Source organism: Impatiens glandulifera, chromosome 1 (genome assembly GCF_907164915.1).
Source record: "Impatiens glandulifera chromosome 1, dImpGla2.1, whole genome shotgun sequence".
In the NCBI taxonomy this organism is placed as follows: Eukaryota; Viridiplantae; Streptophyta; class Magnoliopsida; order Ericales; family Balsaminaceae; genus Impatiens; species Impatiens glandulifera.
This window is the reverse complement of record NC_061862.1, coordinates 13060637-13132725: the sequence shown is the minus strand read 5'-3', so window position 1 is coordinate 13132725 and position 72089 is coordinate 13060637. Positions and strand designations below refer to the sequence as shown.

The 72089-nt window shown below is 31.9% G+C and overlaps 7 protein-coding genes across 8 annotated transcripts; 2 read left to right on the top strand and 5 right to left on the bottom strand.

Annotated features, from left to right (window-relative positions):
* Positions 1–9855: 9855 nt before the first annotated feature.
* On the bottom strand, positions 9856–10698 carry LOC124915721. Its single transcript, XM_047456512.1, has one exon. The coding sequence runs from the start codon at positions 10696–10698 to the stop codon at positions 9856–9858; it is 843 nt and encodes a 280-aa protein (XP_047312468.1).
* A 23037-nt stretch (positions 10699–33735) lies between these two features.
* Positions 33736–35688, top strand: LOC124918959 (CASP-like protein 1E2). Its single transcript, XM_047459046.1, has 2 exons — positions 33736–33975; positions 35224–35688. The coding sequence occupies exons 1-2, from the start codon at positions 33758–33760 to the stop codon at positions 35552–35554; spliced, it is 549 nt and encodes a 182-aa protein (XP_047315002.1). The 5' UTR covers positions 33736–33757; the 3' UTR covers positions 35555–35688.
* A 240-nt stretch (positions 35689–35928) lies between these two features.
* LOC124918955 lies at positions 35929–39252 on the bottom strand. Of its 2 annotated transcripts, none has more exons than XM_047459041.1 (11): positions 38998–39252; positions 38763–38846; positions 38519–38673; positions 38263–38356; positions 37778–37848; positions 37583–37689; positions 37258–37379; positions 37012–37100; positions 36674–36733; positions 36352–36456; positions 35929–36087 (listed from the first exon to the last, which is right to left on the bottom strand). In XM_047459041.1, exons 1-11 carry the CDS (start codon positions 39146–39148, stop codon positions 36019–36021), a joined length of 1107 nt encoding a protein of 368 aa, XP_047314997.1. In that variant the 5' UTR covers positions 39149–39252; the 3' UTR covers positions 35929–36018. The 2 variants fall into 2 exon arrangements, with proteins under 2 accessions (XP_047314997.1, XP_047314998.1); XM_047459042.1 differs by having other exon boundaries at positions 38620–38673; positions 38998–39018.
* An 837-nt stretch (positions 39253–40089) lies between these two features.
* LOC124918958 (E3 ubiquitin-protein ligase MIEL1) lies at positions 40090–42304 on the bottom strand. The gene is made up of 10 exons (XM_047459045.1): positions 41802–42304; positions 41621–41708; positions 41461–41550; positions 41288–41365; positions 41149–41192; positions 41042–41082; positions 40871–40953; positions 40703–40794; positions 40517–40628; positions 40090–40445 (listed from the first exon to the last, which is right to left on the bottom strand). Exons 1-10 carry the CDS (start codon positions 41849–41851, stop codon positions 40305–40307), a joined length of 819 nt encoding a protein of 272 aa, XP_047315001.1. The 5' UTR covers positions 41852–42304; the 3' UTR covers positions 40090–40304.
* Positions 42305–44155: 1851 nt separating this feature from the next.
* Positions 44156–45791, top strand: LOC124918957 (probable serine/threonine-protein kinase kinX). Its single transcript, XM_047459044.1, has 4 exons — positions 44156–44561; positions 44646–45203; positions 45291–45430; positions 45610–45791. Exons 1-4 carry the CDS (start codon positions 44255–44257, stop codon positions 45634–45636), a joined length of 1032 nt encoding a protein of 343 aa, XP_047315000.1. The 5' UTR covers positions 44156–44254; the 3' UTR covers positions 45637–45791.
* An 80-nt stretch (positions 45792–45871) lies between these two features.
* Positions 45872–47997, bottom strand: LOC124918956 (lipase-like). Its single transcript, XM_047459043.1, has 10 exons — positions 47841–47997; positions 47688–47767; positions 47474–47539; positions 47343–47390; positions 47167–47234; positions 46992–47064; positions 46740–46901; positions 46469–46663; positions 46297–46385; positions 45872–46230 (listed from the first exon to the last, which is right to left on the bottom strand). The coding sequence occupies exons 1-10, from the start codon at positions 47905–47907 to the stop codon at positions 46005–46007; spliced, it is 1074 nt and encodes a 357-aa protein (XP_047314999.1). The 5' UTR covers positions 47908–47997; the 3' UTR covers positions 45872–46004.
* A 15967-nt stretch (positions 47998–63964) lies between these two features.
* On the bottom strand, positions 63965–65085 carry LOC124915623 (cytochrome P450 78A5-like). The gene is made up of 2 exons (XM_047456414.1): positions 64639–65085; positions 63965–64561 (listed from the first exon to the last, which is right to left on the bottom strand). Exons 1-2 carry the CDS (start codon positions 65083–65085, stop codon positions 63965–63967), a joined length of 1044 nt encoding a protein of 347 aa, XP_047312370.1.
* Between the last annotated feature and the right edge of the window lie 7004 nt (positions 65086–72089).

The window sequence follows — 72089 nt, the reverse complement described above, 5'->3', positions numbered from 1 at the left end:
TATCCAATTAAGACACAATGTTGTTTAATCATTTCATGTTTTCTATTACATAATTATATAAGAAGGGAAATGTTAATAGATCCTATGGAAGAATTACTAACAGAAGAACATTTACAACATTTGACACTACAACAAAACATACTTTCAGCGACCCTTATATGCCAACCCATATTAAGCGTGAGTAAAAATTAAAAGAAAAAAACTTTTGCCAACCTTCATATCTATACCACCACCTTTATTTTTTTTATATACCAACTTTATAACTTTGTTAAAACCTTATAATTTAAATATTCTAAATTTTAATAATTTTTATGTTTTATTTTTAAACTTTATAAATATTTTATTTTAATTTTTTAATTTTTTAAAAATTAAATTTGACTTTAAATTTTGTTAACATTAAAATTTTGTTAATATTAAAATTTAATTAATATTTTTTATATAACATAATTTTAAAACTTTTTATAGTATTATTAATATATGTCTTTTATTTAATTATTATTTAAATTTAATTAAAAGTAAAATATGAGAGAGTTCAGTATCTGAAGTGTTAATATGACATTTATCCCACATTGGAGAAAAAGAAGAAGTTTTTGGTATATAAAATATGAGAGAGTTCATTAGTTTTTGAAGTGTTTTTAAGGTTATAATGTGCTGGACTATGGGTTCACCCTAAGGGTTTAGGGTTATGTTCATCAGGTACTTGAGAGATGAAGGGCAAATGTGATATTAGTAGAGATAAAAAAATAACATCTAAAATGAAAATAGAAAAAAGCAAAATTTAAAAAAATAGTTTAAAAATAAAATAGACTTTTAGCGACGTTTTTTAATTTTGCCAACGCTTAAATAAGCGTTGTTAAAACTTTCGCCCTTCGGCAACGCTTGTACCGACGCTTAAATAAGCGTGGTAAAAACTTGCGCCCACCCTGCTTCTGGCGACGCAAGAATAAGTGTCGGTAATGTTTTTAGCGACGCTTTTAAAGGTTGGCAGAAGTCTTTTTAAGCGTCGGCGAAAGTCATTTTTGTTGTAATGAATCCTCAAATTGGAGACAATGTAAGTGCTATAGAGACATCTGATGATTGGACACAATGGAGAATTGAGTTAGCAAAGACAATGTTTCTTGAAGGGAGATCAGGAAGAAGTAGTGGGAGTAGAAGATAAATGTTTATGAGTAATGTTTATATTTGAATGTTATAACTTCAAATTATGTTTTGTTTAATATTATGTGTTTTGATTATAGTGGAAAAATTATATTCTATTTTGCTTAATATTATCTGTTTTTATTATGTTTTATATTATCTTTTATGTTATGAATGCTTAGGTATGGATAGTCAAGATGATGATGCACAAGCTCATCAAATTAATAAAATAGGGAAAATAAAAGTTATTAGTAGAAGAAGTTGGACGGACAAAGAACAATATAGGAGCATTGAAAGATATTGTGAGCATAGAAATGAAGACAGATAACGCATTTCGATCAGGATATCTAAATGTTTTGTATGACAAAATGGTAGTTGCGTTTCCTGGTACTGACTTGCGCTCTACGCCACATATTGACACAAAAATTCATGTTTGAAAAAGAATATACACTGATGTTGAACGAATGCGTACTTTATCAAGATTTGGATGGAATGATATAGACAAAAGTATTACTTGTGATGCTGATGTTGTTTGGGAGTCACATGTAAAGGTAAATCATTTTTAGTTAATATTGCATTTAAATTTTTTTTAGTGAAGTTTTATATTTTATAATTTTTATTTTGACTAGGTTGATCCTAATGCACATGGACTGAGAAACAAACCTCTTCCATTTTATGAGGACTGGTGTATTGTGTTTGGAAAAGATAGAGAAACTGGAGAATTTGTTGAAGGACCTACAAAAGCAATGACATCAATGGAAAATGAAGTTGAAAATGATGATATGGAGAATCAAAATGCTAAAAAAGAATCTCTACCGGGATTAGTTAATGTAAGAACTAGTAATGTGGAAGAAGGAAGAAAAGGTAAAAGAAGTAAATTCGATCATATGATGGCATACATGAAGGATCTTAATGTCACAATGAGAGAATATTTTACAAAGTCATCAGAGAATTTAGCTGCATTAGTTGCTAAACAAAGTTACCACCATGATTTGTCAACGAAAGAGTGCAAGTATGTGAAACGATTTCTCGACTTCCTCTTGATCCAATTGATAGGATTGATGCAACTATTGCTATCACGGCTAAGTCACAACTTGTGGACGACTTTGCATCTTTGACTGATGATGCCGGCAAGTTATTGTTCATCAAAAGACTTTCTCATTTGACTAGTTAAGAAAGAATAGACTTGTAGTACTTATTTTTATAAAATATGCACTGCTGTATGGTTTTTAGACTATTAGGTCATATTATATATGACATGTAGGCATATATAATATTTTTATAAATGTATAACATGTCACTTTTGTTTTTGCAAAACATTCACTGTTGGATGATTTTTAGACCATTGGGTCATATTATATATGACATGTAGGCATATATAATATTTTTGTAAATGTATAACATGTCACTTTTGTTTTTGCAAAACATGCACTGTTGTATGGTTTTTAGACCATTATGTCACGGGCTAAAATTTGACCCGTGCGGCACTAAGCTAAATCGACCCTGATTCTAGCTTAGAAAGCCTTTCTAAACACAATGCAAGAAGAACTCAAACGCAAGAAAGAACTTAGAGAGAGAAAACTCTTGAGAATAAGAATATATTGAAAGAATGCTTGATAATTACAATGGAATACCTTCAGGGTATTTATAGGACTTACACGTATTAAATTAGGAATTACGTCTAATTAAAATTTAATTACACTAATTTAGGATATTCCTTCCAGAGCAAGAATATCCCTACCTAATTTAGAATATCTCTTGTAATCTCTTCCTTAATTAGAATATATATTATAATCCTTTCCTTGATTAGAATATATCTTCCAATCCCTTCCTTAATTAGATTATCTTCCAATCTCTTCCTTGATTAGAATATTCGCTGGGCCCACGTAGGTAACTGGGCCTCTCCTTGGCTAAGAAGATTAGCGCACTATCAGGCCAAGACTTTAATGAGCGTCGACATCCCCCGGATTGGGAAGTGACTCTAATGGGCCGTGACATACTCCCCCACCTTAGTCGTGGCCGTCCTCGGTTCGACCTTGGCATTATACTCTTCAACCTCTTCCTTGAAACATTCCCCACACGGTCCCTCGTATCTGTGCACAAGTCCCTTGAGCACATATTACATAGACTTGCATTCTGGAATATCATGGAAGTACACCTCGTGGCTCGATGTTTGCACCCCATAAAAATGGGACGTGACATACTCCCCCACCTAAGTCGTGACCGTCCTCGGCACGACCCTAGACCGGTGCATGGTGATCTTCTTTCTGGCGTCCCCTGAGCGCTCTTCCTCCCCCTTTGCACGTCACGACATTGGGTGCACTTATGGTCGCCAGCCTTAACCGATATAAGATGTTTCCCACACATCTCTCGATTGAACACAGTCCCTTGAATCTGCGCACAAGCCCCTTGAGCACATACCGCATAGACTTCAACAGTTGCGGGGGAAACTTCCCTCTTTCCATCGTCCCCTTCCTTAACTGCACACCCTCTTAGATTTGGCCTTCTCTTCATATTCTTGGTGTCTCCCTCTGAATATGTCTGAGCACGATCTGCTTCTTTTCCCACGGACTTGGTGCGAGTGAAGGCAGACTGACTTTGGCCCACGTTGCCTGTGGCCAAACCTTGTGGTTTTAATGGTTGTGCGTTGTCTTTGGCCTTGAGCCCCTCGAAGGCTTCGACACACGCTATCTGGACTTCCTCGGGTACTTCTTCTTTTCCCTTGGACCCGTCCCCATCATCCATCTTGGCAAAAGTGGCAAATGTCTCTTTACCACGTTTGCGACCTCGAACGAATCGCATCGCTGAGAACCTGCTTATTCCCTCTGATTCCCTCCTTGTTGGAATCACGCTAGTCTTCCCGTGATCCAAAATGATTAAAGAATCGGAATAAGGCATTATGCAAGCGCGTACCTTATCGCACCATTCTAGTCCAAACACTACGTCGTAGTCTTCCATTGGGACCAAGGTAAATGAGACTGTCCCATTCCAGCCTCCGATCCTGGTGTGCACTCTCCTAGCCTCCCCATTTACCGGCTTGGCTACATCGAAGGACTTCACCGTCCCTCTTGTTGGGCTGATCCGTAGACCCAACGCATTGGCTACTCCTTCTCGCATGAAGTTGTGCGTAGCCCCTGTGTCTACTAGTGCCTTGATGCGTTTTTCCCCGATCCAAGCTTCCACAAACAAAGAGCCCCTCCTTGTCCCCTTGTCCGGCTTCGCAACACTAGTCTTCACAGCATTGAGCAATCTTAAGGATCCTATTTGAGTCTCTTCTTCCTCATCAGATGACTCAGTTCCTTTAACCGCTGCAACCTTTTCCCCCTTAAACGGGCACATAAACTTTATGTGATTATGAGCACCACAAATATAACAGGTTATTGGCTTACCCGAGTCATCGGCTTGCCTCCCTGAGTTTTTATGTGCATGCCCCTTCTTAGATGGGCGGTCTCCCCCACCTTTCTCCTGGTCTTGTGGGCGGTCTCTCCCACCTTCTTCCTCATCATACCTGATGAACTTTGGCTTGTCCACAGACACTTTGAGCTCTATCAGTCTTTCTGCAACCGTTATTGCCTCGGAAACGTCCCGCACCTTGGCCCTTTGCAGCTCCAACTGTGCCCAAGTCTTTAGGCCGTTAACAAACGCGAACAGTGCCTCCTGTTCCGTTAGACTGGGTAACTCGAGCATCAACTCCTGGAATTCCTTCACATACTCCTTGATGGTCCCTTTGTGCACAAGTTGACTTAACCTTTTCCTAGCTTCGTACTCGGCATTCTCTGGGAAGAATTGGCGTTTGAACTCGGTCTTGAAGTCTTCCCATGTTTCCATCCTCAAGGTCCCTCGTTCAATATCTCCTTCTCGCCTCCTCCACCACAACAATGCCATCTCTTGTAGGAAGAAAGGTGTTGTCTCCAACTTGTCACGATCATCAAGTATGCTTGATGCTCGAAAGTACCTCTCCATGTTCCAAAGGAAGTCATCCACTTCCCTTGCACTCCTCGATCCTTTGAATGGAGTTGGCTTAGGAACATCCATCCGTTGAGGTGCCGCACCTCTATGTTCCCCTCCATTCCTCGCAATCCGTCTTTCCATCGATTCTAGCCTCTCCAAGATCTCCCTCTTGAGAGTCTCAACCATTGCATGGACTTCTCCCCGGATTGGATCAAGCACCTTCTGGCAGATGTCATTAACCTCCCCTCGAACTAATCCTAGCACTTCGTCACGAATGCTACGATTCGAACCGTTAATGATCCCCATTAACTCATTCTCCAACTTTTCAGCACCCTCGTCCAACATCGTCACCTTCTCGGCCACCGCGCTAAACACTTCGAGAGCTTCTTGGTGATCGCTCATGCCTTCTTCAAGCCGGGTCACCCGCGCTTCCATGGCAGCACCTCTCTCGACGGACTTATCCCTCTTGGATCCCTTGTCCTTATGTTGGCCGGTCGGAACCTTAGTGACGGTAGTTCGTGAATCCATTTCTTGCAGCTTGAATGCGGAAGTACAACCTTGCTCTGATACCACTTGTCACGGGCTAAAATTTGACCCGTGCGGCACTAAGCTAAATCGACCCTGATTCTAGCTTAGAAAGCCTTTCTAAACACAATGCAAGAAGAACTCAAACGCAAGAAAGAACTTAGAGAGAGAAAACTCTTGAGAATAAGAATATATTGAAAGAATGCTTGATAATTACAATGGAATACCTTCAGGGTATTTATAGGACTTACACGTATTAAATTAGAAATTACGTCTAATTAAAATTTAATTACACTAATTTAGGATATTCCTTCCAGAGCAAGAATATCCCTACCTAATTTAGAATATCTCTTGTAATCTCTTCCTTAATTAGAATATATATTATAATCCTTTCCTTGATTAGAATATATCTTCCAATCCCTTCCTTAATTAGATTATCTTCCAATCTCTTCCTTGATTAGAATATTCGCTGGGCCCACGTAGGTAACTGGGCCTCTCCTTGGCTAAGAAGATTAGCGCACTATCAGGCCAAGACTTTAATGAGCGTCGACATCCCCCGGATTGGGAAGTGACTCTAATGGGCCGTGACATACTCCCCCACCTTAGTCGTGGCCGTCCTCGGTTCGACCTTGGCATTATACTCTTCAACCTCTTCCTTGAAACATTCCCCACACGGTCCCTCGTATCTGTGCACAAGTCCCTTGAGCACATATTACATAGACTTGCATTCTGGAATATCATGGAAGTACACCTCGTGGCTCGATGTTTGCACCCCATAAAAATGGGACGTGACAATTAGGTGTTATTATATATGACATGTAGGCATATATAATATTTTTATAATTATATAATTTGTGGAACTTACAAATCATGTTATCCAGTTTGAATATAATATATTGTGTCTATTTTATATAAAGAATTGTGTATAATAAAATGAAGTTTATAGATATGTGAATGTGAGATTGTTTTATGACCATATGAAAATGAGATAATTAATTTGGTGTAACATGCTTGTGTTTAGTTATGGAGGAAGAATATGACCCATAATTGTGACATGATTAATCATATACAAGTTTTTCTCTGTCACAAATTCTCAAGTTAATTTTTCAGCTAGAGTCTTGGAAAGTGAATCATAATTAGATACAATAGGCAAGAGAAAGAACATCATAAATGATTTTAGCATAACTTTATTAACAGAAGCTAATAAGCTAATAAGAATGACGACAATAGAAATGAGAAAACCACAAACAAATTAACCGCAATAGTCAACATCTGTTCAACAATTTATCCTTCACCTTATCATCTGGCCATTTTGGGCTAGGAATGATAGCAGAAATACCGCTTGTGGTCATTTTTGTTCATTGTGACATATTCAATCAATGACATGGGACTATAATTTTATGGTCATTTATAAAACACACATGATACAATAATTATCTAATATTTTTGTTATTATGTCACTTAATTTATGGTTATTTGTTTTTTTAAATAAAAAACTAATAAAAAATATATAATTAAATATTATTATTATTTTTTAAATATTCATATGATAATTACATTTACTTTTATTAATTTAAATATAATTAATAATAAAAACTAAAATAAGATCAATATTAAAATAATAAAAATAGTTTATATAAATATAAAGGTAAAATGGTCTTTTACTTTTTTATTACTTTTCTTATACCACCAACCAAACAAAAAATTATAAAACATATATAATTTATACATCTTTCATACTTCTAACCAAACACATATAATCTATATAATTTATATATCTTAATACTCCCATATAACTTGTACCCCTTACAGCTTATACCCATATAAATAATACTACGTACCAAACGATGCCCCAGGGTGAACCGTATATCTAGAGAAATGAGCTTCTTCTAACACCTCTTTCTTTAGATCTTCATCATTTGGGACACATAAGCGGTTCTGAAAGCGTAAGATCCCCTCCTTATCCAATTGAAATTCCTTTACCGACTCTGATTCCATATCTTTCTTAACTTTGATAGTACGAAGATCGGTTCGTTGCAAACTCTTAATCCTTTCAATTAATGTCGGACGAATCATAATATTTGAAATCAACATTGGCTCCTCTTTTGATGGTTGCCTACTTAGAGCATCAACTATGACATTAGCTTTTCCGGGATGATAATTTATTGTCAAGTTATAATCTTGAATAAGATCTAGCCATCTTCTCTGGCGCATGTTCAATTCGCTTTAAGTATAAATTTGCTTCAAACTCTTGTGATTCGTATAAATCTCAACCTTTACACCGTATAATAAATGTTGCCAAATCTTCAATGTGAATACTATCGCTGTCAGTTCAAGATCATGGGTAGGATAATTCCGCTCATGGGTTTTTAATTGTCGAGATGCATAGGAAATAACATGCTTATCCTGCATTAAAACACACCCCAATCCCATATGTGAAGCGTCACAGTAAACATCAAATCCTTTGTCTTCTGATGGTATAGCAAGTAATTGGAGTTGTAACTAACCGTCTCTTTAGTTCTTGGAAGCTTTCTTCGCATTTCTCGGACCACTCAAATTTGACACCCTTTTGAGTTAGACGAGTCAACGGTGATGCCAATGCTGAAAATCCCTTAACAAATCTTCTATAGTAGCCTGCTAACCCGAGAAAACTACGTATCTCAGATACAGAAGACGGTCTAGGCCATTTCATCATTGCTTCACTTTCTTTGGATCTACGGATATACCGTCTTTGGATATAATATGCCCTAAGAATGAAATGCTATCAAGCCAGAATTCACATTTGGAGGCTTTGGCATAGCGTTGATTTTCTCTCAATGTCTGTAGTACGATTCTTAGATGACCTTCATGTTCCTCCTTGCTTTTAGAATACACCAAAATATCATAAATGAATATTATCACGAAGTCATCTAAGAACGATTTAAAGACCCTTTTCATCATATCCATAAAGGCGATAGGAGCATTAGTTAATCCAAATGGCATCACCAAATATTCATAGTGCCCATACCTAGTACGGAAAGTTGTCTTGGAAATATCATCTGACTTAATCTTCAATTGATGATAACCCGATTGAAGATCAATCTTGCTAAACACTGTGCTCCTTTCAATTGATTAAACAAATCATCTATTCTTGGCAAAGGATATTTATTCTTGATGGTCACCTTGTTAAGTCCACGATAATCGACGCAAAGACGCATCATACTGTCCTTCTTTTTCACAAATAAAACTGGAGCTCCCCAAGGTGAAACACTAGGTCTGATGTATCCCTTTCCCAACAATTCTTCTAATTGTTTACGTAGTTCCTTCAACTCTGCAGGAGTCATACGATAAGGGTTCTTCGTTATTGGAGCTGTTCCCGGCACTACATCAATTGCAAATTTTATTTCTCTATCCGGAGGTAAACCTTGCAATTTATCTGGAAACACTTCTGGATATTCCTTTATGATTGGGATAGTTTCCGAGGATTTCACATTCTTTTCAGTATCCCATAACACCACCACATAGAATTCACATCCCTTTCTAATCATACGCTCTGCTTCTAGGGAGCATATCATCTTTGGAGGAATAACAACTTTGATTCCCACAAAATAGAATATAGGTTGCTCGGAAATTTAAAATACTATCATCTTTTCATGACAATCAACTGAGGCAAAGTTGTGAGCTAACCAATCCATTCCCAAAATGATATTGAAACCATGCATATCTAGCATTGTAAGATCTACTGGTAGCACTTTATCTCCTATATGCACTTCTCGAGACTTACATATTAGATTTGCAGTTATTTTATCACTTAATGGTGTTTCTACACTTATTCTCATATCTCGAGGTTCATTTTTCCAATTATGCTTTTTGACAAAAGTTTGAGAGATAAAAGAATATGTAGCACCAGAATCAAATAACACTAAAGCATAAGAAGAAGACACATAAATAGTACCTGAGACCACAGCATTAGACGCACGTGCTTATTCGGTATTCATCATAGAAAACACCCTAGCTTGACTTTTTGACGTCTGTCCAATTTTCTGATACTTATTTGGGAAGGGTCTTTGATTCGTGGAACTTCCTGTCTCGCGCATTAGGCTAAGTGAATGACTTTCTAAAGCGTGGACAATTTGCTCTCAAGTGACCATGCTGCCCACATAAAACACATACTCCAGATAGTCAGCGACAATCTTCCATGCGATGGTTTCCAGAATAATGCGAACACTGCACAGACGAAGATGAATTATGTGAAGGCACATTTCAAGTGACTTGAGTCGTACTGCTCGCAAAAAAAGGCTTTCTATTCCGGAATGAGTTTCGATTTCCTTCATTGGCACTTTGAATACTTCTTTTCTTCGAGTTCACATCATCAATCCTTCTCGTAATACCCAACTCCCATTCAACCAATCGTGCCTTATCAACCACCTCAATGAAAGTGTTAATCTCAAAAGGAACCATAACTTGCCTAATGTGGGGACTCAATCCCATTTCAAACTTTCTCGCCTTCGTAATCTCACTTCCCATCCATGGTTGAGCAAACTTTGCTAATTCCACAAACCGAGCTTGGTATTCAGTAATAGTCATATTTCTCTGTTTAAGATTTATGAATTCCGTCTCTTTCTCTTGCCTCAAACTCTTGGGAAAGTAGGTGTTGTAAAAAGATTTTTTTAAATGTATCCCATGAGAGTGTACGTGTATTACGATCGTAAGTTTTCTTCTCCAACTCCCACCAGTCGCTTGCATTTCCTTGTAACTGAAATATTGTAAATCGTACCTTTCCACATCGTCACATTTTAGTACATCAAAGAACTTTTCCAACTCTTTTATCCACTTTTCAGCTTTTAGCGGATCGCTGCTACCATTAAAGTATGGTGGAGCCAATTTCTTGAATTCAACAAACTTATTTGTCGGTGAATGCTGTTGTGATATTCCTGTCATAGCTCTAACGATATCCTCAACTATTACTGCTCTGGAAGTCTCCCCCTCCTCTTGACTTATAAGTCCATTTGGTTCATTGGTATCACGTATTCTCCTTGTACGTCGTGCAAAACCGGCAAGAACTTCAACATTCATTCCTACATCATTAATACCATTGTTAAACATTATGATTTGATATCACTAAAGTTGTCACGCCCCAAAACGAGTCATGAGGTGTGCACAGTCGCCGCATGTCCTACTAAAAACATTTAAAAGCAACATGCAAGGCTAACAATTTTCTTTACTAACTTTCTTAAACAAAACATCATCCATCTTTCATTAACCAAAAATTCTTTCAGCTACAATATGTTCTTCCCACCTAATCAAAAGTCCAAAAATACAAGGTGATAATGCTACCATCTTAAAGTTACAAAATACATCATTTCAACTCTCCCTTAATACACTATTCTAAGGAGAGGACTAACTTCCTTACCCAAAATGAGCTCGATAACTAAGGTCTTCAATGTCCAGTAGCTTCTAATCCTTGAATTTTATCCTTCTCTGAAAAGGGGATCCATTAAAATGGGTGAGCTAAACATGCCCAGTAAGAAAATCATAACCTCATTATAGTTGGATCAAGTGGCATTTAACTAAGTATAAAAAGATTAACCTTTATTCAAAATATAATACGTACTTTTAAAAACCAATATACTTTCTCTTTTATATAACTCTGGGATAGTGATAATGACTACATTATTGTGATAACTCATTACCATCAACCAGGACTTTAATGTCCTACGTTGACTTATTAACCATCAATGAGGATTTGAGAGTCCTACATTGACTCATTAGCCTTCAATTAGGATTTGGGGTCCTGCATTGACTCATTAACCATCAACCAGACGTGACTGTCACGCGTTGACTCATTACCGGTATAAGCATTCGAGGCATTAAGAACCATTATCAAATAAATAAGTACAAAATTATATCCAGAGTAATAAAATCATTCTTGTATTATTCACATAATCAAATCCATACATATGTATCAATCTTTCACAAAGCATTTAGCATAGGCTTATCAAAAATACTTTATCAACTAGTTTCGCAAATCATTTTATAAATCACATTATCAAGTCAATTTATCAAACGTTTTATCAAATCCTTTTATCAAAACATTTTATCCAAACATTTCCATGTCAAACTTAATCCATAAGTTTAGAAACACAATTTAATAAAAACTATTTTATCAACACAATCACATTTTAGTAAAATAAACAATAAGAATGTATGATTTCTTATCTAACCCCCCAATATCTAGTTATTTCAACTCTTTAGCTCTATCAAATATCCTTTGCTATTTTCAAATGGGAATTTGACACTTTCTTCCTTCAATTATCAAATTAAACTCAAATCAGTCTTTATATTTCCACCTACTAATAATCCATATCATTTACTTCCTTAAATCCAACAATCCTTTTCATTCTCTTCCAATAAACATTCAAATTTATACATAAACCCTACATACCTTTTCTCATTTTCAAGTTTATCCAAAACCAAATAATCTATGTTTCTTCATTCTATGCTTTCTCTTCCTCCTTCCTAAACAATAAACAACCTTAAATCATTCAACCATATTAAACAAATCAACTTCATTATTTCTACCAGAAACTCCATTTCATTTATAACCCTAATTCATCCATAACCTTATCAAATCCACCATCTACTTACCTTTAATTCAAATGATATGTTGATGAAGGAATTGATTTGTTGAAAGAGGTGATTTGTTGATGGAATGATGATCGTGGATCTGATGAAGAAGACGGACAAATGATAAGATGAAGAATGTTGTTGCTCAATGTTGAAGATGAAGAAACTGGTGGAAGGATAGTGAAGACATAGGGAAAGCTCTCTACTTAATTTCTTGCATACCCATTTAACAACGAGGGAGGTGATGATGTGGCCTATCCTCATTGGCTTTTTTAGATTCCTTATCTTATCCAAAAATTCACATTACTTTGTTTTTATTATAATTATAATTTTAAATAAACTTTACAATATATGCTAAAATTTTCGACAAAGTGAACAAAGTAACAATAGCCAGATAACGAGATGGTTGGTGTCGATCCTCAAACATCGGCATGAATTAAATTTAGAGGAGTTCGCGATTTTGATATATTAAAAGGTTGCTTGTGTGATTTCCAAAACTGACATACTTCACAAAAAAATAATAGTTTTATTATTCGGCACAGGTAACTGCAACCGGGAAATAATAGAAGACGTGGTAGAGGACGAAGAATGTCCCAACCGACGATGACACGTTGATGTTGAGGACCGAGAGCCGATGAACGCTTGGTTTGGTGGGGGTAGGAAGTACAAGTCATTTCTAAGTGTGTCGTGAAGAACCTCTATCTTCGTAATGCGATCATTTGTTGTATGATGGATGAAATTCAAAAAAAAATATTGTTATCCGCAGTAAAACAAACAACACCTAATAAATTCTTGGAATTTGATGTATGTGTAAAATATTTCGTAGCTACATAGGCTTATATAAACTTGAAATAGTGGAGTTCTCAGTATTAGAAATTGATAAAGATGTACCATTATCAATAATAATTTACTTGGTACCTTGATAAGGAGAGTGAATTTAAAGATTCTCTAAATTTTCTATAAAGTGATCAGTGACACCGTAGTCTAGGTTCATGTTAGGTCTAATATAATAGACGAAAAAGCACTTAAAGTTATAGGGAGTGATAGGTAAAAAATTATGATCGAACCTACATCGACAATTTGTGACAATATGACCAATTTCATTACAAAGTTGACATTGTTGATTGGAACGGAAATTTGTAGATAAATATCCAAATCGATTGCATTTTGAGCATTTTGGACGTTGAGTTCTCCTAAAGTGTCGATTGTCTTGATGTTGTGCTCTAGAATTTCTAAAAGCCGCATTCGTAGTCGTTGATGGTCATATATTATTTGTGAGTTTGAGTCACTACTCGTGATTAAGGAAAAAACTAGTGAGATCTTTAGTTCTCATTTGTTGGACCCCAATTGTGACAACGACGACGATCAAATCGTATTTGGGTCTTAGACCTCCTAAAATTTTAGTGAAAAAATCTAAATTATATACCTTCTCACCAATAGAATCAAAGAGAAACGAGAACGGATTTTATGGATCAAAGATATTCAATCATTAATTTGTAGATGTTGAGAAGCAATTTAGAGTTGAACGAGACAAGCCCTAGACTAAGTAACATATGTCCTTTCCACGACAGTCCAATGACAGTAAGATGTTTTTTTAGAATGTTGGATTCATTTTTTCTTTAGAGTGCGGTTAATCTTCGCGGGTTAAGCACATAGCCTGCAAACACACTTAATCAATTAACCAGGTGAGCATAACTTGTCGCATGACGGGTTTGGACCCAAAACCTCTATGAGGCTAAGAATATCCATCAGATTTTTCTTTAGTTGTAAGAAGTCGCCCGCGATCCGCCTAACATCTTCCAGACTTCGCCTTCTTTTCAGAAACAATGGATGAATGAATAAACGATGGAATGATTCATCGCTTAATCCGCCAAGGTCTTCTTCTTGTCGATCTGTATGAGATCGACTTCTTTCTCCTTGGCAAGATTCACAAGAGAATCTTGAGTGAATCTCTGAGAGAGCCTAACCAACCGAGATTCTCCACCTCACATGATCGGTCATTATTAATCTCCTACGCAAACGGACATCCCCAAAAACCTTCTTGAATATCTTCTTCAACAATAATATCGAATATATAATAAAACCCTCCTGTAGAATCTGATAGGATCGGCTTTATCGATAGAGACGGGGGTCTGCCTATGGATGAAGGCTTATGAAAAACGGTTTGAAAGAAATCATGTTAGGGATTTGATTCGCTTTCTATTCTACGCAAACACTTGTAAACAATTGAAACAGATTCAAGGCAGAATTGTTTACTTGGGTTTAAAGCTCAAGATGAAATATGAAAAGATGACAGAAATGAAAGAATACAGCAGTTTGTTTATGTATGTTCGGAGAAACTCTCCTACGTCACCCCTTCTTCCAACCACCGGAAGGATTCACTATAATATGATTCGAATCAAATACAATTTACACACACTTAGCTCACTATTGAACAAAATACTTTCTGTTCAATTACAAGATGAAGAATATCACTCAGCTAAAGATGTTTTGATTCTAGCTCTCTCTTGATTCACACACAGTACAATCAGAAAGCAGCTTCACAATATGAATATTCAAAGGCTTGAAAATATTAGTAATTTCAGTAAGCAAGATGATCGAGATCGGCAAATTCGTAAGGCAGATTGTCCGTTGTCCTTGAGATTTGTTAAATACTAAGCAGGAGCTAACGGTCGAATCTTTTAGAATGATACGTGGCACTCTTCCATTGGAAAGCCTCCATTGTACACAGCAGGTTCTGAGCACAAGGATCGTGGCCATACACCACTAGTAGTGCGCCGAATATTCCATCAGAGATTTACTTGCAAAACAAGTAATATGAGGAAAATTCTCTTACGTGGCATTCGTTGGTTGATTGCATATAACTGTTGTACTGATCTTCACTAGAAAGTGGAGCAGGAGTAGGGTACAGCTATAGCACGTGGGTAGACGAATGCTAGCTTCGAACATACTACTTAAGCTGAGCATTAGACGTATTTCAGTTAGACAGATTGTGAAAATCAGTCTAATGAAATCAAACATCCCCTTCTAATAACAGAGTCTATTAGACCACCTGGTCTAATAGAATTAGACTTACGTCTAATTACAATAACCATTAGACTGCACGTCTAACTCCACTGAGTTAGACTGCACGTCTAATTCCGGTTCTACCTCAGACTTGTCTGAAGGAGTTAGACTTACGTCTAACTTTCACTTAAATAGACTACACGTCTAATTATCCAATAACCATTAGACTGCACGTCTAATTCCAGTTCTACCTCAGACTTGTCTGAAGGAGTTAGACTTACGTCTAACTTTCACAATGCATTAGACTACCCGACTAATCATTCACTAACCATTAAACTGCACGTCTAATTCCGGTTCTACCTCAGACTTGTCTGAAGGAGTTAGACTTACGTCTAACTTTCACAATCTATTAGACTACACGTCTAACTCCGTTGAGTTAGACTGCACGTCTAATTCTGCACATATTAGACTATCCGTCTAATTACAAATATATTAGACTGCACGTCTAATTCCGCTGAGCCAAGTCTTATGAAGTATGATTTCGATACACCTGCATCAAAACGCATAAGTCATTTCATCATCAAAATCTCAATGGTTAAATTATTTCAACACTTAGTCAAAATAATTTGACCCAACAATTTCCCCCTTTTTGATGAAGAAATTGGAAACCTGCATACATATACCAAAATATGCATTCATCATATAAATAAAACAAACCCTTGTTCACTTACATCAAACTTCCAAAACCAATATTCAGAAACCATCAAAGAAACATTGTTTGAAATACTTAAATAGAGTAGAAGAAAAGAAATTATTGTTCTTCCCTTTTAACTCAAGGATCGGTTGGGCTCATGTCTTGGCCGGTTAGCATGTTGAGAAAAGGAGGATAATCGCGACCACCACGACCGCTTCCACTTGATCTACCACCACGAACACCACCACTGGCACGACCTCTGATCAACATTGGATAGCCTACTACGGCCACCACCACTGTTTCTGCCTCCACGATCACCACTGCTTCGACCTCCACCTCTCTTTGTTGGCCTAAGATTATCATCGTTGCTTGGAGCTCGTCTGGATCTAGTGTCGGTTGACACACCGTCACTTATTCTACTTGATTCTCCTTGGGTGATTCGAGGTTGAACTCTTTCAGCATTAGCCTTTGCGTTCTCCTTTGCTTGAAACTTCCTTGCAATGGAGTCAGCAAATTCATGTCGTTCACTATCATTTCTACTCAAACAACCCTGAATTTACACCATCTGATTCTTCACCAGACTGAATTCTTCCAAAGTCTCCTTATGACGTTCATCATTGATTTGCCTTTCAATGTCCAACAATTCAGTTTGACGGTCGAAGAATTTCTTTTCAAACTTGGAGAAGTTTATATTTGATACATGAGTCTCATACGTGTTCTTCTTCAGAGTGTTATCCAATTCAGTAAGGACCTTGATAATATTGCCAAAACCCTTTCTTTCTTCTTCCTTCGTGTTCATGGCCTTTATCATGCTCTTTTGAAGAGATGAGAGCACAGACTTCATAGACTTTAACATCTTGTTTCCTTCGGAAGAGGATTCTTCATTTGATGAAATCTCTTAAGACTCTGCTGCCATGCTCTAAATTGGCTCAAAGTTTGTATGAATCTGCAAGGATTGCTCCGGTTGATTCTTATCGGCTTTCTTAGCAGCTTCATTTTGCTCTTCTTCTAACAGTTCTTCTTCAGCTCTCTGAAATCTCTCATATAAATTTCCAGAGTAATGAAGAGGAATGTTGATATTTTCGTGAACATTTCCCACAATGGTGTCGGGAAATAGACGGGGCTTTTTATATGTTGCGTGTTGATCATGTTCCTCCTCAGATGAGGAACTTTCTTCTTCAATAATCTTATCTTTGGAGGGTTTCCCCTCAGATCTGATAATTTCTGGCTGAGTTACCTCGGCCACTTTCTCTTGGGCTTCCTTTGTTCTCACAACAGAGGATATCACAACATCTTCTTCTAGAGGAGCTTGATTAGTCTCCTCAATCACATCTTCAACAAGAACTTCTTCTTCATTTGTTTCAAGGGCTTGTTCAGGCTCTTGAATAATTACTTCTTCTTCTTCATTTGGATTCTCTTGAATTGGTTGATTCAGAATGCGTCTCTCTTCAGTAGAAAGATTCCTGAATTCGATCAAGAGAGCAGCATCTAGCTCATCAGCATCATTATCAACATCAAGAATATCAATAGCTTCATCATCATCGAAAGGTTTTGCGCTAGAGCAATTGGCGCCATGATCGTATCGAGTAGCCACTGAGACGTAGTCATCCATGATGTCGTTCAGCCTCTTCAAAACTTTCATTTCCACCTCAGATCCTTTCTCAACAAGATTGAAATTAGCCTTTCTGGCTTCAAGAATTGGAAAAAGGGGTTTTCCATATAGGCAGGCTTCAACGAGATCTTTTCTCTTCAGAGCCTCAGCTACCTCTGAAGTTCTAGTCCATTTAAGAATATTCTTTTTATTGGCTACCCACTTCTTCCACTCTCGGGTTATCGCAGAATTTGACAGAGTATCATTGTACTTGGAAGACAATCTCCCTAAGGACCATGATTCAAAAATCTCCAATTTTTTAGATGCAATGACTTTAACTTGATCTAAAATGAGGTTAACAATGCATGTTGCCTCCGATACTTCTTAAGAGACTGGAGTTGCAATCTTCTTACCTTTTCCAACAACCTCTACGGGTTTTGGAGCAGGTCTGGGTTCACTAATCACAATTCCACCTGTCAGTCTTGCAGAACGCATCAGTTCGAACGCCGATTAGGGTTTCTTACACAGCTCAGCAGGGAGCTCTACACGAATAACTTTCCCAGCTACCATAGAATCTTTAGGAGCGGGAACAGAAGATTCTTGTTCGGAAGATTTATCAACAACAAGGGTAAGAACTGCACCTTGTTCTGGTTGAGTATTTTTTGTAGCACCGACGACTACTAGATCAGGTTGAACAACAGGAGACACGTTTCTGTTAGCATTTTCATCATTTGGACCGGCTGACTCAACAGCGGGCCCTTCAGTAGTTTCTCTTAAGGGAGAAAATACAGATTCATCTTGTTCCACTACGGGAACATCAAACTTAGGCACAGCGGCCAACGATTTAGAAGAGGTTACCTTTAATGATTTAGACGCGCGGGGCGCCTTCGTCTTCTTCTCCTTTGAGACACTGGATCTCGAAGGCTTTCTTAGAATAGTTGCTAGAGTATATAGAGAGGATATCGGAGTTGTAGCAAGTACGCATGGACCTTGCCTTAACCTTGAATCGACTGATTCAGAGTCCTTCTTGGTTGAACTTTTCAGACTAGAGGAACTGGCCTCCGATTCATTCACTGTTTTCGATCTTTTTGCCCCTGTTGACATAACAGAAGTAGACAGTTGTTTGGATCGGGTAGAAGGCTTACCACTCGTTTGATAACTAGATGCACCAGAGGCACATTCCATATTATTCTTCATCCTTATTAGTGTGCTAGCCATTGTAAGGGTAATGAATACTCTCGGAGAGTTGATCTGCTCAGGTTCACCAATAGGAACCCCCAAATGCTTCATCAAATGAGTCAGTTGAGCCGCATACGTTATGCTTTCCTTGTTCGCTTGACAAATCGAAAAGCAGAGGTTCTGGAAAAGGGTAGATGCCCAGTTTACCTGGATTCCCTTTGAAATAGCGCACATATAGTCAAAACGGTCTTGACTATAGAGATGAAAGGAGTCAGATTTCCTTTGTAGCACCTTTGTCACCACGTCGTTCAGCAAAATGAAGTGGGGTTTGAGAACCTTCTTATTTCCATTAACATGGATCATCGAACCATCGGTAGAAAATGTTTTCTTCATCTCTTCCATGACTTCTGGTGAAAGGATCAAGTTGAAAGTGTGTCCCTCCGTTGGAAGTTCAAAGAACTCCGCATATACGGTTTCATCGAAAGAGAACTCCACGCCGTTGACGGTTGCTATAATGGATTCACCCACCATAGTTGCAGATTTGAAGAACTTGCGAACTTCTTTCTCATAGAATATGAACGGACCGCCGAGATACTTCCTCAACCTAGAATATTCTAGGGTTCTGAACATATCCACTACTTCCGGTTGATCGAAAGTGTACACTGATGGAAAATCCACCTGCAAAGTACAGTGACCCAAAGTGATTTTCTTGTTCACCATTTTCGAAAGAATATGAACCGACACAAGATTTTAGAGAGTTTTAGAGAGAGAAATGCAAATAGAACTATGGTTCTGAAGGATTTCGAGAGATGAAAAACTTTCAAACTCATGCACTAATGTCCTTATATAGACAGAGAACAGAATTACAGAATAACCGTCTCTTCTTAAGGGTATGGCCCATAAATAAATGTTAGACGTCCTTTTTCAAGGAGTCATCATTAAAAATGAGGGTATATCAGTCATTTTCTCTAAACTTGAAAGACACGTGTCTTCATGTTGATAAAAGATGACGGTTTAATATTTTGAGCGGGAAAACTGAATAGCTCTCAACGTGGGACAGCTGTCCTTGATCAGTCTAATCGGCACGTAGTTAGACGTGTTTCTTACTCCACAAATCCATATAACTAAACGTCTATTAGAAGGATGGGTTTATTAAACGCATACGTCTAATTCCGTGTTATAATAATCCGTCTAATGTCTATTAGACTTGTACGTCTAATTCCGCATGAACACCACGTGTTAGACGTGTGTTTGATTAAACGTGAGCATCCACTTTCTCATGACGTAAAAATGTATAACGTCTATTAGACGTGTCCGTCTAATTGCGTAGGTATAACACCTCAACATATAGACTTAGATGAATAGATTTTGAGCAAAAATACGTCTAAGTACAAACCGTTTCTTTTAGACACACTTGTCTAATTAGACCGATTAAGAATATGCGTCTAGAGAGTATCTTTACTTCCAAAGTAATTTTCCCTCTCATTATGTATAGGGATAGAAAAACATAAGAGATAGTTTTTGTTGTCCAAAGACCAAAAACATTTTTAACAGATAAAAAACATTTATCTACTAGAATGGCAAAGGCCATTGTTGATCTTCCAGGTTGTGTACTCAAAAGAGTATTCTTCTTGCTTCCTTCATGCAATCCTCCTGCATCACCTCAGTCTCCTGAGTTCTTTCTTCATCTTATCTTGCCATGAAGTAGGTCACCTCTTCTTCGTCACTTTCACTGGATGAAAAGTAGGAACCACGGCTGCTTCCTCTATTCTTTCCGTCGCCTGCCATAAGAGCCTTCAGCTCTTTTCCATCATCCTTGGCATCTTTACGTTTCGGCTTCCGGCATTCCGATGCATAATGACCTTTAATACCACAGTTAAAACAAGTAACATTAGTTTTAGATTTTTTATTGTCATTAGAATTTGAAGAGTTCGAGTTAGAGTTGCTCTTCTTCATGAAGTCGCTAAACTTCTTCACAAAGAGAGACATGGCATCGCTGCTCAGCTGCTGAGCTACCATCTTCACATTCGGAGCGGTTAGTGGCTCTTCAGCAGTCACCAGTGCCTTGGCAATAATAACGGATGTGGGTTGATCTTCTTCCATCCTACAGTTCAGCTCGAACTCATAGGCCTTGAGATCAGGAAAGAGATCAAAGAGAGAGATCTTGTTAAGATCTTTGGATTCTCTCATTGCCATAGTCTTTATGTCCCATTCCCTTGGAAGAGCACGCATGACCTTGATAGCAAGCTCCCGGTTGCTATAGGTCTTGCCTAAGATAGACAGAGAGGAGACGATCTTGCTGAATTTGGTGTCGAAATCATTCATTGTTTCACCAGGGCGCATCTTGAAGCGGTTGAACTGTTGAGTGGCAACCATAATCTTGTCCCAGACCTCTTTGGCAGTATCACATTCAATAATGTAGTTGAACATGCTGTCATCGAGAGATCTGTACAGAACATCAAGAGCCATGTTGTTGAGGTTGTTCTGCCTCTTTTCATCAGCGTTCTAGTCAGCCTTCTCTTTATCAATCTTGATAGGACCTTCTGTGACAACGCTCTACATGTCATCATGAAGAGAAGAGAGATGAACACGAATTCTTTTCTTCCAGACAATGTAGTTTTTTCGAGAGAAAGTTGGAATGGTTGTAGCACTAGCATCTTTGGTTATGGTCGACATATTTCAGGAAAGGCTTGAGAATAGAAACCTGGCTTTGATACCAATTGATAGGATCGGCTTTATCGATAGAGACGGGGGTCTGGCTATGGATGAAGGCTTATGAAAAACGTTTTGAAAGAAATCATGTTAGGGATTTAATTCGCTTTCTATTCTACGCAAACACTTGTAAACACTTGAAACAAAGGCGGAATTGTTTATATGGGTTTGAAGCTTAAAATGAAATATGAAAAGATGACAAATGAAAGAACACAGTAGTTTGTTTATGGATGTTCGGAGAAACTCTCCTACGTCACCCCTTCTTCCAACCACCGGAATGATTCACTATAATATGATTCGAATCAAATACAGTTTACACACACTTAGCTCACTATTGAACAGAACACTTTCTGTTCAATTACAAGATGAAAAATATCACTCAGCTAAAGGTGTTTTGATTCTAGCTCTCTCTTGATTCACACACAGTACAATCAGAAAGCATCTTCACAATATGAATATTCAAAGGCTTGAAAATATCAGTAATTTCAGTAAGCAAGATGATCGAGATCGGCAAATTTGTAAGGCAGATTGTCCGTTGTCCTTGAGATTTGTTAAATACTGAGCACGAGCTAACGGTCGAATCTTTTATAATGATACGTGGCACTCTTCCATTAGAAGCCTCCATTGTACACAGCAGGTTCTGAGCACAAGGATCGTGGTCGTACACCACTAGTAGTGCGCCGAATATTCCATTAGAGATGTACCTACAAAACAAGTAATATGAGGAAAATTCTCTTACGTGACATTCGTTGGTTGGTTGCATTTAGTTGTTGTATTGATCTTCACTAGAAAGTGGAGCAGGAGTAGGGTACAGCTATAGCACGTGGGTAGACGAATGCTAGCTTCAAGCATACTACTTAAGTTGAGCATTAGACGTATTTCAGTTAGACGGATTGTGAAAATCAGTCTAATGAAATCAAACATCCCTTCTAATAACAGAGTCTATTAGACCGCCTGGTCTAATAGAATTAGACTTACGTCTAATTACAATAACCATTAGACTGCACGTCTAACTCCACTAAGTTAGACTACACGTCTAATTTCGGTTCTACCTCAGACTTGTCTGAAGGAGTTAGACTTACGTCTAACTTTCACTTAATTAGACTGCACGTCTAATTATCCAATAACCATTAGACTGCACGTCTAATTCCGGTTCTACCTCAGACTTGTCTGAAGGAGTTAGACTTACGTCTAACTTTCACAATGCATTAGACTACCCGTCTAATCATTCACTAACCATTAGACTACACGTCTAATTCCGGTTCTACCTCAGACTTGTCTGAAGGAGTTAGACTTACGTCTAACTTTCGCAATCTATTAGACTGCACGTCTAACTCCGATAAGTTAGACTGCACGTCTAATTCCGCACATATTAGACTATCCATCTAATTGCAAATATATTAGACTGCACGTCTAACTCCGCTAAGTTAGATTGCACGTCTAATTCTGAATATCTATTAGACCATACGTCTAATTCGATGCATTCATTAGACTGCACGTCTAACTCCGTTGAGTTAGACTGCACGTCTAATTCTATACATCTAATACCAAAATCGGTCTAATGATTCTCATTAGAGCCAAATCTTATGAAGTATGATTTCGATACACCTGCATCAAAACTCATAAGTCATTTCATCATCAAAATCTCAATGGTTAAATTATTTCAACACTTAGTCAAAATAATTTGACCCAACAGAATCGAAGCCCTTCAGCCTCTTTCAGCAATTGTGATTCTTCCTCAGCATTTCTTGCTTGGCAATCCATCCTTTGATCAAGATCTGCGCTTATTCTAGAAACTGAAAGCTTAGAATCCCATCTCATTATTCAAATGTCTTTTCTCTCTTTCTATGCTTTCAGAAATTTGTTCAAGAACTTGTTGCATCCAAAGGACGTGAACATGCATTCCATAGGATTTTAGGAAGAGAGTAAATGGGGATAGATGACGTTTTTCACTTTTTCATTAAGCAATGGAATGAACAGTTTTTTTGTCTAAAAATATAGAAATCACAGGAATTACAACAGCAGTACCATTTTCAACACAATTGGTTAAAGAAGAGCCACCACGCTCACACAAGAAGAATCCAAATCGATCTCCCCCTTAGCCTCTCCCTCAACGCCGTCTTTGTATCATTAGTAACATCCCATGCATTAGTTGAGAGCAGATCTCTTCGTCAGAATTACTCTCAAATCTTTTTTTTTAATAATAATAATAGTAGAATATAGAATAAAGTCCTCCACCAGTGGCTGTTCCGGCCACCAGCAGAGACAACGGAAACCCTCTAAGAACTCTTAAATTTGGAGCTCTGATACTATGTTAAAATCTTGAAGAAAAAAGGTAAATTGAAATTGTATTATTAAAAAGTTGTGTTCTAACAATTGCATATCTCCTATATAATATATAGAAGTTTTATTTCTAAATAATTAACAAAATTAACTAACTATTTAAACTAATTAACAATTTTAGTTAGTAACTAATTAATTATGTTATTATTACTATTTTTACAGCTAGGCTAGAAGATGTTTAACAAGTATCCCTGATGATTTGAGCAATGACGGGCTCGGTGAGAGATGATATGAGCCAACTTATTATCCTTGGATCTTGTTCTTCATAGATTTCAAAATCGGGATTGAATATGATGATGGGTTTTCCTCTTCATCAATTGCATCACTTTCGGCACTAGCATTATTCAGGGGTAGGATTTTTTTTTATCAGAAACAAGCTAAACAACCAAATTCTTTTTAAAATTAGTATCATTTCAGATTTTTCAAAGAACAAAATTATATTGGTCAAGTTTCACAAAGAAGAAAATGACGCATACATAAATATATTTATTTAACATCGCAAAATGAGTTAATTTTTTCATAACTATCAAATTCTGTTTAGTCAAATGACAACTTACTTCATTATTGCATTAAAAATAAAAAAAAAGTTTTATAATAAAAAAAAAATAAAAAAAATTTAAAATTATCACTGGACATATAAAATATTATAGAGAAAATAATTATAACAAAATATATTATTAAAAAATTTAATAATATTTTTTTCTTTTTTAAATTAAGTGTTTTATATTTAAAAATAAAGGTGAACACGATATTAAATTAATAAAATAAAAATAACTTAAAAATGAAAATGGTCCAGCATTCATTCTCAAATCAATTGAGATGGCTTGACCTCGTATGAGATCCTATTTGATCATAGAACTAATAATTGATTCAATTCGCATTAATTTTATTAGGAATTAAATAAATATAATTTGAATTTAATATAAATTTGTTAAATTTAACTATTTGGTAACCAACTAGTTAATAGGCCGGATCCCTGATTTTAATAATTGTTTTATTAATATTAATTTTATATAATAAGTTCTCAAGGAATACATACTGGGTCATTTTTTTTTATTATATATATATATATATATATATATCCGTATTTAAAAATAATAATAATTATATTAATTGACTAGTTACAAGAGAAAAAGACTTTAAATTACATTTTAGGTTAATTCTCTTTAGATGCATATTTTTTTTTCTTTTCACTTTCTTTAAGTCTAATCTATTTATTTTTTTTGGGTCCACCATGGCACCATCTATATAAATTTTTTGTCGTCTCTAACCTAGAACAATAACATACCTAATACAGTATAAAGAAATCACAAATATAAAAACATAAGAGGAAAAGTGTCACATTTTGCTAGTTGGTTTTAATTTTTTATGTTTATTATCTTCCTGTTCACGTATTTATATGTAGGTGATATTGATGTCATTACAAGATCTAACCAAATAAGTTATGTTTTTCTAATGTTAGAAGCGATCTTTGCAATAACGTTACATCATTGAAAGAAAATCATAATTATTTTATAAAAATTAATATCACGTTTTACATTTGAGTTAAGTCATGAACTAGATTAGTGTTAAAATAAATGCCCAATTAGTGTAGAGAAATACCATAAAGCCCAAATTGGCCCAGCTTTGATTTGAACATTTCTTTTCACCAATTAAAAAAACTCATAAACAATTGGTCTGATGCCACTTGACTTGCGTATTGATTGTGGATTTTGTTTGGCTGGTCTTTTTTTCTAACATTTTTTTTGTTTAGTTGGTCTAAGGTTGTTTTTCGTTGTTATATCATTTACGATACGTGTCTTTTAGTCTTAGTTCAGTTTTGTTTTGTTTTCCTTTACATGTTACTCGGTTATTTTTTGATCGAAATGTTTGATGAGGCTTCTATCCAACTTTAGCTTAGTAAGATTTCATTGCCTCATTATCGAGAAAAATGATGGCTTGGTTTATTTGTCATTCAAAATTCTGTAATTCTTTTGTTTTTGGTTATTAGAGATATCATTTACCTTTTATCTATTGAAAATTGTAATCAATATTAAGGACACTTTGTTTGTTTAACTTTTATCTTATTAATAGATACTATTTCAAATTTTCTTTTATAACAGGCAAAATTCTCTAATTTACAATTTATTAGATTTAGGTAAGGGTTATAATATTTTTTTTATTTTAATTAAAGAGAATTAGCATTAAAAAAATTATCTAATTTACAATTATTAGATTTGAATAAAGGTTATTATATTTGTTTTTTATTTTTTTAATTAAAAAGAACTAGCATAACACATTATAATAATAATTCGTTTTTTAATTTTTTAAGTTGATTTTTATCACTGAGTTAATTATCTTAATTATGAATATATGTGTTTCATTCTAATTGTGGATATAAATTTTTTTTTTAAATAACTATTGGTTCAATTCGGCTTGGAGGATTATAATGCCAGACTAATTATTTTGGTTTGTCAATTGTCTTTCACGAAACTTACTTATCTTATCTTATTGAAGTTTGATCAAATATTATAATAAAATAATTTAGAGAAAAAATAAGGATGTAAAAAATGGAATAGAAAATATTTTACCCTATTCCTTAACTAAGTCATTTTCTCATTAATTTAGAGTCACATATAAAGAAAGCATAAGGTTTTTGTTTTATTTTTTTAATATTTAAAAACCATTATGAACCCAAAACTAAGGTCGATAATTTAAAACAATCTCGTGCTAACCAAACTAATTGGTATAATTTTTTCCCTTTTTGACTGGATTCGAAACGGGACAGGAAAAACTCGAAATATGTTAATTGAGGGATAGTATTTACATGTCTAGCACCGTTCAAAAAAATACAATTATTTATTTACTTTTTATTGATTGTTATTTTTTGCATCTTCTAAACATTCACGTTATTATTTATTTTTCTCTTTGCTGTGATTTTGTCTGTGAGTTGTCTTCATCTTTCTATTCCTTTGTCTATTCTTCTAATTTGATATTCTCTTTTTCTTTTCACTTCATCTTCCTTACTATTGAGAAGGTTTCAATCTGTTTGCATATATATTTTGTATTGTATTTTATTATTTTTCATACTAATTAATATCAATATGTGGTCTGACCATCGGTCCGATCGCGAAACGGTTTAGTGAGCGATCTGGATTTTGTCTTCAAAACGGTCACCTTTCGAATCGATCAAATTTCGGTCCGACTGGACGGTTCAACCGGAAAATCAAATCGGTTATTTTCGGTTGAAAAAGTTATTGTATAAACTATTATTATTTAATTTATTTTCTTTCTTTACCTCTCACAGATTTCTTTCTTTCTTGATTCCTCCGGTTCGAAAGAAGAAAGAGACACTAATAAGAAAGACGAATATGGCATGACAATGATGCAAATATCTCTAATCTCTTCCTTAATAGATCTAATTCAGAGTTCTTCAACTGGAACTCATCGATAAGTTTATCATTTTCCGTAGTATTTCTGATATTGTGTTGGTTTATGAGCAGCAAATAAATCAATTTACAATAGAATGAAATTAGGGTTCTTCAATTTGATGTGTTTAAGTTTATAAGAGAATAAGTGCTGAGAATTTCGAATGATAGCTTCCTCTCTCGGATACCAGGGATACCGGGAGCCATTACTGAATTTTGGTGAAGAAATAAGACTAATTTGCAAGGGTTTGTTAATTTGATTTAGTGAATTATGAATATTTGGTATAAAAAATTTAATTGATAATTATAATTTAAGTAGTATTTATTTAATTATTTTTTTATATATTTAACTGATTTATATATACAATTTATGTATTAATATATTTAAATTTATTTTTATTTTAAATAAAAAAATTCATACATTACAAAAATTGGTTAATAATCGAAACGGTTTTTAAAACAATCATTAATATAAACGGTTTTTAAAAACAATGATTAATATAAACATCTTTGACATTACATATTCTCTCTTCAGGCATTCTCAATTCTTGTTATATTTTCTCTTGACGACGGTATTTTCAGTTTTAGTTTTAGGTCAGTGGGTAAAATATTGTGACTGAAAAAAATGTTAGACTTCAATATATATAGTTAAATATTTAAATAATTATTATTTATTAAGAAAGATAAACATTTTATTTATTAATATTTATTTTTAATTTTGAAGATGGAGAATGGAGAATTGTTTATTTGAATATTTAATATTTTAGAATTATTGTTGATAAGTGTTATTTTTTATTTGATATTTTGATCATTTATAATTAAAAATATATGAATTATTTTATTATATTTAAGTTTAAGTTGTTTTTGGTTTTCCGTGCAATGCGGGAAAATTCATCCATGTTGGGGCGGTGATAATTTATATTTAAAATTTCTGTTGGAATCAGGATGGGGTCGGTTAATTTGGGCAGAGATAATAATGTTATTTCTCGAATTGAACTGTCGCATTATCATCTCTGCTCACAATCATAACATTTCAACTTCAAAGTATTTTAAATTAGAATCGAACCCATAACTTTTTATTTTTTTAGGAACCCTCCTTGTCATTTAAACTATCATAATATCGACTAAATAAAGCATAATTAAATATGTAAAATTATATAATAAGTAATCAAATTGAACCAGTTTAAAAGAAAAAAATAAATCATTATTCATTATTATCAGTTGACATTCAATTCTCAAATTTCTTCAACCACGATTATTTTGATATTTTTAAACTTTCTTAATAAATAAATTAAAACTTAAGGTAAACATAGAGTAAAATGTACCAAAAAAACGAGTTATCTTTATTTCGTGTTCCAAGTGACAACGAGAATGAAGTGGATTGATTATATGTATAAATTATGTATAGTGGAATGGTAGTCAATAAAAATTATTTCATCTTGATATAATAGAAAATAATACTAATAAGATTCTTGGGATATTTTCAATATTTAATAATGCATGCGTTGACACAGATTAATTAAAGAAATATATAGTTTTGTTTTCTAAGTTCTTCAATTTTGAAGGTGTCCATGTTTTGTGTTTTACAAAAATTGTATCAAATTTGAATGACAATTAGTGCATTGACCATTTTGCAATAAAATATCCATATGATAGGACCCGATGCCATAAAATAACCCTACTTTTGTGGGTTTTTTCTATTGTCAAGAAAAGTAATAAGAATGAAGAATCAACTCCTCATAATATATATAATACAATGAGATATGAGATTTCATTTGTAACGTGTCAAATAATAATGTAGGCATAAATAAATAATTGAAAATTTATCGATTTGAATGATCCCAACATGAATACTTGTGCGATTTGGGATCAAACTTCTAAATCATATAAAATTAATATTAAATTTAATACAAATATTTTAATCAATAATTTATTTATTCACGTTTTTTTAAATGGCTCGTTTATATTAAAGTGATAAAATTGTTTAAACATAACGACAAATTATTACATGAAAAAAAATAAGAAAAAAATACACACATTACCCAATAAATTATCAAGCTTATATATTTTTTAAGAAAACGAAAAACTCTCCGACCTACTCCACTCACCGGAATTTCAGAACGAATATCAGAAATCGTTGTAATAATAGAATTATTAATTATACGCATCAGACGACTACGAAAATTGAATGTTCGACGATTTCTCTCCAACTAAATTGTTCACCAAAAAATAATAGAGAATAACTCAAATATGTTTTCATGTCATATTTTGATTCAATTCAAACTTCACAACAACTATCCAAAGGCTCGAACAATATCTTATCAATTTTAATCATACTTCGAAAGACTTCATATGACAAATACGACTTACCATAATGCAATTTTTCCATAATACCACGAGAATCTCACCCGACACTCATATAGAATTAAGAGACTCTCAACTACAAAACCATCTACATAAATCCATTATAATCCACTGAAATGTTAATGTACATCTAATTAAGTTGGTTACGAGTCTGACCCATTTTGTTATAAGAAGAAATGCAGCAAGCTTTAGGGAAGGTTTACAAGTTTGAACCCAAAATCAGACAAAGTTTCCAAAATTCGAGGGCCAAATCACAATTATGGGCAATAATTAAATAAAAAGATTTTTATAGTTTGGACTTTAAGACACAAGCAAGCAAACACATGGAAATTAATAGCGCCGAATAAACCGGGTTTGACAGCAGGTGAACCGGAAAATATCCTTTTTCATTCATATCCTTACACGTATCTGCCAGCTCTTTTATTTATTATTATTATTATTATTATTATTATCTGGCACCGTTTAATAAATCTTGTGGTACTGAATCAATAAACGTCACAAATATATATATTTAATAGAAGCTATTAAAGTTGAAAAAATATATTAGATAAATTAGTATAAAATCCAAATTTTATAAAAAAAACAATAGGATTCAAATAATTAATGGTGGCCACGTTTCTTTAAATTCAAAAAAATCATTAGTATTAATTAGTACTCTTAATTTCTTTAAATTTTATTACTTTATTTAGTATATAAATTATTTTCTTGATAATATTACTCGTATTATTTGATATACATTTTCTTTTTTATTTACGATCAAATTATTATTTTGTTAATTAATAATAATCTAGCTATTTTCTAATTTATTATTATTGACAGATATAAATATTTTGTTTAAATCGTGCATGATCTCAAAACTTAGTATATATAACAGTCTGTTTGATTTCAAAACTATACAAAACTATACAAAACTAATGATTATTTTATTTTCTTTAAGTCAAAGAGATCCAAAAATAATTATATATATTTTTTTAATGTTTAATATGTTATGAAAATTTCTTGAGTAAGATATTATTAAAAAAAATCAAAAATTAAAATTATGAAAAATTAATAAATTATCCAGTACAAAAAAAAATCAAGAAAGATGATAAGTCCTTCAACAAAGACTATAGGTTTTCAAAACAAATCTAGAAAACGTGTAGTGGAGAATAAGTATTTATCAAATAACTAAAAGTAGTGTATTTCTTTCTTTAAAAAAAAGTCTACAATTAGATAATAATGATATATATAATTAAATAAGTAAACCTAAACAAAAAAAAAAAAAAACACACACACACAATTGATGTTGACCACTAAATACTAGTATTTTAAATGCAATTATTTATTATCATGGACAAATTATCAAAAATCTTATAAGCATTATCTTATAAACATGCATTCATGTCCCCTTAAATTAACACACATACAAAAAAACTATGACTCTACAATGTTAAAAATAAAAAATAAAATAAAATATTTTTAAAAATAAATAAGATACACACAAGTACGTTAAAATCCGATGATTTTAATATTTTACATAAGATTAACGAGTCCGATTTTAAGTAAATTTTTAAATAGATAAACTATTACGATTTAAAATTTACGATAATAAAATTTTACGAGTTTACGAGTTTATAAATAATTTTAATTTTACGATAACATACGATTTTACGTTTAAAAAAATAAATTTATATTTATAAATTAAAAAAATTAAGTTATTATTTTTTCAAATAAATTAATTTATATGAATTAATATGGTAAGTATAATCTAGTGTTATTTATTTATTTATTATTATTATTTAATTAATTTTAAATTTAAATATATACAATTTTAAATTAACTGAGTATAAAATATTTAATTATATATAAAAATAATAATAATATACTACTATTATTTTTTAAAATTAAATTCTTACTATTTTAAGAAAACTATAAATTTTAGAAGTCTACAAGTTGTCAACGATTTTACGTACTCTCAATTTTGACATATTTGGATACACGCACTTATATCTAAACAAAACGAACCACTCATTTTGAAAGACTTTGACATATCAATATGTTAAGATAAATTTATCTAACTTGTCAATGTATTTAATGATATATGAATTACAACTCCTATTTGTGGCTTCCATTAGTTTGGTTTTATATTCATTTTTATATAGCGGGTGAGGATGCTTTGAAATGTTTAAGTAATTAATATTTTTTTAAAATTTATCTAAACAGGGAAAGAGAAAAATCAATTTGGTTAACATGAACTTCCCAAAATAAGTTAATTAGTTAGCCGTTTCGTGCCAATATTTGATAGTATTTTTAAATGGCTAACTAATTAATTACTGCTTGCTTTAGGATGGATTTTATTTTATTTTTTTAATTAAAACATGACAATAATATATATTTATTGGAGTGTGGAATTTTGATCTTAATATTATTATTGTATTTTTAATTAATAAAAGGATAAAATTTATTATTATGAAGAAATTTTGTCTTTTCTGGTTGGAAAACTAACCTTTCTTTTCAGTTATTATGATGTGATTGATTGTATATATATTTTTAATTATTTTGCTTATACTGGTAGTGGCCTATTGATTAACATCGTTAAATAAAACGTCATGATATTTAAATTATAATAATATTAATATTAATTTTCAAATATTAAATTGTAATGTCTATTTCAAAACATACAATTATATAATCATCTCATTGAAAAATTGATGTAATTAAAATTGAAATAAATAAGGAATGTTATTCAAATTTGAGAAAAGGTAAACATTCAAACTTAATTGAATCTTTATATTGACTTATTCCAAACTGAAAAAGACATTTTATTCTTCAGATGTATGACTAAACCTAGAGTTTTGATATTTTATAAAAATTAATCTAAAATAAAAATAACTCTGTTTATATATATACTAACTTAAAATATTAAAATTTATAATTAAGTTTTGTTTTTAGTTAACATTTAACTTGTTAACTTTCTATTGTTATTTTTTAAATGGTTCATGTATTATATAAAAAAATAATAATTCGTTTAAGTATAGTAAAATTAAACATGTCATAAAAAATAATTAAAATTTATAATAATAAAAATTAAGAGATTAGTATTACGATCATGAAGTTTCTTTTAAGACCGTGAACTTTTTTCATTAAAATAAATATATTATTATATAAAAAATAGTTTAAATATGAAAAGAAGTATGTATATGAATATAAAAAAGCTAAATTTCATGTAATGTTATTGAGTTGTTTTAAATAATAATTATTTATATATTTGTTTAATAAGAAATAACTTTTAAATTGTTATATATATTGTTGTTTTTTTATATAATTAATTTTATTTTTTTCATTGTTTTAAAAATATTAACTTGTAAACCTGTTTAAACGACTAAATATCCTAATAGCACATGAATTCAGAGAGCAGATCTTGAAAATAAAAATTAATAATTATTATTTTTTATTTTTTTGGGTCTGGTTCGGATTAAGGTTTTTGAAAAAATCTAGAGAGAGGAAAAATAATGATTGGTGATGATTTTGAGGAGGTGATGATTATTTTTGATAAAAAGACTTAAATGTATTAATATATATAAATAAAATAAAAAATAATAATTTAAAATAAAGAGTATTCTAGTATTTTAGTTAATGAAATTAGTGATGTAATTGCTGAGAGATGATTGATTGAAAAATTAATTTTGGATAAATTTTTTAAAAAACTCGAAGAGAACGAGATCTTAGTTTAGTTCATTATTTACTTGTTTATTCTTAAAAAAAAAATCCATGTTATTTACTCGTTTAATTTATTCTTTATTTCTTTATACTCGTCGGTCGTCCGTGACTCTAAATTTTGAATTCATCCGTTTATAATTTAACCCCACATATAAAAACAAAGAAATAATTGTATTTGAAATAGAGTTGGCATGCATTAGGTCACTTAGAAATAGTATTTAATTGAATTTGTTATGTGTATGCGTGTATATAATGTAGATAATAAGATAAAGAAGACTCTTATATTTCTCAATTTCACACCTAATTTTGATTCACATTGGTAGACTAGACCGACCCGACCCGCCCGGCCGCTCTGTTTGTTCCCGAATTCACACTTTTAATTAATTAATTAATTAATTAATTAATTAATTGTCTTCTTCTTCTTCTCCAATATCTCTCTTCTATATAAACCCACCCACCATCTTCTTCATTTTAAATATATCAATCTCTCTCTCTATTTCTCTTGTTTTCTTTTCTTTTGATCATAAATATTTATATATTAAGATGGCCGAAAGTGGAGTTAAGGGTTTTGAATCGGGTAAGAAGAAGGGAAGATGTTGGGATTTGATATTGAGGACGACGGCGCTTGCCTTTACTCTGACGGCGGCGGTGTTGCTCGGCGTGAACAAGCAGACAAAGTTGATTACAGCGCAGCCCTTTCCCACCCTCCCTCCCATGACCGTTCCTCTCACCGCAAAATGGCACTATCTCTCCGCCTTCATGTATCTATCTCTCTCTCACACTCACTTCTAGATAGCTAGATTCTTACTTAAAATAGATTGTTTTATAAAACTATATAACTCTTTCTTAAAATAGAATAACTTTAAGAGGTTGAATAATAAACCCAACGAAAAAATTACCGAAAGCCCGTCTACGATCTGGCCTGCTAGGTTGTTTAATGTCCTGAAATCGCTGATTTCGGGTTTTGAAATGCCGGAACATTTTTTATTTTCTCGCTCTACACACATGCGTTTTGAAACATTTTTAAAATTTTCTCTCTCATAATTACATGGCATGCCACGTTAATTCGTGCACTTCATTTCTTTAATTTCTTTTTGTTGAATTTATCATTTTTTTTTTTTAAGGTTATGCGCGATGGTTTGAGAAAATGTTTTTTGTTTTTCAAAAAAAAACCTTGTCCTTATATTCTAATTTTATCTCTTCTTTTTTAGAATTAATTTTGGATAGTTTGGTATTTAATTATATAAAAAGAGTAATTAAACAGTTAAAATAAGGATAAATAATGGTTGAATTTTGGGATAAAATCTTCAAAAAAAAAAAAAAAAAAAAAACTTATCAAACAAGAGCATTGAGGGTTCGGTTTAGATTATTTGAAAAAACAAAAGCTAAAAAAAAAAATCATTTAACTTTCTTATTATCCATCGTTAATAGTTACTTTTTTGCATATTCAAAGTTTAAATCCGAGACCTAAATTGTCCGGATTAATAAAAAATTGTTTATACTTTTTAAAAGGATAAAACTTTCTTTGTGAATACTCAATCTCATGAATAGTCAAAATTCATGTTATAGACTATTGCTCATGCATATTTTTTTTTTAATTTTAGTTGCCTAGCCAAAATTTGTCTTATTAGTTATTAAGCATGAGAATAAAAATAAATGAATACAAAAATGGAGGGATATTGACTACTCTTTCCTTTTATAAAATTAGTTTAATTAAAGAACTAATTGGGGGTGTGAATAGATATTTAACAAAGAAACAGTTAAAGAAGGTCACTATATTGAAACATGAAAGTTTTTATTTCATTTGACTTTTGATCTAACTAACAAGATAATATAAATATTTAAAATTATAGACATTGAAATAAATGTACTTACATCATACAACAATGACTAGTATTTAATAATCAACCACATTACAATTAATGATGTTCATCATCTAGCTACCCAACTGCAGATTTAATCTTATTTATCTTTGAATAATAATAATAATAATTTGATGTATGGTGCAGATTCTTTGTGGTGGCGAATTCCATAGCAAGTGGGTATGCTGCGATTTCCTTGATCCCATCTTTCCTTGCGAAGAAACGTCCATCAATGGCTGTGATTGTTCTTGATCTCTTGATGGTGGGTCTTCTCTTCTCATCCATTGGAGCTGCCGGGGCAATTGGAATAATAGGTCAAAAAGGAAACGACCACGTTAAATGGAACAAAGTTTGCAATGTTTTCGATAAATTCTGTCACCAGGTCATTGCAGCTATCGCGCTATCGTTTATCGGTTCGCTTGCCTTCTTTCTACTTGTTGTACTCGCAGCTCACAATCTCCACAAGAAATCCCACTAGTTAGAGTTGAAAATTTAGTCTTTTGTTGTTTACAAAAAAAAACATTATTATGGTGTGTAATGTATGACTAAATTATGTAATATCTTCAAAGTTGGTGTGCATGGTTCAGTTGAATCTTCAATTTCTTAATGTTATTTAATAAACCATCTTATAACTTAATTTCCACTTATAACATATAGTAATAACTCAAATGTAATAATCAAAATCAAAAGGTTACATGTCCTTCAGGAGCCAGGTTGGCGTTTTTACAAAGATCGATGTCATCAAATCTGTTCGTCGACACTTCGTTGTCAAGGGGGACCCGATCCGACCCAAATCAACAAACATGGAAGCATTTAAGGCAGAGGAAATGACTTTTGTTTTTTGTGTTTCCCCATTTATGAACTCGGGCTCATAATTGAAATTGCCCCCAAATTTGGTTGAAGATTGTCTGTTTGTCAATATCTATTTACATCCATTTGACTTTAAACCATATCTGCCAGCAATACAAGCATAACATTGATGTTCTTCTGTAGAGCAGCAGCAGCGGATTCCTGAATAAATATGCCCAAAAAGTCATATATATGATTCAACGACTCTTTTTGATTGAATTAGATTAAATGTATACAACTTTTTTGGCTAATTCCCATTTTGCCCTTACTCTCTATATAACAATTATTGTTGTGTTAAGGGTATTTAGGACAAAGATGACAAATGTATTTTTGGATAGAAGTTAAGGCAATTAGAATTTAATGCCAAATGTAGATTTGTTTGTATTCTTACCAAACAAAAGATTATGTCTTCAGCTAATTAAATACCTTTATGTCTTCATCTTTCTGGTGCTTAATAACCTCCAAAGGCCACTTTTCAACCAGTTTCTGAAACTCGGCTATCATTTTTGAACTCATTGATTTGGGTAGGATCTGCAAACGTGTGATTTAGGATTTAGATATAACCGAGGCCAATAGAAAATATTATATATATCAGAGCAGATACAGCATATATATATATCCCATTTTCCAATTTAAATCAGTGATTATGCAAGCAAACTGGACGATGATATCCATTAAGAGGATTATATAAGACATTTAAGAGGAAGATTATAGTCATACGGAACTGATTTCTACGAATTAATAATACCTGATTGACACTTCGAATCATTGCAGCAGCATCCTCGGGCTTATTTTGGAGGAGCAATAGCTGCAAAGGCATGTTATTAAAGCCATGAATCTATTATTGGCATCTATTGAAATACATCTCAAATTATGTAGCTATAGAAGGTCAGTAAGCATGCATGTGCAGAAATACCTTTATAAAGCATATAAACAAATTGTATAGTTAGGGTTGGAATTATTTTTCTTGAATTTTTATCAAACATATACATCTATGCTACTGAGGTTCAAAGGAGATTTTTTTATATTTTTTTTTGTTATTCATAACCTAAGTCCTTTGGCACTGCAAGGTTTACAAATACGTACCTTAGCACATGAAATAGCGGTGAGAATAGAGTGACGCGTTGTGGTTTCTGATCTCAAAATTTCAATTTTCATTAGAGAATCAACATCTCCTGCAAAGGTGGTGGGATGGGATGATGAATATTTATTCAGATACATAAACGTTTGAAACTAAAATTAGTCAAAAGAGATTCTGAAATATATTTTGAAAGTCCATCCACAAATACAAATGTCTAGAAATACAAATCAAGCAAATAAAATTTGTTGGACCTCGTTTGGCAGCAAAGTCCATCCACAAATCAAAAGAAGTTCGTCGTAGCTTCACCCCCGCCTTGACAAATATCTTTGAATACTTATTCATCAATTCCCAGTCATCAGCATTGTAACATATACTGCAATATATCATAGGATTCATATATTGAAAATAAACCATTTGGAAGTGACCATACAAAAACTATCAAATTCAAAAGAATGATAAGTGAGTGCTTGTCGACTGCAGTTTTTCTCTACACATGCCATGTTAAAAGCAAATAAAACCCCCAATCTTAATACATCATATATATATATATATATATATATTAGGAACACACAATACCTGAAGATAATGTCTGCAGTAGAAGGTTGTAATGGCAAATTATTTTTCTCAATAAGCTTCATTGTATCTACCATTAGACTAACATCCTTCTGCTGTTTTGCATACATCTGTGCGGTTAAACAAATGAAAATATTATTAGATTGTGCATATTTATACCAACTTTCTGAATGTTATTGGTACGAAAATGAGATCTACCAGCAAATGATGAGCAGAGACTAAGCTTGGAGATAATCCATACACATTATGTTTCCATAATGCTTTCTTACCTGCCATATATTATGTCATTTACTAACAACAATGAGCAAAATGGGTTGCAGATTCAAGATTAAGAATGAGAAAAAGTCTTCTGGAATTTGAAACTAGGGCCTATGTGACACCAACTCCCCCCAAAACTGATTCTTTTACATATATCAATGTTTTCTCTAGTAACTTATACTGTGGTGTATTTCAACTCCACTATATACTAAATAGGCATATATTCGAAGACACCAGTTGTTAAGTTAATAAAATCACTATCGTGGCAAGCATTCTGCAAGTCCAGCTGACTAGTAATCAAAACGAGGAATTGAAACATTGACTAACCATTTGGGATTCATATCTCTCGACTGTTTAATTTACAGAATGGGCTTATAATGAACAAACAATAATTTCGTCACAAAAGGCATATAGCTAGGGCATACCAAAGTCAATTGCCCCTGCTCGGATGCTAGCCTTGGTGACTTCTCCACACAGATTGCAATCAAATTTTCCATGAATTCTGAGATTAGAGAGTCTCTGCGGAACAGAAGTTTATAGTCAAATGTATAGATTTCAAATTTTGAACTTCCTAACAACAATAGATTCGTTTGGTTTTATTGATTCAAAACAACATCCAGCATAAAGGACGACAACTAGAAGGAAAGAAAGATGATTAAACACATCTGAACGAGAACTCACAAATATTTTAAGACGTTTTAAGATGTTAAAGAGAAGTTTAATGTCATCAACATTGGTACAATTATCAATGAGAGACCATAACCAAGCATTTGGTGGCATACTTCTTTGTTGCGACAGAGATTCAAGCATTTTATCATAGAGTTCCTTTACAGCCTCTGCATTCAAATTAAGAACAGCGCATATTTGTATCACCTCCACTGTGTGACTTCTACATTCAATTAAAAAAAGAAGAACAAGTAAGTACCTGTATGACTATCTGGAATTCCAGAACAATAAAATTCCTTCTGCACAAACATTATTGATCCTACTGGCATCATTTTTTGAAAGCCTGCATAGTTGTTTTTATCTCAATTATCAACATTCAAACAGAAGTTATTATGCTTGTTCATTGATTTCTAACACTTATTCTTCTCAAGGATCAAAATTTATTGGAAATTATCTAGGACCCGTGATGAATATAGAGAAGGAAAACCCTGTACCTAATAAATTGTCGTTATTTCGGTTGGGGGACTGAAAAACAGTATAAGGAGCTCTGGAAAGAGACGCTTGGGCTCCATGGTCTGAGGAGAAGAGGACTCGCGGCGGTCTAAGAGACGATACCAGTAAGCGGGCTCTCAAGAGGGCTTGCATTCGTTAGATCGACCGAACAACAGGGAGAGAGATGAACACAAGGAAGGATTCGGACTTCCAGTTTGGGGGCGGGGTTTTGAAGACTCTGTTTTTGTAAGCTACGCCTTCAAGATTTTCTTTGAAATTTATTAATAGCCCAAAATAGCAATTAGGGTCTCAAACTTTGGCCTTTTTTTTTTTGCTAACCAAATTCGAACGAAAAATATTCAAAGAATTTAGTGTCATAAACGGTGTCGAGAATAATGTCTCAACTCCCAACACGTAGTTAGACTTAAATCTAAGGGAAATTTGAGCAAATGACCTAAAAATAGGGTGAATTGCGTTTGGTGAGAGTGAATAAATTAAATAGCGCTGGTGATCCCCTTTTTTTTCTAACGAAAATGTCCCTACTGCGTCACGCATTCTCAGGTTGCGTGACGCAATTTTTTATTTTTTTATTTTTTTATTTTTCAAAAAAAAATAATTATAAATTTTTTTGGACGAAAATGTCTCAGAAACCCCAGTTGCGTCACGCAATCGCGAGACGAAAAAAAAAAATCGGTTGCGTTACGCAAGTGTACAATTGTCATTAAAAAACAAAAAGGGTCACCAGCGCTATTTAAATTATCACCATCACTTTCCTCATTTCACCCTATTTTTAGGGTCATCTGCTCAAATTCCCCAAATCTAACTAGAGAGAAATTCAATTTTTTAAGTTCAGGTCACGTGTTATTGTTGTTTATATTCTCGTTTTTTTATTCTTCCTCAATATATATCACCTAATATAGAGTTTTATTATTATGTTAGTTGTTTTTCTGTTTAATTAATTATTTTAAAATTTGTTTATCAAAACTGACTCATTATTCAGATATATCTAATCCGGTAATGAAAACGTTAACAGAAAAACATTGTACTAGTGCAAAATGGAGATCAAAACGTAAAAGAATGGAGATCCACAGTAATCGAAAATTTCCAATTGATATTAGACTAAAAAGGTAACAGAAAAACAGTTGAATTTCTTTCACATTATACACTATCAAAGAGAACATATTTGAATTGAAGTCCACTACTTAATATTGATTGATTTGATTACATGTGCAAGTGTAGTAGTATAACTATTGTCTACGATTTTCCTTTTGTACTAAAATAAGGAAATCGAAGGCGTAAGATATTATCATCATTCTGTCAGTGAGTGGGGGTTTAGAACCGGAGCTCGAATAATCCTTGAGTTGTAAGATTGACAATTCCCACATTTATGCCCGAGTATATGAAACGCTACTTCTGTTGTATCGTTGCAATCGTTACAAAGTATCCAAACCTAGCAAACAAAATATTTCTTCAACAATCAAACCTTAAAAAAAATGACCACGAAATAATAACAATTTTTACCTTCTTGTTCCTGTAGACCTCGGGCATGGCAGTTGCTTCAATCTCTTCGTCAATCCTCTTCCAGGTTCTGGACATATCGATGACAGATTTCGAGCAAATGGGACAGCAATATCTGTACAACCATTTTTTTTTAATTTAAAGCAAAGCATAATATTCATATATATTAGTATTAAAAAAAATGCCTACTTGTCGTGCTTTATCATCTCGTCGTAACATTCACAATGCATTGTATGCCCGCATTTCATTACAGTCGTGTCTTTCAACGAATCAAATAGGTACTGCCACCAAACAAGTTATATTGTATAGAAAAAAATAAAAGGAAAAAAATAAAAGTCGAAAAGGACCCTAACAAACCTCATAACAAATTGGACAGTGATGTCGCATTGAATTCTCCACGCACAAGTGATTATCAAGCAAACTAATCGAATAACACGATCCTGTATAACAACAAAACTATCGATAAAAATCAAATAAGAACAAAAGCATGTTTGAAAGAGATCGGTCAGATCAGATCAGACAGCGTACCACACTTCTTGCAGTGGAAAAAGTTATCGCGACCACCAACTCTGCCAATTATAAGAATTTCAGAAACAAAAATAAAGCATGACAACAAAAATTGCTTGCTTACTAACCTGCATATCCCACAATCAAAACAATGAAACTGCTTCTTCTCAATCTGAAATTCAAAGAACAAACAGATTGAGGGTATTCATTCATTCATTCATAAACATGTTTATGATGATGACAAGATTGAGAGCAACAGAAACTGACATCATCGTCGAAGAACTTGCATATTTTACAAAAGTATTCTCCCATGTTAACTCCACAACTAGAACATTTACGGGCTATCTGATGAATATGATAAATGAACAAACAGCATCAAACAAAGAAGCAAACAGTTAAATACTAATCATAAATAAAGGGAAATGCAGATTCAAACCAACCGGTTGCTCTGTGTCACAAACCGAGCAGATGACCTTCTTAATATCATATCGATTAATTTCATGACGATCCACGGGGCTTTTCAATGAATTCTAACAAACCAATTACACAAATATATTCACATTCCAAATACCAGATAATCAATAATTACATTCCAATTACCATTGCTTCATTGTGACAATGGCGACAACCAAACACCTCGTTACAGCAGGGTGCTCTGATCTTGCATCTCCTTCTGTAATGCTTGCATCTATAAAATATCCAAAACCCAATTCAATACATCTTATGAAGCATCAAGAATCCATAAAAAAATGAAAGAAAAAGAGAGATTTAGGGTGCCCACCCATAACCCATCTTCCCATAATCAAGGCGCTCATTCCTTGCGCCATCCATGGTCTGAAAAAGGAAAGAAACTCCGAAGAGAAAGGCAAGGATTTGGGAAGATGCAGTCAAATGGGAGATGGCATCAAGTTGACCTGATCTTCAACTATAATGAAATTTCTTAAAGAATTGAATAATAATTAACAGAATGGTGCCCGAGATAGATGGATGGATGGATAACCAAAATAAATTATGGGTTTTTTTTTCAAATCCAAGAGAATTTCTGAAACTACAGATCAAGAAACTAGAAATTAGAAGCAAAAGAAGAATGGAAAGAAATCTATCTTATGAAGGAGATCGTTGTGGCATTTAAACAAACAGTTGATGCGCAAAATCAACAATTGTGTTTGATTTGCCACTCAAGAATCAAGATTGCGACTTGTTATGAAGCGAGCGAGAATGCGTTATCTCGCATTCAATGCCCCCTCCCTCTCGCATTAAACAAAACGAAAATTCAAGAAATTTTCACCCTTTATAATGACAAAAAACAACATTTTAGTTTGATAAATGTCGTTTTTTTTGTTTTAAATTTTCTTAATTGATCGAAATCGAAGAGACCAGAGAATTTGGGAATGTTTTGGATTGATTGAAATATTTACCCTTATACTTTTAATCACTTTATAATTTGACTCTTATCTCTTATATTTTTCAAGATTTTATTTCGTACTTTTATTTACATTCCTCTTCGTAAAAGTTATGTATAATTCTACGAGTAATGATAGATAACGGAAATTTGGTATCGAGAATAATGTGTCAACACGTGATTGGATTTAAATCTAATAGGAAAAAGAAATTTTATTTTCGAAATGAAATAACGTGATTTTACATTATTTCCGACATCATTCATTACACCAAATTCTCGTTATTTATCGTTACTCTAATTCTACCATCCAAAGATTTTGTGAAGAATGATTCTATTTTAATCTTTGAGACATTGTAGTTTGCATCGGATAAAATAAATTATAAACTAAATAAAAAAATTATGAGTCATGTTATATTTTTACGTAAAAAAAATCGTAATCTCTAAACTCATTTGAGCCCTAACATAACCCTAACATAGATCAACCCTTAAGTGCAATCATTTATTGATAAAATTGAATTAATAGGAGAGTTGATAATATTTATCTTAATACCGAATAGAAAATATTTGTATGAGCAAACTTAGAAATCTTTATTAATTTATTATCTCTTGTTATGCATGTGTTTACATTTTGGTAAATGTTATTTGCTTGTTATTGTAGTTAAATAGTATTTTTTTTATTAATTTGTTATTTATGTTAAATCTAACCAGATTTTGTAATTATTTATAGGTTATTGGTTGATTTTATCAATATTATACGTATATTTTGTGAAGGAGTGAATTGTCGAGTCAAGAGTTGTAGTTAATTTGAATATATATGTGAGAGTAAATGAATATTTGAGTCGGATTGACATGCCCATGAACTTATAACGGTTAAAAATAAAATAAAAAATGTTATAGGTATGTTACGAACTTGCAACATAACAAACTAAGTACAACATTTTAACCATCTAGAATAATAACTTTATATTTTAAATTTAACATTAAATTTGATGAACATGAAACGTTTTAACAATATAAGTTCAACTTTTTAACTAACTAATTTATATATATATATAATGATACTTAATTTTCAAAATGTCCGGATTGTCGTGTCGAGAGCTGTGGTTAATTTGGATATATATGTGAGAGTAAATTAAAAATGCTATTACATTTTAACCGTAATTTTTTTTTTGATTTTATATCCTTACTCGTTCAAATGCTAGTACTATTTATATTTAATGTTATCAAAAGAAAAATATTGATTCTTCAATTCTTATAAATATCATTAATACAACAGACCCACAAAATTTTAGTTATAATGTTGAAATCCAACTCTTAAACATTATCTACCTATAGTATATTAAATAACAATAGAGATGTATAACAAATATTATTTTCAATTTTTTTATTATAATTTATTAAAAATTAATGTTAAATATTATCCTAATTAATAAAGTATTTTAAAATCTATTGTAAATTAGGGTTATATTGTAAAAATATTTAAAATTAAGCTCGTAAATAATATAAAAATGGAAGGATTATTTGATTTAATGTATAAAATACAGGGGGCTATTTATAAAATTCTATTGATAGACATTGTTTCAATTGAAGAAGAACGGTTAATAATTTTGACAATGGGAGCCAATAATAGTAAAATGTATTTATAGTTTATTTATATATAATTAAATAGTATTAAATAAATATATATATATAGAAAGATAGATATAGAGAGAGATAAATAAAGAATTGAAAATTATTCTCTCTGTTTTCGTCCTTCTTCTCCTTCTTTCTCTCTCTCTATACATTCTATCAAACACCTTACAGGCGATATTGTAGAGAGGGAGTAAACAATTATGGGTTGTGGGAAATCGAAACATCAAGATGTCGCCATTGGAAATGCGATTTCCAAAAGCAAGAGTGCCAAATCGGCAGTTATTTCCAATAATAATAATATTAAGAAGAATGTTGATTTAACGACGGGAAACGCTGCCGGAAAGTCTCCGGTCGAGGCTGTTGTTCCCAACAGCCCAACGGATCAGTCTCCTGTTAAACCGGTGGCGGTTTCCGGCCGTATAATGGAGAAGTCTCCTTTCCAAGGTATCATTTCCGACGACATCCCAACTCAAAAAACATCTCCGGTCGTGGAGGTTCTTGTTCCAAGTAAGCCATGTATATATGTAGACATGTTAAAGATTAAACCCATATGAAATAAATACTAAAGGATTTATCTTTTTAACAATTTAGATGCCAAGCCTGAAGAATCTCTAGTGGAGGCTGTAGAGTCTCCGGTGGTGGTGGAGGAGACTGTTGTTGTTTCAGATACCAAACCAGAGGAGTCTTCTCCGGTGGTGGTTGAGGAGGCTGTTGTTGTTTCAGATACCAAACCAGAGGAGTCTCCTGTGGTGGTTGATGAGGCAGTTGTTGTTTCAGATACCCAACTGGAGGAATCTTCTCCAGTGGTGGTGGAGGAGGCAGTGGTTTCAGATACCCAACCGGAGGAATCTTCTCCGGTGGTGGTGGAGGAGGCTGTGGTTTCAGATACCACACCGGAGGAATCTTCTCCGGTGGTGGTGGAGGAGGCTGTGGTTTCAGATACCCAACCGGAGGAATCTTCTCCGGTGGTGGTGGAGGAGACCGCGGTTTCAGAAACCAAATCAGAGGATGTAAATGAGAATTCTTCAGTGGTTTCAGACACCACAAATGAAACACCAGTGGTTATCACCGGTGAGGATGAAATCTTGGAGAAGATAGTGGAGGAGGAGGAGACTCTTTCCGATAATACACAAACCAAAAAAGATAATGGTACTTAGATATCTTCTTCTTGTTTTGGTCTTATGGGTATTGTATAAAATGGTGTTTTCTTATATGTGTATATTGAATGAATTGCAGAAGAAGAAGAAGTAGAAGGAGAGAATATTAATATTGTGAAAACTGATGAGAATGAATTAACAGTAGCTGCAACAGAAGAAGAGATGCCAATGAATATATCATCAGAAGATGATGCAAATCACAAATTAGTTGAGAAGAAGGTATGATTCAATTCAATTCAATTTTAGAATGATTTGATTAGCTACGGTTTTTCTATTATACATATGGTTTTCTTTATCGTAAAAAGAGTCTTCATCAAAATGTCACAAGTTTGATTTTCACGGGTTTTCTAAATTATCCATAATTTATGTAATTGAATGTTGTTTATTAATAATTACAGGAAACTAAGGAAGAAGAAACAAATTAAAAGTGAAGTTTACAAGGCAATGAAGACAACCACAACTTACAAGGTCCTTCTCATGCATGCATATGGAGCAATATATAATATTTGTGTTATTTAGGTTGTAATATTCATTCATTTCTTTTTGTGCCAGCTAAACAAAATGAATAAATAAATAAATAATTTCTCACATTGGCTTTACTTGTTATATACATTTAATATTATATAGATTTGTTAAGATACATTGCCAAACTCAAGAATGGATCAGCAAATTCAAGAATACACTAACATCCAAGTTCATGAATTTATTTATTGTACAAGATTGCATGAATAGTTACTATATATGTACAAAATATCTATTCAAATTTGTATACAATAATGTTGTTCAAATGAGGTTATGATTCATGAACATACCTTGTTTTCATCTTCATTTCTATAACCGACGACGAAGCAGTACTGTTCCTTGACAATATTAGATTTCCGTTAACATCTTCTTGCATGAGGAGTCCAGAAGTGGATATTTTAGAATCAAACACAATTTTACATGTGCGGTATTCATCGCCTCCCATCTTAATACCGTAATAATTCAAATGATCCGATATGCTATTCCCAACTACAGATCTGCCAGTTCATGGAGAAAAATATAAACAACAATTCATCATTTAGTAGGTAAACAAAAAAACTGACCTGCTACAAGAAGGGTCTTCACCAGAATCATCACAGATTGTTTCAATTTTATATATTAGACTACCATAATCAATATTGTGGAGCCAGACCTAGATATTTTATTTTCACAAAAGAGTATCAGATTCTAAAGTAAATGTAAAAAGGTGACGATTATTATTGTTTGCTATATTACCTCTCTTGGGAAATGATGGTAGGTTTTTTCTACAAAATGTGAGTAATAGGGTGGAAGATGAGGCACAATATCATGTTCATTTGTTATCCTTATTGTGTTAGGTACAAGTTCGCTGTAGTAAGATGCAAAATCAGCATTTCCTATACGAGGCTGTCCAAACGTCACAACATGAACATTTCGGGCTTCATGATTGACCTGAAATTTAACGGATAGTAAACAAAATTATTATCCAAACAAAATATGCTTACACATGATACCCTAAAAATGATACCCTTAGATCCAATGCACAGAAAGCAGCCATTGCCCCTCCCATTGAATGCCCTGTAACCATGATATCAACATTCCCATACAACCTCTTTGATCTTTTCACTGCATTTAGAACCCCAGAACGTACAGTTGTGTTGTGATAAGAAGCATAAAATCCATGATGCACCTGCAAGAACATGAAACTTCAAGTAAGGAACATTCAGGAAGAAAAATGTCCTGAAATTCACAATTCAAGGAAGGATATTGGATGACGAACCATAGCATCAGGCATGCCAGGGTAGTTCAAGTCAAGTTGCTTCCAATATAGGTCTTCTATCCAATTCTGTATACTGAAAATGGGCATTTCCAATTATTAATAGAAAGACCTGATCTAAACATGATTTTGTTCTACATATCTTAAAACAAATATAAATAAATGACAAGCTTGGAACCTGTTTCCTTGAGTTCCTCTAAATGCAATGATAATAGCATTTAGGTTGTCTGCAAAGCCAACAAAAGCCTGAACTACATATCCATGAACTGATATCAGATGATAATTAGAACAGAAAACTCCAAGTATGACTATAAGCAATATCACCACAAAAGGTCCATTTTTTAAGTAACCCACCTGTAAACAATGTTCAATATCCACAATGATCTCAATCACTTCAAATCCCTGCTTCCCAAATGAGAAATAACAATGATTTAAGTATCAAGGATGAAGAGTAAGAACTACACACAAGGTCACTACAATTATACCTCAGTCATCCCATCACACCTTGAACAAGTCCAAGTAAACAGTTCTGTCAAATCTGACATGTATACCTGCCATACATCGAAAGAACTGTTTCACAAACCAAAAACAAAAAACAGTAATCTCAGGGCTAAATCAAACAACACCCTCGAATAATTGCTTAATGTAATCCAGTAGTTGGGCAACAAGGTAATCAAATAGAAGCAAATCAAGACTTACTGCAGAAGCATATTCCGCCAGTACTATGGCAAGAGTGTGATCATAAGCCTCCAAATGATGTTTTCTATTGATCCTGAGTTCTGTGGAATAATATTGATACATCTAAGAACAATTTCAGACAATCTATAACTAGAAGGGATGCATTATGCATACCTCTTCCAGTAGATAAAGCTATTAAAGTCATGATGATGATCAGCTTTATCCACCTTGTTTGATCCATATTCTACGAACGCCTATAAAATAAATTTTGATGAAACTCAAAAACAGGGGAAAACAATAGAAACTAAATTAGGGCACAACAAGGTCGAACCTTTTTCCTTCCGTGGACTAACTTCCGACAGAGATTGAAAAGTTATCCAGAAACGGATATGGATCAGAAGCAAAATTGTCATGATGACAATGCAATTTGACTTTTCTCAGTAGGTTTATATAATATGTATAGTTAATAAATTAAAAAATTATATTATTATTGAAAAATAAATCTAATTTAAAAAAAATATATATACAATATATAAATGATTTTTTTTAAACTTAGTGATAAAAGAATAATACAAAATGAGTGATTTAAAATGCCACAAAATTTATTCGATAAAATCTAAAATATGAATATAAAATTTCAATCTTGATCGAGAAAATAATACCAGAAATGAAGTATTTTGAACTAAAAATTTGCTTAACAAATTATAATTGGTATTTAAGCTGAAACAAATGAATTCTTCATTCTTAAAACAAATATTGCATCTGTTAGCGAAAATAAATTCTTTCTTTTTTAATTGGTTAGATGTCAAGACTTATCCAATAATATATTCCCAACAAAAAAAAATGCGATTTTTGATGGAATTTTTTTTATTTCCACACCTCTTTCCAAGGAAACCGGGATGGATTTTTTTGGAGAGATGTATAATAAATATAGCTAGTTTTAAAATCGTGAGAGCCAGACAAAAAAATTTATCGTCAGTCTCTAAGTCAATCGAAGCATTAGTAAAAGCAACTTTAAGGAAATCTCGCCTCCCCTCATCTTCGATGGAAAATCGCCTATTTAAAGGAATTCTCCAAACAATTTGATTAGATGTGAGACGAAAATAGTCTGTCACTTTAGCCTCCTTTTAACTAGAGATCTGAAAAAGATCCTAATAAGAGTTTGACAATTTTTCGTTGGGGTGCCACTGATCAATCTAGAAATCGATTTTCTTACCATTACCAACCGTAAAAATGAGAAGGGTGAAGCTTCTCCCATGTTTTAGAGATACGACCCCATAGGCTTCTACCATATACTTTCTCCTAGAAAGAGACATTCATTCGTTATCTCGAAGTCCGTATTTGGCGATGATTGTTTTCTTTCAGAGACTTGTGTTTTCGTTGAGAAATCTTCACCACCATTTACAGAGAAGTGAATTGTTGAAAAGTGAGAAATCCTTGATTCCGAGTCCGCCGTCAACAACGTCAAACTTCATTGTGTCTCATCTCACCAAATGAGTGATTTTAGATGAGTTGGAGTTACCCCAAAGGAAATTCCTAATGATTATGTCCATTCTGTTGGCCATCAATGTAGGGATAGGGAAGAGTGACATAGTGAATATTTAGATTGTGGCGAGAGAGTTCTTAATGAGGACCAATTTTTCGCCTTTAAAAAGAAGTTTGGTCTTCCAAAAAGCCAACCTATTTCTCATTTTCTCGATGATAGATTTCCAAATATCCTTGTAACTGAATTTGGCACCGAGAGGGAAGTCAAGATACTTTGATGGGAGATAACCAATTTTAAACCCCTGAATTTCAGCCAATGATTGAGTGTTACGAACGTTACCAATGAAAAAAAGTTTAGACTTTTCTCTATTAACCTTCAACCCCGAGCATGCCTAAAAAAGAATAAGAATATTTCGAAGAGAATGAAGGTTTTCTATTGTAGGTTTAGTAAGACAAAGAGTGTCATCAACAAAAAGTAAGTGATATATTTAGTTGGGTCTTTCATATATCAATTCTCGTGTAAATACTAGCGTTGATGGCTCTCTTGAATAGTTTTGACAAACCTTCCATAACTATCATAAAAAGGAGGGGTGATAAAGGATCCCTTTGTCTAAGCCCTCTCAAGCTCTTGAAAATCTCAAACACTATGCCGTTGATAAGAATTGAGAACTTAGGTTTAGTAACACAAGTTTTGATCCACCTCCTCCATTTCACTCCAAAACCCATATTCTCAAGGAGAGAGAAGAGAAAATCCCAACTGGCATGATCAAAAGATTTTTCGATATCAAGTTTACAAAGGCATCTCGTCCTCTTTCTTCCAGTAATAGAGTAAATGCACTCATTTGCAATGAGAGAAACGTCGATGATCTGTCTATCTTATACGAACGTCATATGGGTAGAAGGAATGAGTTCTGACAAAAAAAACTTTGAGCTTATTCGCTAAAGTTTTTGTCAAGATTTTATAGAAGCTCGTCACAAGGCTAATAGGTCTGAAGTGTTTGAGTTCCTTGGTCCCTTGAATCTTTCTAACAAGGACACTAAAACTATAATTTTAAGATTTCTCAAAGGAAGTCGTACCATGAAAGTGCTTGAACGAGCTTAAATAGTCCTCCTTAATAAATTTCCCAAGACTCCTTAATAAAAGTGCTTGTGTATCCATCCAGGACAGGTGTTTTGTCTCCATCACAACTTGTAATAGCTTCCCAAATTTCCTCAATTGTAAAATCCAACTCGTTAGAGGACTTTTGTTGCTCGCTAATTGTGTTAAACTTGTTTCTCCCAAAATTGGTCTCTCGCAAATTAGCTATGTGAGAGACTCTCATAGAAAGAGAGAATGAAATCCTGGATGGAGTTTGCCTCGATAATCTCAATTCCGTTCACCTTAATTATAAATATCTGATTATATTTTATTCGATAGTTTACAAAGTTATGAAAAAATCTGCTATTTGAATCCCCTTCTTGAACCATTTACACCGTGATTTTTGTTTTGCATTATTTTTTTTTCATTTATAAAGAAAGTGGAGTTTTTCCATGAGGGTGCATCTGCTTGAAGTTTCAGCTTTAGTCATATCTCGTTTTTCTTCTAACCTATCAATGATATCAATTTCTTGGGAAACAATAGTAATGTTAGAACGAAGGGAGCCAAATTGGACTCGCCTCCAATCTTTAATGAAAATTTTGAGATTTTTAAGTTTAAAAGAAAGGATAAACGATGGTCTCCCCACAACCGGTGAGTGATCCACCCACAACTTCCCACTTTTGACACTAAATTATGAACCAAAGAAGAACGTTTTCGAATTTGAAAGGTGGTTTAGGCTGAGAGGTTTGGCCGCAGTTTAGGAAAAAAGATTTGTGGTCAGAAAGACGTCTTGTTCTAGCATATTGTCTTGTTATATGGTAAAAGTTCTCCCATTTTGAGTTGTAAATAAATTTATCGATGTGAGATATATATACTTCCATTGTTTCTATCACTTTTCCTTGTAAACTTGCCACCCTCGCAAATAGGGCAATGAGAAAGGAGTCGTCAATTACATGTTGAACAAGTCCATCTCCGTTGTGAAACTATTTGAGTTTTTTCTTTCGTTTGGCGCCCTAACCATGTTGAAATCACCACTAAAACACAAAGGTATGAGTCATTGATTTTTTTAAAAATCATATAGCTCCTGGATAAAAGTAGTCTTCTTATTATAATTGACCAGAACATAAACATCATTGAATGCCTAGATGTTCCCTTTGGTGAGGCATTTGAACTTGATGGATATTGAAAATGCCCCAAAAATAGTTTTTCCGGTTGAAAGAGATAATGGTTCCAAAGAACAAAAATTCTGCCTGAATGTCCATTAGCGTTTAGATTTGCCCAATTAAATATTTTCTTTCGTGGAGAGCAATAATGTCGCAATTACAAAAGTTAATGAAAGAGAAAATGAAACTTCTTTTTCTAGGGCTATTTAAACCCCTCACATTCCATGAGATTATCTTGTTTAACATAACAAACTTTGGGTTGATTGAGGTTCTGAAATCACCACTTCAGGTGATGTTTGGGCGGTAACGATTGTGTTAATTGCCTCTACAAGGAGCGTAGTCTTCCTATCGTAATTGGAGTTGCAAATCTATTCCTTACATATTTGTTTTAGGGTATTTTATGTCTTCGATCCGCTATTTACGGCTTCAATGTAAATAGTATTTGCGAAACTCGTCATATCTTCAAATTCCCCTCTAGATTCGTCGTTAGTACTTTTTTGAGAATTATTAACATCATGTGTTGTCACCCGCACTAGACTAGTTACTTTAGGGGGGTTGTTACTGAAGGAGTAGTGTGGTGAAAAAATGAGGGGGGGGGGGGGAATGTAGTTAGGTGGTTTTGAGGTTGGATATATAGAGGAATAGTTTGCGATAAGGAGTTCAATAGGTGAGTTTATGTGAATGAGAAAGAATTAGGATAATTGTGTGGTATAAATGATGAGCGAGGATATGATTGGGGTGGGAGGGGTTAGATAAGGATAGGGTTAGTGGTGTTTGATGGGGGTGACTTGCTGATGAGTTTGGATTTGGGTTACGATGTACGTTAGATGACATGTTATGCTTACGTCTTCTCGTGTAAGATATTAAAGGGATGTTATACCAGTTAATATTTAGGTCAAAAAGTGATTGAGTCGTATAAATAGTTGGTTGTGAGAAATGTGGTTGTGCGTTTGTTATATCAAGAGAAGATATACAGTTAAAATCGGTTAAATGTAGGGATGGAGGGTATGTGTGAATGATGGGGTGGATGGGGAGTGATGTGTGTTGGTGATGTTCTAACTTTAGAGTTTATCGGCAATGGTGGGTTGATTGGATGTTGGGGAATAGTTTGGCTCAGGAGGATGTTTGGGCTAGAAATTTTATTGTGGGTCGGGGTTGCGTGGTTGATTGGTGGATTCCACTCTATTCTCTAGTAAAAAAAAGGTCAATATCAACGATTTTTACCGTTGATATTAAACAAAAAAATAGTTAGTATTGAATAATAACAACAACTTAAAAAGCGGTTGACATCCGTTACCAGAGCCTTCGTAGGCATTGCTCAAACATGAAATATCAACCATTTTTGGGCGCGGTTGTTATTACTCAATAACAACCGTTTTGTGAGCCAACTGCTCTAAGGACTGTTATTATTAAACAACTGCAACCGTTTTACATGCAATTGTTATTAAGCAATATCAACAATTTTAAAAAATGTTGTCATTACTCAATATTAATCAATAACAGTTATTTTGTAGGCGGTTGTTATTAAGAAACTATAAAAGTGGTTGTAATTTCTTAATTATAATGGTTGTTGACATTTTTTATTTTGAATTTATAAAAAAAAAATTCAATTATTTATTTAAAAATCACATTAAAATAAATTTAATTATTTTATACAAAATTTCAAATAAATGACAAGATAATTTTTAATATAATTCCGAAATTAACATTAAAACAATTTAATTCCAATACATATAGATACATTTAAATAAAAAAATTTATAATACAAAAAATAATAAATAATAATTCGATCTTCATCTTCTATCATCTATCATCTATTTTTTCTTCCTTCAGCATAAACCTCTTCTTCATAATTAACTTCATAAAGATATTTACAACATAAATAATTAAAAATTAAAGTTAATAATATAAACATTGTTGGAGAAATCTGTTTAATCTATTTAACTAATCTATTTAACAACTTATTAGTGTACCTCAAAAGGAGGAGAGTTGTCGATGGGATTTGAGAGCATAAGTTGAGGGATGAAAGAGAAATTGAAAGCATAAGAGGGATGAAAGAGAAATTGGAAAGAAAATAAGTAATCGAGGTCATAAAAATAAAGGTTGTGGAAAGAGAGATGATTGAGCAGAGAAGAAGTTATCGAAGAGAAATTATTAAATGATGGAAAATTAATTAATTAATTATTTTGTATAACAACCCACAATTTTAATTATATTTTATTTATTTATTTTAATTATATATATATATATTATATTTTAACAAATTTAATTACTTAAATATTATATATAAATATAAATTATTAAATTAAAAAATATTAAAAAAAATTAATATCAACTATTTTAAAATGGTAATATTATATATATATATATATATATATTTATTTATTTACTCTATAAAATAACAATCAAATTAATTTATATAAATTTTTTAAATTTAAAATATATTATATGTATATTTTATTAAATAAATGTGAATATTTCAAATTTAATTATATATATATATTTATTTAATTACATAATGTATAAAATTATATTATGTTTTTAAATTTAAAATATATTATCATAAAATTTTAGTTTTTTTACTTATTATTATTATTATTATTTAATATTTATATTATATATATATAATTCATATAATTAATTATTAATAAATTCATATATATTTATATAAATAATTATTAATTATATTTTAAATTTAATAAAATATATGATTATATTATCTTTCCTAGTTTCTCTCTAATCTCTCCACTTATTAATTTTTCTTTAAATCTTAAATTTTAATTTCTTTTTTTTAATAGTATTTTTTTTATTCTTATTAAATCTTAAAATTTATTAATATTTTATATTTTTCATAAACACTAAATCTTATTAATATTTTTATTTTTACTTCCCCTAAAAAAATATTTCTTCATGTATATTCTTTTTTTATCTTATTCAATTTTATTCCTCATGTAAAATAAATAAAAATAACTCAAAAATTAAAAAAAAAATTCTCATAACAACTTTTAATAAAAATATTGAATAATTTCATTTTTACTAAAAGAATAAAATTTATTCAAACATTTTGATGCAATAATAAAATATATTATAACAAAATGAGGAGTGATAGAGAAAGGGAATTTGGTGAGGGAATTTGGTGAGAGAATGACTTGGCATCTCTTTATTGGTTGGAAAATGTAAAAGTGGGAGGAAAGTGAGAAAATAGAGAAATTATTTGATTTTTTAAGTGAATAAGATTATGTCAAGTTATTCTCTCACTAAATTCTCTCACCAAATTCACTCACATAATCATTTCTCTAACAAAATTTATACAAAAGTTTCAGTAATAAAATATGTAAAATAAAAAAAAATTAAAATAATACATATCAGAATAAGTCTTATAATTCCCTAAATCTTAAATTCTAAATCATATATCCTAACCTCTAAACTAATTATATGAATATATATTCTTATACAAAAACTTAACAATATATCATAACCTCTAAACTAATTATATAAATATATATTCTTATACAAAAACTTAACAATATATCATAACCTCTAAACTAATTATATAAATATATATTCTTATACAAAAACTTAACATTATACCGTAAACCTTAAACTAATTATATAAATATATATTCATATAAAAAATATAATAAATTAATAATATTAAATAGTTATATAAAGAGGAGTGATAGAGAGAGGGAATTTGGTGAATGAATGATTTGACATCACCTTCATTAGTTGGAAAATGTAAAAGTGGGAGGAAGGAGAGAAAAAAGAGAAATTATTTGATTTTTTTAGCGAATAAGATTATGCCAAGTCATTCCCTCACCAAATTCCCTCACCTAATCATTTCTCTTATATAACTATATATATATATATATATATAAATTTAAAACCGTTGATATTGCCCCCTTTATATCAACGGTGGTTGATATAGATGTGGTCAATATCAACGGTTTTTAAAATTGTTGATATAGAGTGGGTCAATATAACAGTTTTAAAATTCCGTTAATATAGATTAGTTAATATCAACCGTTTTAAGAGCTGTTGATATTGACCCCATTTATATCAACGGTTTTTAAAACTGTTGATATAGACTGGGTCAATATCAACCGTTTTAAAATTCCGTTAATATAGATGAGTTAATATCAACCGTTTTAAGAGCAGTTGATATTGACCCCCTTTATATCAACGGTTTTTAAAACTGTTGGTATTACCCCCTTAATATCAACCGCTGAACAAACGGTTACTATTTTTGGTTACTATTAATGGTTTTTTTACTAGTGATTCTAACTTGCTCGTTGGAGCTCAACAACTAAACCAGGAGATCGTAGATAAGACCTATATCCTCTATCTTAATCCGAGTCGGAATCGATTGTCTCGTATTGTTAACCTTTATTATGGCCAATTTTAGGTTGATTTTAGCCAATGTTGCTTCATCGATTCCAGCAAGCCGCCACAAGAGTTATCGATTTTGTGATTGCTTCAGAATTTCATAAATGAACTGGTAGACCAACAATATGAATCTAGGAGGATTTTCAAATTTTCCAAGGTCAGACAACAACTTGTGAATTTGCTCCAATTTTAAAATTTACTTCATGTATGCATAAATGCCAGATTTTACCAGCCACTTTAACTTTATCTCTATGAATACATAAAATTATAAAATTATTTCAACAATCTTAAATGGTCTAATGATTAAAGTGTTTACATTTCATGATTAAGACCATGCTTCAAATCTCAACAAATGTGAATTTAAAAGTGAGTATTATAAATATTTGAGAAATGGTGGCACTATTTTTTAATAGTGGATAAGAGGTAAGTCACAAGATTATGATTGAAGTTGGTTTGACGAGGTCAGGAGATGAGATTCGATCAAGTGGTTTGTCGGTCGAGAGATAGAGAGACATATGAAAAAATGTGAGTCACAAGATTGAAATTTATTGTGGGGTAGTTTGTCTCATGAGAGGAGATTCGATTGAGATTTAGTGGGTGATTTTCCAAAGTGAAGGTAAATATAAAAAGTCTTTAACAAATTAGATATTAGTGGTTAAAAATATATGATTGAGATGTTGATTGACCGATATATGAATTAGATGTTGATCATGAGATGAGATCGGGTGGTTTGTCGGTCGAGGGATAAAAAGTGAGAGTCATAAAAGATCGACTATGATTGGTAGGTGGTTTGTCGATGGGATAAAAGAGGCGTATAAAAACGTGTGAGTCACGAGATGATGATTGATGGTTGGTTTGACGAGGGATATGTGTGTGAAAGTGAGGGTAAATATAAAAAAGTCTTTAACAAATTATATATTAGTGGTTAAAAATATATGAATGAGATGTATATTGGCCGAATATATGAATTAGATGTTGATCAGGAGATGAGATTCAATCGGGTGATTTGTCGGTCGAGGGATAAAAAAGTGTGAGTTCACAATAGATCGACTAAGATTGATAGGCGGTTTGTCGATGAGATAAAAGAGGCATATGAAAACGTGTGAGTCACGAGATGATGATTGATGATTGGTTTGACGAGGGATATGTGTGTGAAAGTGTGTGAGGTCATGAGATGAGATTCAATTGAGATTTAGTGGGTGGTTTGCCAAAGTGAGGTTAATATAAAAGGTCTTTAACAAATTAAATATTTGTGGTTAAAAATATATGAATGAGATGTTGATTGACCGAGTATATGAATTAGTTCTCGATTGAGATTTGGTCGTTGATTTTTTGAAGTGGAGGTAAGAGGTCGACTAAGATTGATGGATGGTTTGATGACGAGATAAAGAGTCATATGAAAAAGTGTGAGTCACAAAAGGTCTCGATGATTAGTGAGTGGTTTGTCGATGGATAAATAGACATGTGAAAAAGTGTGAGTCACAAAAATATGGTCGATTGGAGGATTGGTGGTTGGTTTGACGGGAATAAAATGCGTGATGTCACGAGATTAAATATTAATTGGTTTGCCGAAAGAAGTGAGGATAAATATAATAGTGTAAAACACGTCTAACATTATTTTTGATAAGAGAAAAATGTATGATACAACTTTAAGTGAAATCTCTGAATCGATCTATCGTGTAACTATACATATAAATGGTGTAATTGATTTTTACTACGAAAAAATCTACATTTTTTTAAAATTCTTTTTCAAACTCATAAGTTAGTTTTTATTTTTATAGATATTTGATGAATTTTAAAATGTATGTTAACATTAAAATTTTGGATTTGGATTTTTTGGATTGAACTTCATTGTTAGATATTTAATTAATTAAATTTAAATAATATTAATTTTATAGATAATATTTTGTTTACAGCCAAGTATAACATTATGATAATTGGGATAAAATATTAATCTTTAAATAAATGATAGTCTAATTAGATATTTTTTTAATTACTAAGAAGCTCAATTTAAAAATGATTATTTATTAAAAAAAAAGTTGTGTTTGATTAAAGACAAAATACAACCCTTTTATAGTTTAACACATAAAAGAAACCAATAAACCACAAAACATACAAACCAGTTAACATCTCCGCCGTTTTATTTAAATATCCATAACACTTACACTTTACAAACAAACTCTGATTTCTTCCCTACACACAGCTTACAAAATCATGGTTGAGATCAATTCAAACAGACAAATTTGTCTAAGCCCTAATGACGGCCTTGCAAAACCAGAGGGTGTTCCATCTCCATTGAAAGCTTAAGAACCTCAGACAAATCTGTTAGAAATAATGTCTTGAAATAACAGAAATATATATATACATACGATGTTACAAATAAATAAAAATGAAATAAGATATACGAAGAACAATATCACCGTATTTGATGGTTGATTCGAGGCATGTGTTAGACACATTTCCCTTAAAACAGTTTCACCGTCTCCCCGTGTGCTAGAGCTTATCACAGATGGCTGTCTCCCAGGGTACAACGAATCTAGTAGTGATTCAGCACCGGAATACTACACAACGAGCTTGACAAAGTACCTGAACTATCATCGGGTTTCAATGGAAAATATCGAGCGAAGAACTCGAAGAACACTCACAAAACAAGAAGAAGACTTTTGGAATTCTAGAGTGAGGAAGAATTAAAATGATGAGGTGATGTGGTTTTTTGTCCATCAAATGGTGTGGGATAGAATGCCTATTTAGATTGTTGAAATAATAAACTGTTAATTAAATCATCAATTGATCCAACGGTTGGCATTGTTTGCCTCTTCATTTGCCTTAATATTTCTTCTTAATGAAGGATAATTGTTTGCCAAAATTAATGAAGATATTTATTTTGCAATACTCACGTTACATGGTTTTTTAATCTGTTAATAATAATATTAAATTATCATAACAATTAATAATAATAACAAACTCATGTAAGTCACACTACAAATTAACAACATTTTGTTAATTGGTCATCAAGGCATTTTGATTAATTAATTTAAATTAATTAATTCAAACATTTGGATCAAATTTCACCCTATAATTCACATTTGAATTTCACATGAAATTGATTTAATTTTATTACCCATATTCTAATTTCCATTCATTAATGGAATTTATAGAACTAGTTTAAAAATTCTAACAATCCCCCACATTAATGGAAATTGAAAGATTAACCCGGTGAAGGTTCAACAGTTGAATTCTACATAGGATAGGTAGGTGTAACCCTTTGAACCTTCCCTTGTGAAAGCATATAACTTTACTAGCTGATTAGTAGACTCGATGTCCTTGAACTATTCTGCCTTTTGTGTAAACGATTACACACTTTCACATAGAATTCTCCCTGATACATGTCAAGCTCTCATGGATGTGTCCATTTTGGCCATGGAACACGCGCCTGGTTCTGTGAGAGGGTCTAGAATTGAGCCGTGCAATTCTTTCGAAGCGGCCCCACTTCTCCCTCACATAGGTGATCTCTTTGCTCACAAAGAATCATTAAAAGCGATATACTTATCCTCGTCAAAATATTATTGTTTCGTTATAGGATTAATCCTCAACAATAACTTTCCAAGTCAGTACAATTAGGTTGTCCCATTGAACCTAGTTCTTGGGATCTCCAGTCTGCATAGGTTGGGTTTTCCTTCATACCAACTTATAGTAGGCTAATATCTCAAAAGACTTCAAATTATCTCTCTATTCAATAATCTGATTAGTGGATCCACAATGTTATCTTTGACTTACATAGTCAAATTTGATAACTCCATTAGAGAGTATAGTCTAATGACATTATGTCTAAGACGTGTATGTCTAGACTTGTCACTAACTCTAAGCTTGTCCAATTTCTAATTACTATCACAATAATTAGAAATTTATGTTGGTACATTCTTAGTTAACCTTGGAACATCTTCTAATAAGAAGTATAGTCATTCGTACATTCTTATCATTTAATTTTTTTTATGAAAATATTGTTTACTTGGCTAACTAGTAGACAAAATGTCTTTGAACTATTCTGCCTTCGTGTAAACGATTATATATTTTACATAAAAATATTTTATTTTTCGACATAAGTCAAAAATATAGATTATAACGTTTAATCTATCCATCATAAGTTTCTTAGAAGATTTCCATACGTAGATTGCACTTCTAAGTATAAACATATTCACTTTAAGACGTAAAGTCTTTCATTTAATAATATCAATATATCATTTGATAACAACATGATATTTCGTGTAGTGCAATTCAAATCCTTTATGGATTTAATCATTTTTATCGTAATTTTCAACGATAAAAATATCGTACAAAAGACACGTAATGAAATAATTTTCATTGTCTTCATGATATATATAATTGTCACATCCACTTTTTATTAAAAGTATGATCAAATTTTCATATCATTATTATAAAATTTGTTATAAGTCATATCAAAACTTTATAAACTTCATTTTCATTTATTTCATAAAATCCTTTTGAAGACATTGGTTCTTCATAGTTTTATGAAAATAATGTCAAAATATGACACGTTTCTTGATTTCAAAATCCTCAAATCTAAAATATCGATTTGAACACCAACTCAGCAAATATAAACAAGACATTTTCTTGTTATTTTATTTCTTTTTATAAAGTTGCGCAACTTTATCTTTTATAGAGAACATATTTCTCTAACAATAAATTATCTTTATATTTATCATAATATACACAATTATTTTTGTGTTATAATAAATAAAAATATTTGCCCCCACATTCGTGTTGGTACCCTTTTTTTTTTAAATCGCACACTTATATGATTTAAATCAATGATTTTCAAATCAAGAAATTGTCACACAATTTTTTTACAAATTTCTTTTGTTATACTTATCATACAATGAATAAGATAACTATATCATAAATATTTAATTAAATAAAATATAATTTCTATACAAGAGATTAGAATGTTTATTCATAAATCATTCTTCACATAATCTCTACATAAGAAATTAAAATATTTATTTCAACACTTAATTTCTATAAAAGAAATTAGAATATTTAAGCAAATAAATATTCACCATGTCACATGATTTATACAAAAGAAATCATAATGTTTCAAGCATCTTTGACCGAAGTCACTTAAACATTTATTTCCGGTTGCACGTTTGCATCCCGTAATATCGGCACGTTTGCCACATTATTCTCAAATCAAACAATACTTTGCTTGTAATTATTTGATTTCAAAATTATCAAATATATTATATTAAACCAAAATTAATATATCCATATATATGATATTATATATTCTTCTTCTTTCATTTTAGTCACCACGATGACAAAACAACTATAATATATATATAGTCAATAAATCAGATACATAATATGTCATATATATTCTTAAACAAATATATATACAACTTCATTTATCATTAAAAATACTGTTTAAAAAATATATAATAATTAATTAGAATATTAATTATTACACATAATTAGAATGTTGATCATTTATCTTAAATCGAATATAAAACTAACTAATTATAAAAATAAATATTCATGTCATCAATTATTCGTTTCTTAATTAATTAGATGACCTTTAACATTCTATAACAAATATTTGTCAATCAAAAAATACATAGTTTTGTGACAAAATTCAAAATTATCTATTAAAATAAAATAGATTAAAAATAAATCTTTATTTATATATGTATATAAATTTTTAGATAATCATACTTATTATGAATGAATATGAATCATCATATTATTAGCTAATATGCATGATATATATAAATAATCACTTAGCAATATAATCAAATAAAACATAACTACAAACGTACCTCATGTCTTAATTGAAGTAATTACATTATCGTGTTATGAACGATAATCCACGTGAAGCGACAATGCTCAAAACAAATCTAGGTGGATCATTCTCACCGAGATAATTCTTGCGAAAATATTTCGACTTACATAATTGTCTCTTTCAATGTATGATTAGAATAAGTTCTAACACAAACAACTTATTTAATCTTAAGAAATTAAAATTTCTATGCTCAATTTATTTCATAATTTCTACATAAGAAATTATAATGATTTCAACATTCATAATTAATGTCATTTAGACAAATCGTCTGATTTCTACCAAGAAATTATTGACTATCCATTCATCTCATAATTTTACACAAGAAATTCGAATGGTTTCAACATCAATGACTAAAGTCATTTTAACTAGTTTGATTTCTATCAAGCAAGAAATTTGATAGAAATTATTGACTATATCCATTCATCTCATAATTTCTACACAAGAAATTGAAATGGTTTCAACATAGGTTCCACCATAAATGACTAGTGTCATTTTATCACGTCTGATTTCTACAAAAGAAATCATCTTATCAGTTGGATTTGAACAAGGGACCTCCCTTCCGTCACTCACCATTGCGTCTGAACTTTGAACCACTGCACCAATGCGCCATTTCATTGTTGTACCGTTTTTATGACCTTTTGTCTTCTCTCTAGAGACAACTTATACTTCATATTTGACTAGACTCTGTCAACCAATGAATATATATACACATTTAAAATGATAACTTATTACCATAATAAAATGTAATATATAAAACAATGTATAAATAAAGATATGTATAAATAAAGATATCATCTCTCTTTATTTATTAAATCATTCTACCATATTCTTATTAATTATATTGTTTAATTAAAAAGAAAGTATATATTATAATTAATTATTTTAAAACTGAAACCATATGTTTTAATTATAATTAATTTTAACACCATGAATTTTATAAAAATTGAAAGCTAACATATTAGCTACTTTCTTATTTTCATTCATTATTATTAATAATTTAATAACCAAACAAATCTTTAAATAAGACTAGAACAAATTAAATTATTGTGTTCTAATTTATTTTCTATATAACATTTGTATAATGAATATACAAATTAATGTTTCTTGAGAAAAATTTTCATATCAAAATATATTAGCTTATAAAACTAAGCTTTAACAACATAATCAAACATATTTATATGCAATAAAGACTTATCTTTATTTGTTGATTCCTTAAGATGAATCTTTTTCATTTTTTTCGAAATGAACATCATCTCTTCCGCAACACCGCGACTCGTATTTCTGAAACATCAAAGACAAAGATTTTCGACGGCAAAAGCTACTAAATAACTTAGCACACGAAACTGTTTTAAGATTGTTAGAAATAATGTCTTGAAATAACAGAAATATATATATACATACGATGTTACAAATAAATAAAAATGAAATAAGATATACGAAGAACAATATCACCGTATTTGATGGTTGATTCGAGGCATGTGTTAGACACATTTCCCTTAAAACAGTTCCACCGTCTCCCCGTGTGCTAGAGCTTATCACAGATGACTGTCTCCCAGGGTACAACGAATCTAGTAGTGATTCAACACCGGAATCACTACACAACGAGCTTGACAAAGTACCTGAACTATCACCGGGTTTCAATGGAAAATATCGAGCGAAGAACTCGAAGAACACTCACAAAACAAGAAGAAGACTTTTGGAATTCTAGAGTGAGGAAGAATTAAAATGATGAGGTGATGTGGTTTTTTGTCCATCAAATGGTGTGGGATAGAATGCCTATTTAGATTGTTGAAATAATAAACTGTTAATTAAATCATCAATTGATCCAACGGTTGACATTGTTTGCCTCTTAATATTTCTTCTTAACGAAGGATAATTGTTTGCCAAAATTAATGAAGATATTTATTTTGCAATACTCACGTTACATGGTTTTTTAATCTGTTAATAATAATATTAAATTATCATAACAATTAATAATAATAACAAACTCATGTCACACTACAAATTAACAACATTTTGTTAATTGGTCATCAAGACATTTTGATTAATTAATTTAAATTAATTAATTCAAACATTTGGATCAAATTTCACCCTATAATTCACATTTAAATTTCACATGAAATTGATTTAATTTTATTACCCATATTCTAATTTCCATTCATTAATGGAATTTATAAAACTAGTTTAAAAATTCCAACAAACCAGTTAACATCTCCGCCATTTTATTTAAATATCCATAACACTTACACTTTACAAACAAACTCTGATTTCTTCCCTACACACAGCTTACAAAATCATGGTTGAGATCAATTCAAACAGACAAATTTGTCTAAGCCCTAATGACGGCCTTGCAAACCAGAGGGTGTTCCATCTCCATTGAAAGCTTAAGAACCTCAGACAAATCAACACATTCATCCTCCACAGGCATCCATTTGAAGTTCTGAAGCATCTGTCCAAGCCAGAGTTGAACAGTTGCCAAGCCCAAAGCTTTCCCAGGACAAACCCTCCTTCCGGCGCCGAACGGAGCCAACCTTAGATCAGAACCCATGATGCTAACTTCCTCCTCAACAAACCTCTCCGGCCTGAACACACCGGCGTCAGCCCACACCTTCTCATCGTGGGTTATAGCCCACATGTTCACCATGGCAGTAGTTCCGGCAGGGATAAAGTGACCGCCGGCGAGTTTGGTGTCGTGAATTGCCAGCCTTGCCCATGAGAGCAGAGGACCCGGAGGATGCATTCTGAGTGTCTCCTTCACAATAGCCTGGAGGTATGGTAGGTTTTGGATGTCCTGGTCGGATATCGGTCGGTTTAGGGCGTCGATTTCGGCCTGAGCTTTGGATTGTATGTCGGGATGAAGGACCATTCTTGCGAGAATCCATTCAAGGAGAATGGCAACTGTGTCTGTTCCTCTGAAAATCATTTCCTGAAATAAATAAAGAGAGACGTCAGTCAGAGATTGAAATCTTTTTTCTCCACTAAGAATTGAGAAGAGAATGATACCCAAAGAACAGCAATCATGTCAGAGTCACTAAGCTTGTTCTCATTCTCCAAATCAAGCAAAACATCAACGAAATCACCGGAGCTTTCGATGTCGGTGGTTAAAGCAGCAGCACCGTCATCATTCATACGCTTCATCTTATGATCATCAATGATCTTACCAACAAAAACATTCACCCTATCAACCAAAGCCTTGCATCTCTTCCTCACACCCTGAAGATCCATCCAACCCAGAAGTGGAAAATGATCACTCCAGTTAAAGATACCCAACAGTTCATAACCTTCACTAACAAGGCTTTCAAGCTGAGCAGACTCAGCTCTGTTTTGATCAAACTCGTAAGATTTCCCAAACACAGTCATCATCACATTGTTTAACGATCCAAAATGCAAGATACTTTTGATTCCAACACGACCACCTACAGCCATCGAACTCTTCACCTGATTAACCATTTAATCCCAGCCTCAGCGCGAAACTCACCCGCAGCGTTGATACGTCTAAGACTGAACAGATAAGTGGCTGAACGGAGCGAACCCCATCGCCGATGAAAAAGAAGCTCGTAAGCAGATTCTTTCACCGGACGGTCGGCTAAGGCGGAGCTATTCAGGATTTCTTTCGCCGTTTCGGGTTCGGACGAGATAATAAAACGTGTGAAACCGATAGAAAACGCCATAAACTGGGTGGCCATTAAGCTTTCAGAGAGCTTAGCCAGCCAGGGCACGATGAGTAAGAGAGCCAGTGAAAGTGAAAACAGGTAAAGGTAACCATGGTCAGGTATGAAATAAATTAATTAATAGTTTAAAAGTGAGGATATTAATTAATAATTGAGAGAGGGGTTAATTAGTGGGTTTAGAGAGAGATGAAATTCATTAGTGGGCTAAGAGAGAGAGTTAATTAATGGGTTAATTAATATTATAAGGAGGGAAAATGAGTAGTTTGAGATTGAGATTGAGATTGAGAATGAAAAGGTAGGTAGTTTGGAAAATTTTATTTGAAATGTGGGTAAGACCGGAAAGAATTCTGTCATTCTTTTTTTTATGGAAACTATTAGGAGAATATAATCAGATAAGACGGGATAAATGGGAAGAATGCCAATTTTACACACCAAGTTGTAAGAAGGTGTCAAATTTATTTATTAAGTATCAAAATTCCATTTATATGTATGAACTTGTAATAAAGTGTCAAATATATTTAAAATAATAGAAATATTAAACGGTGTTAAAATTTTTGCCACATGTAATATTCACCTATTTTTTATTTTTTTAAATTGACATTATTTTAATTATTTTTCGATTTAAACAAAATTTATTTTTACTTTCTCTCTCATCCCTCCACAACTCTCCATTTTTTTCTAATTTTTCTCTCTTTGATTAACTCAAGTTCTTTTGGATTTTACCTTCTTCTAACCTCCAAATGCTCCCTAACTTAACTTTAAATAGTCATCATCGTTGGTGGAAGTTTTTGTTGGCCGATTCCTAAATCATAGACGTTGTGGCCAAAATCTTCATTAGTCGAACCCTAAATCATTATCGCCATTAGCGGACAATGTCGAATCAAAGTAATACAATTAATAATAAAATTACTCATAGATGAAGAAACGAAGAGAGAAATATTTAAAGAAAATGGTAAGTTGTGAGGGTAAAGAAAGATAAAATAAATAAGAAAAGATTTTAATGTTTTGTTTGAATAAAAATTAATTAAAGTAATGTCAATTTAAAAAAATAAAAAATATGTGGATATTACATGTGGTAAAAATTTTAACACCGTTTAATATTTCTGTTATTTTAAATATATTTGACACCTTTTGACAAGTTCATACATATAAATGAAATTTTTATATTTAATAAGTAAATTTGACACTTCTTACAACTTGGTGTGTAAAATTGGCATTCTTCCCCGGGATAAATAGGAGAGGGATGGAGTGGAAATTTTATTATTCATTTAAATGAATTAATATTATTTAAAATAAACTATGGTAATAAATAATAATCTTATCTAAATAATTCATACATGTCATATTTTTTTAATAAAAAATCTTAAGTTTATCTAAACATTTATTAAAAAAATCCTTTTTTCATTCACTTTTTTGTTTTTTAAAAAGTTTTGTTCAAATCTTTAAATTAAAATTAATTATGTTTATTATAAAAAAAATTGATAGAAAAATTAACTTTATGTAAAATTTATCTAAATTTATTTTTGTGAATCACTTTTAACCTAAAACATTTTTATTTAAATCTTTAAATCAAAAGATTATTTTATTATAAAAAGTTGATAAAATATTTATCTAATCAAATATAAAAAATTATTATAATTTTTTTTTTCATCCACTTTTTAACTTAAAAAAAATCATCTAAATCTTTAGTATTTAAATCAAAATTAAATATGTATATTATAAAAAGTTGGAAAAACAATAATAACTTATCTAAATATTTTTTATTTAAAAATATTTTATCTAAGTCAAATAAATCTTTAGATAAAAATTAATTATATCTATTAAAATAAATTGAAAAAAAATAGTAACTTGATCCAAATTGTAAAGCCAAAAATCCCGATAAGGTTTTCCTCACTCTATAATCGCTTCCCATAACTCGCATATTGTCTCTCGTGTCTCGAGTGAGACGATGAACTAAAATGGTAGGATTGACTAAAGTGCATTTAAAAACGTTGATTTAAATTAATTTTGATTTTTTTAAATCGTCACATAATTTACCATTCGAGAGATTATGAAAAAAATTGAGCGTGTTCAAACGAGTTTTAGAGATTATATTATTGGTTTAAAGCTTCATTACATGCAAGAAATGACTATAGCACTATGTCACACGTGCACGTCACATGACAGTCTCTATTTTAAACTTTTGGTCATTTAAAAGAATATTAGTGTACACCTTAATTATTTATTCAATCCTATGGCATATGTCTAAAGATAAATTCAAACATAAACATGTGTCTAATTTTGTATCGTTATGTTAATAAGACATTCATCTATATCATTGGTCCTAAATCTAAAACAATAAAAAAAAACTCATAATACTTATAAACAAGCACTAGTAAAAAAACACCCTATACCGATCGATATTAACCTCCAAACCAATCGTTTCTAGCATGTAGTTCGTGCATTTGCACGAGTAATAATATAAAAAATTGTGAAAAAATTACGGTAAAAATGTGATAGCATTTTTAATTTTATTTTTAACCGTTTTAAGTTTATGGGCGGGTCACCTCACAATCCGACCCAAGTATTCATTTACTCTCACATATATATCCAAATTAACCACAACTCTCGACCCGACAATCCGGACATTTTGAAAATTAAGCATCATTATATATATTATTTAGTTAAAAAGTTGAACTTATATTGTTAAAATGTCTCGCGTTTATCAAATTTGGTGTTAAATTTAAAATATAAAATTTTATTAGCATAGTTGATTAAATGGTTGTACTTGTTTTTTGTTAAGTTACAAGTTCGAAACATACATGTAACATTTTATATTTTATTTTTAACCGTTTTAAGTTTATGGGCGGGTCAACTCACAATCCGACCCAAATATTCATTTACTCTCACATATATATAGTATTTTCAATTTTATTTTTAACCGTTTTAAGTTTATGGGCGGGTCAACCCACAATCCGACCCAAGTATTCAATTACTTTCACATGTATATCTAAATTAACCACAACTCTCGACCTAACAATCTAGACACTTCAAAAATTAAGCATATATATATATATATTAGTTAAAAAATTAAACTTATATTGTTAAAATGTCCCGCGTTAACAAATTTGGTGTTAATTTAAAATGGGAAGAATGTCAATTTTATTTACAAAGTTGGATAAAGGTGTCAAATTTATTATTAAAGTTGTAAAATTTTATCTATGTATATAAACTTGACAAAAAAATGTCAAATTTATTTTTCTTAACAGAATTATTTAACGTCGTTGATTTTTTATTGACATGGCAATACCATGTCATATTTACTTACTTTATATATATATATATATTTTTTATAACCCAAATTTATCATTTCAAACATACTCATAAATAAAACTAAATAAAAAATTTAACCCTCTTGAAGCTCTTTGTTTTTCACCGTGCACGGCAATTCTGAAACCAAATGGACGTTCCTGTGCAAGCTTCACCTTTCGACCAGGTTACATCTTTTATTCTCCATTCTCTCAGATCCTCTCAATCTCACAGCCAACATATGTATTGTGCACCGCCTCCGGACAATCCTTCCATAATGACAGTCGCCGGAATCGATCTCAACTATGGACATTGTCGGTTATTTACCGGACAAGCTTGAATTACTTACAAATATTGCATTATTTAATATTAACTCCAATCGTTTCTGCGACACTATTCCACACACGGTTCAAGAACATGAAGCTTTTATTTAAACTGGATCTGAGTAATAACCATTTCCCCAATAAATGCCCTCGAGTAGTTCTCCGGTTACCAGCTCTGATGTTTGTGGATCTCCAGTTCATTGGATTCGAAGGTAGTGCTCCACGGGAGTTATTTAACAAGGATTTGGACGTTATTTTCATCAATCACAATAGGTTTTAGTTCGAATTGCTTGATAATTTCAGTAACTCGTCGGTTTCGTTATCGTTTTGGCTGATAATAAATTCAGTGATATCTTCCAGCTATTATAGACAATATGTCTAATTTGAATGAGATTATTTTCATGAACAAGGCTAAGGTCTTGTATTTCATGGGAGATTGTGTTTTTGAAGAATTTTACTGTGTTTGATGTGAGCTTTAAATGAGCTAATGGGTCCATTGTCGGAGACATTCAAGGAGATGGTATGCTTGGAGCAAATTAATTAAGATGGATCGAGCTTAATTTGATAATTTTTAACTTCATTTGTTCAATTTTGATGATAAATAGTAATATTGCGGGTGAAATAAGAGTTTTGTAAAATTTGGAAGAGAGATCGAGATTTAAGAGAGGGACATGTTTGAAATGATAAATTTGGGTTATAAAAATTATTACATAAAAAAATAAGTGAATATGACATGGCAATGACATGTCAATAAAAATTTAACGACGTTAAATAATTCTGTTAAGAAGAATAAATTTAATACTTTTTGTCAAGTTTATATACATAGATAAAATTTCACAATTTTAACAATAAATTTGACACCTTTATTCAACTTCATAAATAAAATTGACATTTTTCCCAATTTAATATATAAAATCTTATTAGCCTAGTTGATTAAAGAGTTATACTTGTTTTTTTGTTAGGTTACAAGTTCGAAACATATATATAACATTTTTATTTTTAACCGTTTTAAGTTTATGGGCGGATCAACTCACAATCCGACCCAAGTATTTAGAGCATCTCCATCGCATGACCTGTGCCCGCATCGGACAACGTGGAAAAGGGCAAGTCATTGTTTTTTTTTCCATTTTTTGCACTTTAGGTAAAAGCAAAAAAGGGCCCAACTATGACATTTTCATTATTATATAATATAATATACTCTACAATATAGGAATATTAGTTATATATTTAATTATACTATTTTTTCTTACTATTTTTAAGTTTTTAAGTAACGTTATAATAACATTAAATAAATATATATTCTAAAATTTTACTATATAGGAATATTAATTATATATTTAATTATAAAAATATTATAATTTATTTTAAATTATAAAAATATTTTAAGTTATAATTACATTAACATGTTTTAAGAGTGAAATTCTCAAATTTTCCTATAATATATATAATATAGGAATATTACTTATATATTTAATTAATAAATTAATATTTTAAATAAATTAATATATTTTTTATTAATTATATTAACACTTATATTAGTTATATTAGTATAAATTAGTTATTTATTTAAAATAGTATAAATAAAATTCACATTTAAATTATTTAGATAAGAGGGCGGGCGTAAGCATTTGAGAAACATTTTAGTGTTTTGCCCAAGTACAACATGTTGACAAAATAAGAGGACAGAGGTCTTGTGCGCTGCTAATGCTCTTATTACTCTCACATATATATCCAAATTAACCACAATTTTCGACCTAATAATCCGGATACTTTAAAATTTTAGCATCATTATATATATATATATATATATATATATATATATATATATATATATATATATATATATATATATATATATATATATATATATTTAAATTGAACTTATATTGTTAAAATGTCTAGCGTTAACAAATTTAGTGTTAATTTAAAATATAAAATTTTATTAGCCTAGTTGATTAAAGGGTTGTACTTGTTTTTTTTGTTAGGTTACAAGTTCGAAATATATATATAACATTTTTATTTTTAATCGTTTTAAGTTTATGGGTGGGTCAACCCACAATCCATTTATTCTCACATATATATCCAAATTAATATATATAACATTTTTAATTTTATTTTTAACCGTTTTAAGTTTATGGGAGGGTTAACCCACAATCCGAATCAAATATCCATTTATTCTCACATATATATCCAAATTAATATATATATATAATTTTTAATTTTATTTTTAACCGTTTTAAGTTTATGGGAGGTTCAACGCACAATCCGACCAAAGTATCTATTACTCTTACATATATATCTAAATTAGTCACAGCTCTCGACCAGGCAATCCAGACACTTTGATGCTTAATTCTTAAATTACTCTAAATGTTTGGTCGATTGTTGTGGTTGATTTGGATCTTGGTGTGAATATAAATTGGTACGGTTGCGAATATGGATATATTTGTGTGATCGATTTTTAAAAAAACATTTTTTGATCAACTAGTTTGAAAGTTCTGGGACGCTCTTTAAAAAAATTAGTTTGAAAATGTGAGGGAAATTAATTTTAATGTTTTGAAAATTTTAAGTTTTTAAAAATGAGGCTTTATAGACTTCATGTTTGTTCTTCAACCGTTACTTTTTTGTTTTGCACCGTTATCCTTTTTACACACCCTTTCATCCCACAAAAAAACAATTCTAATTAATAAAAATGTTAACTAACTAATAAAAATAAAATCGCAAAATCTAATCTAACAACTAATCTAGTCGACAACTAATCTAAAAAACAAAATACAAAAAATATACCCAAGGTAATTAATTAAATAAAACCTTGAGTATTTTAAATAAAATAACTTCCTTAAGTGTTGTAACATAGAAAAATTAATATATGTTTTGTAAGATTTTTTTTATAAATATCCAAGATAATTAATTAAATAAAACCTTGAATATTCTAAATATAATAACTTCCCTAAGTGTTGTAACATAGAAAAATTACTACCTTAACTTATTAAGAATTCAAAATTAATTATTTTCAAAAACTCGATTGTTCTAAAAATAATCGTTTTTAAAATAAACCGTGCAATGAGCCCGTGTTATATAGGCTCAAATTAATTAAAAGTATAAACTATAAAATTGGGGGTGAAAATGAGTGGCTACAATTTGAATACAAAATTAAACTGTTTAACTCTTGATC

Bases quoted from the DNA above. Each gene is read 5' to 3' on its own strand.
- LOC124918959 (XM_047459046.1), top strand. From the start codon at position 33,758: ATGGCCGAAAGTGGAGTTAAGGGTTTTGAATCGGGTAAGAAGAAGGGA. The intron at 33,976-35,223 runs GTATCTATCTCT...TGTATGGTGCAG, and splicing joins CACTATCTCTCCGCCTTCAT to ATTCTTTGTGGTGGCGAATT.
- LOC124918957 (XM_047459044.1), top strand. From the start codon at position 44,255: ATGGGTTGTGGGAAATCGAAACATCAAGATGTCGCCATTGGAAATGCG. The intron at 44,562-44,645 runs GTAAGCCATGTA...TTAACAATTTAG, and splicing joins CGTGGAGGTTCTTGTTCCAA to ATGCCAAGCCTGAAGAATCT. The intron at 45,431-45,609 runs GTATGATTCAAT...TAATAATTACAG, and splicing joins ACAAATTAGTTGAGAAGAAG to GAAACTAAGGAAGAAGAAAC.
- LOC124915721 (XM_047456512.1), bottom strand. From the start codon at position 10,698: ATGTTTAACAATGGTATTAATGATGTAGGAATGAATGTTGAAGTTCTT.
- LOC124918958 (XM_047459045.1), bottom strand. From the start codon at position 41,851: ATGGATGGCGCAAGGAATGAGCGCCTTGATTATGGGAAGATGGGTTAT. The intron at 41,551-41,620 runs GTAATTGGAATG...TTGGTTTGTTAG, and splicing joins ATTGTCACAATGAAGCAATG to AATTCATTGAAAAGCCCCGT. The intron at 41,366-41,460 runs GTTGGTTTGAAT...CATATTCATCAG, and splicing joins TTTGTGACACAGAGCAACCG to ATAGCCCGTAAATGTTCTAG.
- LOC124915623 (XM_047456414.1), bottom strand. From the start codon at position 65,085: ATGGTTAATCAGGTGAAGAGTTCGATGGCTGTAGGTGGTCGTGTTGGA. The intron at 64,562-64,638 runs GTATCATTCTCT...TATTTATTTCAG, and splicing joins ACATGATTGCTGTTCTTTGG to GAAATGATTTTCAGAGGAAC.
- LOC124918956 (XM_047459043.1), bottom strand. From the start codon at position 47,907: ATGGATCAAACAAGGTGGATAAAGCTGATCATCATCATGACTTTAATA. The intron at 46,386-46,468 runs GTAATATAGCAA...TAAAATATCTAG, and splicing joins ACCATCATTTCCCAAGAGAG to GTCTGGCTCCACAATATTGA. The intron at 46,231-46,296 runs GTCAGTTTTTTT...ATGAACTGGCAG, and splicing joins GAAGACCCTTCTTGTAGCAG to ATCTGTAGTTGGGAATAGCA.
- LOC124918955 (XM_047459041.1), bottom strand. From the start codon at position 39,148: ATGCAAGCCCTCTTGAGAGCCCGCTTACTGGTATCGTCTCTTAGACCG. The intron at 38,357-38,518 runs GTGAGTTCTCGT...TCTGTTCCGCAG, and splicing joins TAAAACGTCTTAAAATATTT to AGACTCTCTAATCTCAGAAT. The intron at 37,101-37,257 runs GTCCAACAAATT...CCACCTTTGCAG, and splicing joins GGACTTTGCTGCCAAACGAG to GAGATGTTGATTCTCTAATG.